Genomic DNA, 72,089 nt, shown 5'->3' with positions numbered 1-72,089 from the left:
TATCATCATAAACGGTCTCAATTGGGTGGTATGAAAACTCTAAATGGTAGGACTTTGGGGAATTGGGGGTTTCATCCCTATTAACCTCTATGTTAGCATCACTAAGTCCTCCATCAACTTTGAATTCGTCAACTACATCGCATGTGAAAGGATTTTCAAAGGTTTCACATGTCTCAGGTAAAACCTCATCCGTTTCACTATGGTCGGGCTCAAACTTATCCATGGCACGTGTGTCAACTACCTCCTCCACGAAATGGTAAATTGGATAGACAATAGAGGGCATTTCAATAATGAAAGTCGGTTCATCCAATAATTCAAAATGGTTAGGATCAAAAGACTCACATTGGGAGGTTGGGAGAGCAGAAGCTTCGATATATCGCTCATTTTCTTCTCGTATTTCTGTGAGCATGTCTCCGAGCCTTTTTAAGGAACGGGCTTTAGAAGCTTGTTGCTCCCAATAAATTTGAGTAAGCATTGTGAACTCTTCTACGACACGCCTTAAATTTTCTTGGCGAGCTACTTCCCGACTTTCGCAAGCCATGAACTCAAAGAAATTCCAAAGCTCCGGCCAATCCATGTAGTAGACACTCCCATTACTCAAGTTAAGAGCCTTTTCACGGGTCTCGAGATTCATGCCATCAAGCACGAGACGACCCCAGTAATCCCAATCAAGTACATACCCAAGGAAAATGAGGAAGATGAGTCTAGTGTTGCGGTAGCAGTAAAATCGAGCATAATAGTCATTAAAAGGCTCATCATTGGGTTGTGGAACGAATTCGTCATTCATTATGAAAGGCCAATAGCTTTATTACCTACAAAATAGGCACTAAAACTACAAAGAAACCGGTGAGATGAATCTCAAGGAACAAGTGTTCCTCGAGACAAAATAAAAAGAAAAAGATAAAATTCAACAACTAATAACAAACAGAACCGTCTCCCCGGAAACGGCGCCAAAATTTGATAGGCTATCGCACACCTATGCAAAGATAATATTTATACCCTAGACAACAAATGAATGTAGTACTTAGGGGTCGAACCCAAAGGAGACGAGAGTTATTAATTAACTGTTATGGATTGAATTTTATCAAGGTCGATTACGTTTGAATTGGTTTGTTGGTTGGTTTGATGATTAGAAAATAATAAACTAAATGATAAAAGGAGTCTAGGGAAATCGGGTCACACATGCAAATTATGTAAATGATTAAATTAAACATAGGAGTTGATAAAACGTTAATTGTTTAGGCTTAGAGACACCCACCTTACGATATTAGTGTCAACCATAGACCGGGTCCTAGAGAAACTCTCGTTCATGACTAGGTCGTCCTACTACACATGCTTAGTCTAATTCAATTTCATGCCTCTCGACTTTTAGAACGAATGAACAAAATTAATCAATGAATAAGGCCTTTAAACAAAAATTAAACGTGACGATGCAAACATGTGATAGAAACAATTAGACAAAATTATATCATCCTAGTTTATCATGTTACAAATACTTTTTATGCATGGCTCCCTTCATTCCCTAGACAAAAGAAACTACTCTAACATAATGTAAATATAAATTAAACTAATGATAAATGAAATGGCAAACATAATGGAAATATGAATAGAAATTACCTTCTAATTGGAAATGAAAATGGAAGTACAATACTTGTAATATAAATAACTTGTAAATGTAAATTATTTTATAACTTGTAATGTAAATATGAAATGTAAATAACATAAAGTAAATCTAAACTAAACTAAGAGCTATCCTAAACTAACTACTAAATTTAGAGAGAATTTATATGTAAAAGTGTGTTTGGAAAAATGGTGTCTAGTGTGTAGGATTAGCACCCCTTATATACGAAATAAGGGAGTAAAATTTGTAGAGGAATCTAAAATGGCATCCTAAGCACACTCTTAATTTTCCTTCAATTCTTGAGTAATTGTCAAGGGGATCCAATGTGAGCCATTAATCTCATATTTAAGCTTAACTTAAACACTCAATTTATCATCTCATGAGAATCCTAAGAGCATCCGAAGTTGAGCATATTATGTAGAATTTTGTGGACTTGTAATATTGTGGGCTTCATTTTGCATTTGTATTTGTTGCACATCTACATTTTGGTCCATCATTTTGGCATTGTTAGTCCATGCACATCTTCCATGTTGGTCCATTCTCTTCCTTAGCTTAGCTACTTAGCTCATGCTTCTAGTACTTGCAAATGTTGTAGAATTAAGCTCCTAAAAGCTTATCTACCTACAAAACATGACAAAACATACAAATAGAACTAGAAAGCAAATATTAGCATATTAACACTAAAGTTAGTGCATAATACATATAAAATGGAGCTAAATATTGGGGTAAAAATGTATATAATTTGGACCTATCATGGATCCCATTACCACCCCTACATATAAAAAGCGCCAACCACTATCAGTCCATTCTCCTCCGTTCACGAGCCATAACCCCACACCTTGCTCAACCATCTATTGCCCATTTACACTATTCAGGGTATCCGATTACTCGAGAGTAATATGAGAAGATAAGGGCAATATTATAGTTTATTGTGAGTTAAATCGAAGTTCGTAGTATTTTGATAAGGCTGTTAATAGTATTGAGTATTCGGGTTATATAACCCTTCAATTAATTAAAACTTAGCCTAATAAGGCCGTATTCTTTTGAACTTAAAGTCACCATTTTAAGTTAAGTTTAGCAAAATTAAATTAAGTTTAGAAAATTTCAGCAATATTAAGTTAAGTTCTCCTATAAGTTAAGTTAAGTTAAGTTCAACGAAATTAAGTTAAGTTCAAAAAATTAAGCAAAATTAAAAGTTTTATAATATTGACGAGTTTTAAAATAGATACAACTTTCATTCAAATTAATTAATTATTATCCTATATTTTATACTATAAAAAGAGGGGAGGGGGATTTAATTTCTACCGCACTCCTACCTATCCCCCACTCATTAAAGAAATATGGTGGCAGAAACCTATAAACGGTTTTTTAAAGCTAAATTTTGACGAAACGGAAATAGATTGGAATAAAGTTGCTTTAGGATATTTTATAAAAGATCAAATTGGTAAAGTCGTTTTGTTGGGAACAAAAAAAGTGCGGATCTAATAGTATTCTTGTTGCGGAAGCTCTCGCTTTAAAAAGGGAATTTTAGTAGCTAAATACTTAGGTATCTCAAAGTTAATTGTCGAAGGTGATGATTTATGTGTTATTAACTTAATTCATATCACTTGGCAGATTCCCTGGAAAATTTTCAGTATTTTCAATGATGTGAAATTAGATCTTCATTTATTCGATGAAGTGATAATTAAACATTATTTCCGTGAAGCCAGCAAGGTTGTTGATTTTATGGCTTATATTAGACATTTATGCCCAACTCCTTTGAGGTGGTTTGAAAGCCGGTGACTTCAACTTATGGAGGGTGATTAGTTTGTGGAGGGTGATTAGTTTAACGAGGATAGTGATAATAAATAAGGTTATTTATCAGCAAAATATCGCTTACATTAAAACATATAGGTAACATGAATAATAACAAGAAACCTCAAAAGATCATACTGATAAACTTAATATTGACCCCCATCAATCCAAATTAAATTAAAATATTAATTCTAACAACATTGCTGAGAGCAAGGGTTAGTTTCAATTGGATTGTGGATTTTTCTAGAAGTAGGGGTTTAGTTTTTCACTTGGTTGGATAAATTTGAGAGAAGTTTCGAAAACAAGGATCGATCTTTCAAGAGATGAGATTGTTTTAGATCATGTGTGTGAATAAGGAAGAAAAATAGGGGTCTACATGAAGGATTTTGTTTCAAATGAGAAGATGGGGGGCAAGACTATTGTTATAGTGGGGTGTCATTAGCAGCCCCGGCCATGTTGTATTGAGTTGGAATTTGGTTCACATTCAAATGTACGTCTATAGTTTGACCGAGAGATATAACATTTAACTACCTGTAAATGTTTTTACGTAACTACCATTTGACCCAACAATGATTAAATTATGGTTGTTATTCTAAAGAAGGAGATTTGTTGCATCATTGAGTTGATTATGCAAAGTAGATATTATTGTTTTCCTTGACCAATTGAAAAACAAACAGGTATTAACGAACAAAATTTAAAAACTCTCAGTCCCAAGTATCATATATATAAACTTCATATTGGTTTTATTTTCCTAAAAAAATACATTGTCGAGAGCAAGGGTTAGTTTCCATTGGATGGTGGATTTTTCTAGAAGTAGAGGTTTAGTTTTTCACTTGGTTGGATAAATTTGAGATAAGTTTCGGAGACAAGGATCGATCTTTCAAGGGATGAGATTATTTTAGATCATGTGTGTGAATAGAGAATAAAAATAGAGATTTGCGTGAAAGATTTTGTTTCAAATGAGAAGATGGGAGCCAAGACTATTGTTATAGAGAGAAAAGGGGGGGGGAGGATAAGTAGCCCTAGCCATGTGGTATTGTGTCAGAATTTAGTTCACATTCAAACGTACTTCTATAGTTTGACCGGGAGATATAACATTCTAACTACCTCTAAATGATTTTACATAATTACAATTTTATCCAGCAATTATTAAATTATGGTTGTTAATCGAAAGAAGAAGATTTGTTGCATCATTGAGTTGATTATGCAGAGTAGATATTATTGTTTTCCTTGACCAATTGAAAAACAAACAGGTATTAATGAACAAATTCTAAAAACTATCAGTCCAAGTACATATATATAAACTTCATATTGGTTTTATTTCCTAAAAAAAAAGTATTTTATTAATCAAACACTCTTTTATTCTTATGTCAATACTATGTTAACGGGAATTATTTGTTGGTCATGCGGCATAAATAAAATCTTAGATGAACGATGTACTATATGTCTATATTCCATTTTATTGTGAAATTTATCACACATTATTTTAATATCCGTGCAACGCACGGGCAAGAAAACTAGTTTAGGGGTATAATTTTGGGGTGAGGTGGTTAAAATAAAAAGTATTGTTGTAGAGTAAGTTGATTAAAATAAAATAAAGTATGATATTTTGGGGTGAGTTGATTAAAATAAGCATAATCCCCCTCATACTAAAAGAATAAGAGATTTTCAAAATTTTCCCGCCTAAATAAATTTGGCTGTAATTGGCATTTCATTATATCGTATCTGTTTATCATATCATATCTTTAATTAGGCTTTCATTATATTATATCTACAATTGGATTATACTGAACTTCCCATTTTTCACCGATTAATACAAAATATTAATAATAATAAATTTTACAATTAAATTTCAAATTGAGTTAAATATCATTTGTATAATTGTTATTTTCTTTAACATTCGTATCTAAAAAACCGCGCATTCGCGCGAGATCTATACTAGTACTTTACTAAAAAGGAGAGGGGGGAATATTGTGAATAGAGGAATAAAGAAAGAGGTAGAGTTATATAGAACTTAATAATTAGAGCTAATAATAATATACTTCCTCTCATCCAATTCAAAGTAAATGATATTTGAATTTCATTTTTAATTATCTACAATTATTAATGTGTAATACTAAGAATTAAAATAGAGGGAATTTTACATTTTTACTCGGAATAAAATTGACCATGTAACTGAAACCATTTTCTTTTTTTGATAAGTTTATGATAAAAAACAAAATAAGATTGCTAGTTTAATTACAAAAACTTATGTTTATTTTTACGCATTTAAAGACTCTTATAAAGCATATAACTATTTGTGTAATTTTGTTACAATATATAGAGTAACAAGTTTAAAGAATAAAAAAGTAAAAAGTACACACTGATTTTAATAATATGAGTAAAATCCGCATACATTTTAAATATAATATTTACGACATTGAAGATACATATTGTTAGAAAAAGTGGATCGATATATTACCGTAAATAATATTATAACAAAATACAGTAATATAAATGACATAAATAAAAGAACAATAATAAAAGAGAGTAGAGTAGAAAGATGTAGCCTGAGTCGAATCGCGCTAGACATTTTCCTAAGAGAAATAACGCTTCCACTACACTGATACCAAATAGTGTGTTCATCTCCCAAGATACGACAACCCGTTGAACTTCTTCGGTAGCAACAAGAGGAGCCCCCGAACCAACGATCACCCACCCACTGCTCATTAATAGTTTATAATAAAAATAACTTTCACAAATTAAGTTTATAATAAAAGTAACTTTCACAAATTATAAAAATGGGGATGGATAAAAGTAAGTTTTGAAACTACACCAAGTCTCTCAAATCAAGAAGTTTAGTTTAGACTGCATAGGCATTTGTGATAATTCAGATTGGAATCAATGGGTTAGTAACCCGTTACAAAAGGGTGTTCAAGAGCTTCATATCCAGCTAGATGGTGAGATTGATTGTCTGCACGATAGCCTCTTCATGTGTGGAACACTAGTGGGCCTGAAATCAGAGAAAATCGCCTTCTAATTATGTAGAAATGAAAATTAAACATGTTTAGAGATAGAGAGAGAAGGCGATTTTCTCTGATTTTCATGACCTAAAATTTTGTGCCGCTGTCAGCTCAACAATGGCGGTTATGACATTTAGCGATAATCAATTCTCTTCTTTAGCTTCATCTAGTACTCAAAACAAACTACAAAACTCAAAAAACTCTTCGAATACAAATAAGGAGTCTGGTGCTTCTTCCTCTATCTCATCTAATGATAAGATTGAGAAGCAGGGTCAGGTTCCCAGTACTAAGGGTCCTGTTTCAGCGGATGCACGAAAGTCTAAAACTTTGGGAGAGTTGAATGAGATTCCGATTCTCAACTTGGGTGATGTCCCTGAGGCTCCAGGTACTCTTGGGTGGTAGATGAGGAAAGGTGGCAAGGATATACCTATCATGGAGCCCATTGCAGAGGAGGCCGAGATTGGGGATATGCTGCAATTTTCACAGGCTGATATTCATAAAGAGGTAGAATTTTGGCAAAACTCTGTTTATTGTTATATCCTTGGTGCTAACCCTCCATGGGAGATCATTGAGGATTATGTTTATCAAGTTTGGAAGGAGTTTAAAGTTGATAGAGTCTCGTTTATGGATAATGGTATTTTTTTTGGTGCGTCTATATTCTGCTGAATGTAAGGAGGCTTTGTTATCTTATGGATACTATACGTTTGATAACAAGCCTATTGTTATAAAGCCATGGAGTGTTGATGCTGATTTGGTTAAGGCGAAAGTGGATGTAGTGCCTGTATGGATTAAAATGGCAGGAATCCCTCTAAAATTTTGGGGGGATTGTCTTCCAAAAATTGCAGGTCTGGTGGGTAAGTTTGTGAAGAAGGACAAGGCCACTGAAGATCGTACTCGTCTGAGTCAGGCTAGGGTTATGGTTGAGTTGCAGGTTGACCAGGCTCTACCTGATAAAGTGAAATTCCTAGATGAAACTGGGAAAGTGGTGGATGTTAGGGTTGAGTATGAATGGTTGCCTGTTACCTGTAGCGTGTGCAAGGGTATGGGGCATGTCAAGGAGAAATGTAGGAAAACTCAGAAACCTAGAGTCAAGGAGGTACAGAAACCTCAGAAGGTGTGGAGACCAGTTCAGAAGGTTCATGTCAGTCCTCCTGTGACGGTACCTCAGGACCAGTTATTCACCCCTGAAGTGTTTCCTCCTCTAGTTCGTACTATCAAATCTACTCCAGCAAGAACTATAATGAGAATGAATAAGCAAGGTGGGCCTGTTGGTGCTAGGGGAACTGGCAGTGCAGGTCCTTTTACTTTCATTGAGGCATTGAACAAACTGGCTACACCAAAGGGGAGTATAGGTCAGAGTGGTAAGGATCCCCCCCCCCCCATTGGTTTTAAATGCATAGTATGGGATTTTGGAATATTAGGGGATTGAATGATATGAATAAACAGAAGATAGTTAAATGGTTTATGCAAAATAATGGTGTGGGCTTGTTTGGATTATTAGAAACCAAAATAAAACCTAGTAATTTGTTAAAGAGACCTACTACTTTATGTGATGGGTGGAGTATTTCAACTAATTGTAGTTGGCATAAAGGGGGAGGATTTGGGTTTTCTGGAAACCTGACTGTTTCTCTATTCAATTTCTTGAGTATGGTGCTCAATATATTCATATGAGGGTGACCTCTTGCATTGATAAAAAGGAGTTTTTGTTGACTATGATTTATGCACACAATGATGTTTCTAAGAGGCAAGTTTTATGGAATGTGCTCAAAAATGTTGCTGGATCTTGTAGTCTTCCATGGCTTTGGCTAGGGGATTTCAATACAGTTTTGTCCCCAGTTGAAAGATTGGGAGGTAATTCTACTGAAGTGGAGATGCAACAGTTTCAAGACTGTGTGTCCATATGCTGTATGGAGGATATCCAAGCTACTGGGGCCTTATTCACATGGTCTAATAAACAGGATCCTGTGGATAGAGTTTATAGTAGACTTGATAGAGCTATGGGCAACTTGGAGTGGATTGAATAATTTGGTGATTACTGGGCTCATTTCCATCCCCCTGGTCTTTTTTATCATTCTCCTTGTACCTTATCTGATAGGAAGAGTGGGTTGCAGGGTAAGAAGTGTTTCAAATATTTCAATATGTGGGGACAATCTGAGATATTTAAAGTATCAGTTGATGATGTTTGGCAGAGGCAAATTAGGGGCACGAAGATGTTTCAAGTTATCAAAAAATTGAAGGCCCTCAAACCTGTTCTTAAAAATATCAACAAATCATGCTTTTCAGATATTGAGAATAGTTATAACATTACTGTGGTTCTTTTGGAAAGCATTCAGAAAGAAATTGTTGATATCCCTGGTAATATTGATCTGATGCAGCAGGAGTATGATGTGGCTAATGAACTGAAAGAGCTCCTTGCTGCAAGGGATAGTTTTTTTATTCAAAAGGCTAAACTACAATGGTCATTGGAAGGAGACATTAACACTGGGTATTTTCATAACTCTATTAGGAAGAGAATGGTGCAGAATAAGGTTTTGAGTATTGAGGATCAGAATGGGAATATCTGTACTGAGGGTGAACATATTCAGCAGGCTTTCCTGAGTTATTATATGGAGTTATTGGGCACTCAAAATTCCACTGAACCTGTCAATGTTCAGGTGGTTAGAAGAGGGAAATGTTGTACTGAGAGCCACTGAGAGGCTCTGAATAGACATGTTACTGCAGATGAGGTAAAGAAGGCTCTATTTAGTATTCCTAAGGACAAATCCCTAGGGCCCGATGGATACACCAGTCAATTTTTCAGAGATTCTTGGGAGATCACTGATGGTGATATAACTGCAGCTGTGTTGAACTTTTTTGAGACTGGGCAGTTATTAAACCAGATAAATGCCACTTTAATTACTCTGATTCCTAAGGTGGATAGGCCAGTAAGTGTAAAACACTTCAGGCCTATAGCTTGCTGCAATGTGATTTACAAGACTATTTCCAAAATTTTGTGTTCAAGAGTGGCAATGGTTTTACCTGATATTATTAGCACTAACCAAGGAGCTTTTGTTCAAGGAAGGAGTATTCTGGAAAATATTTTAATTTGCCAAGATTTGGTTAGACTCTATAATAGGAGGAATGTCTCTCCAAGATGTATGTTTAAGTTGGACCTCCAGAAAGCTTATGATACTATTGAGTGGGGTTTCTTGGATCAAATGTTGAGTGCTCTAAGTTTCCCTGAGAAGACTAGACAGCTTATTATGACTTGTGTAACTACTACTAGCTTTTCAATAAATCTCAATGGAGCTTTGTTTGGGTACTTTAAAGGTAAGAGAGGGTTAAGACAAGGGTATCCCATCTCTCCCTTGTTATTTACCATTTGTATGGAGTATCTGACTAGCGTGTTGGAATTTTCTACTTATAGATGGAGCTTTAGGTTTCATCCTTTGTGTAAGAGCTTGAGATTGAACCATCTCCTATTTGTAGATGATTTACTGTTGTTTTGCAAGGGGGATACTCAGTCTATTATGCTTCTCCTAAGAGCTTTCTCTACGTTCTCTGCTACTTCTGGGTTGAAGGTGAATGCTGCTAAGTCTGAAGTTGTTTTTAGGGGGGTGCCAGAGAGTGTGAGAGCTGATATTCTTCAAATTTCTTGCTTTAGGGAAGGGGATCTCCCATTTAAGTACTTGGGGATTCCTATTCAGGCAGGGAGGTTAACAAAACTGGACTGTAACATATTGATTGAAAGAGTTGTGGCCAGAATTAGGAGCATTGGGGCTAGAAAATTGAGCTATGCAGGAAGACTAACTCTAGTTAACTCTGTTTTGAATACTTTACATAATTATTGGGGTTCCATTTTTCTAATCCCAAAGGTTGTAGTAAGGAGAATTGAGGCCATCTGCAGGAGTTACTTTTGGGATGGTGGGTCTGAATATCAGAGGGCCCCCTTGATTGCCTGGGATAGGGTCTGTTGTAGGAAGGAAGAAGGAGGTTTGGGTGTCATAAAGGCTGAAAATTGGAATATTGCAAGTGTAGGAAAATTGGTGAACTGGTTGTATACTAATGCTGACAGGTTATGGGTTCAATGGGTGCATCATATATATTTAAAAGATCAGGACTGGCATAACTATGTTCCTCCTGTTGATTCCAATTGGAATTGGAGGAATATTTGTAAAGTCAAGGGTCTGATTTCCAGTGGGTATGTGAATAACCATTGGATTCATGATCCTAAGGGTTACAGCATTAAGTCTGGGTATGGTTTGTTGTAGGGAGGACACCCCTCTGTTGGTTGGTATAAGGATGTCTGGGATGCATGGTGTGTCCCTAAGCATTCTATTATTTGCTGGTTGATTAAGCAAGAGGCTCTTAACACACGTGAGAAGCTGTTCAGATTGCAGATTAGTGACAGCAACCAGTGTGTTGTGTGAAAATGGGATTGAAACACATGAGCACCTATTCAGTAGGTGCAAATACAGTGAACAGATAAAGGAATAGTTGGAAACTTGGTTGCAGATTCAGATTGATCCTCAGTGTATGGGAATTTCGTTGTTACAGCAGAGAGTGTGCAGGATGACATTGGCATCTTTCTGGTATTGTGTATGGATTGAAAGGAATACTTGCAGGATGGATAATTGTCTTAAATGTCCTAAGAGGGTGGTGCAGGAAATTAAAAGACTGGTTTATGCTAGGATACGAATGAAGACTGCAGGAGGTGTTAAAATGCAAGATCGAATTTGGCTGCAAAAACTTGATCTTATTGTATAAGTAATAGGCTTTGAAAATAGTCAGATAAATGGATTGTATGGAACTATGTAATCATCTTTGATATGTTTTAATGAAACAAGCTCACATTCAACCAAACAAAAAAAAGAATTCAAAGGGGGCTGCGAAACGTTGTCGACGTTTTATAACAAGTCGTCGATGTTTTTTTTTTTAAAAAAAGCCACTCCATACCCTTACCCTCCCTCTCTCTACTCTATTCTCTTCCAACCCCTCCCAAACAAACAACAAAGGCCTTCTCGAGATATCTATAAATATAATTAAAAGGCTAAACTAAAGTAGTTTGTAAAGCCACGTGTCATTAGCAAATAAGCCTAATTCTTATGTGTTCGAAGTTGCCTGAAATTTCTAAATTTATTTTTCATTATTTTTCCCCTAAAAAAGGATCAACACCAACCATAATTACGCCTTCTGCCCTTCCCTTTCCCACCCGCAATTTCCAAACTGCCGCCTTTCAATTCCTCTTATTGACCCATGAACTTTATTGCGTTCATGTAACATTTAATCATAGTATTGATTGATATCTTAAGTTTTTTTGTAAGGAATTGATATCTTCAGTTTTATTAAACTATTCAACTACTCAACTAGTTTTGGAGCCCGTGAAAATCACGGGATCGTTAATAATTGACTGTGTTTAAGTGTTTAATTTGTGAATAACTTATATGGAGTAGTCTCCCTCTCTCAATCATTTGTTTAATTTTAATTAAAAAACCATTCACAAATAATTTAAAAAAAAAAGGTAAATAAAATGAACACGACTGAGTGAGCGGTATTTTAAAACAAAAGTTTAATACACTCCAAATTTTTGATTCTGGATGATACTCAAACCAAAATGTGAATAGCTTGGTTGTTTTGAAGCGAGGAAACAATCCGTCAAATTGAATTTTCGGGTACTTCTGGTCTTATGGACAATCTTAACGCCATAAAAGTATTGGAACATGAATTTGCGCTTCATTGTCGTCCCTTGTTGTCAAAGGATTTAAAAATATGAGTACAAGTTTCTACCAATAAAACAAAACATTAAAAGAAGGTCACCCTTCCATATATGAACAAATTGCATTGAAATTTATTTTCTACTACATATGCAGTTAAAAACCTCCTAACTTCGAAATATATAGCGTGATTACTTTTCATTCATTATCCTTTCTTTCTCTACAAAAATATAACCTTCTTATTACTTTACTTATAGTAAGTACACATATAGATATAGAATTTAAATAAATACTCCCGTCAAAATCCTAAAACTCGTACAATGTGGATAATCATGCTAATCTCGTAAAAATATTTCTTATTGTGTATGCAAAATAATTACACGAAGTTCAAAGCACATCCATTTTAGGATCGCATTAACATATACATACCTCCTACAATAACATCATTAATTAAATTATCAAGTTAATTAATTGAATTGACACTTCCAATTAAGACTATTAAATATAAATACATGAACAGAAAGAAAAGAAAAAATGAGACACAAAACTCCAATAAAATACTCTAAATTACAGAGAGAACAAAAAAACTGAATTTTGTAAGGACGGGTAATGTTGGTTTGGACAACCTGGTATCAAATAAGACAATATGAATTGGTATTTTGATGAGATTTTATAGAAAGAAAATCAATGACTCTCAATTTTCTCGTTTGAGTTGCTAATGATTCTTCAATTGCCTGTTTAATTAATGGTTCTTCAATTGTCTTTTTAATTAGTGATTCTTCAATTGTCTCTTTATTATTTAACCATTGCTTTGACCGGCTTAAAGATTATAGAATATGAATGGTTTTTTTCACCAACAAACATTGCATTTTGCCTCTTTATTGCTTGAATGAAGATGTTGTTTTTATTGTCGTTTTGGTGCATTTTAAAGTACTTGGCCCTATGTTTATCTTGCAAAGAAACGGCCGTGAATTTTTATGTGAGCAACTTTAACAACTATTCCAAATAATTCCAAGGAAAGGTTACATATATTTAAAATATCACATTTTGTGTTATAATAATATACTCCGTAGTATATATAAGATTAGATTTGTGACAAAAAGTAAGAGAGTAAAGTAAGGATCAAAACTTTATTGGTGAACTCTAATAATTATTATTAGTGGTATAAGATGAGCAAAACTAATTACACATTTCTCGGAATCACGTAATAAATAGAGATTTATGCATATACGATTCTAAACATAGCTTCTTCATATTCGATCATTCATAAAAAATTATAATCAAAACAATACTATTATACTTCATACGAAATATTAGCCTTTCCTAATTCAGGAGAAAATAAAATATAAACAAATCATTAAAAAAAATATTTATCCAAAAAATATTGTGAGTTACAGAATAGTATATTTGATGGAAAATAAAAAAATGATTTAAAGGCTTGAAAGCATTGGAATTGAAACAATGAATTGGAGAATAAGAATCGGTTTCTAACTAATTACTATTTATGGATATTATAACACTATGATAAGATCAAATTGACATGTGCATCGTACTTTAATAATTTGGCTAAGCAATTTGATTTGTAACCTGTTTGACAAAATAAAAATAGAACATAAGTGTTACAAAGGAGACTAAAGCATAGGAAAGAGTGAAGGACAATAATGTAACAACATGTCAACAACGTATTAAAGATTTTTGCTACCATTCGACATTTATAATACACCATTGTAGAAAAAAGAAAAACTGACAAAAATGAAAGAGTCATCCAAACCAAGAAAAAAATCTGTAAAGAAGATCCATAACCATTATTTCGAATCTCGTGCATTGTTATTGATATGTGAATATGTCATCCTCCTATAATATTAATACAAACACACACAAAAAATAACTAATAAAATTCTAATTAATTCAAAACATAATAAAAATAAAAAGTGAAACAATTAATTTAGTTCTCATTGTATAGTTTACCTACCAATTTTTTGAATAAAGTTGAAAATTCATTCTCCTGCAATATTAATATAAACACAAAAAAGTAACTAATAAGATTCTAATTAATTCAAAACATAATAAAAATAAAAAGCAAAATAATTAATTTAGTTCTTTAGCTATACCTTACCTACCAATTTTTTGAATAAAGTTGGAAATTCATTCTCCTGCAATATTAAGACAAACACAAAAAATAATAACAAATTAATACAAAACATAAGAAAAATAAAAAAACGAAAAAATTAGTTTACTTTTCTATGTATACTTTAGGTGCTATTTTTTTGAATAAAATTGAAAATTAGGGTGAATATAATAGTTATATATGTGAAACATTCTATTACAAATTCTCTCAAAATTTTATGAATGAAAGAAAAATAAAAAAATATGGTACATAAATACGGAGTATATATAGTAGTGATGAAAGGAAAGTTCTGCTTATCTTGTAATTCTTCCCTCGTTATGATATATATACTACTCACATTTCACCAAGAAAAGAAAGGAAAGTTAAAAGGTCATTTCATTAAATAAAGGAAATAATGGTTAAATAAATAAAAAAAATTATGAGGGGAGATCAATGATTTAATTTTTTTTTCTTTCTTTTTTTGTGTTTATACCTTATATTTTTTAAATTTTTTTATCTTATATTTTTTAATTTTCTTAAATTGGTAATCCATATCACTTTTTTTTAACCATGTCACATTAAAAGTTGCCACGTCACAATTAAACTTGAAATGTCACATTTTTTAAGTTAGCCTTTTAATAAGATTTTATAAATTTTTTAAGTTACCCTTTTAATAAGATTTTATAGATATAAACTATTATAGGTTTTATAGCCATTATACAACCATAAATTCCAATATTTTAATTTTAATTTTAGTTTATTTTGAGGTATTATTTAATTATATAATTGATTGCCGAGAAACTCAAGAGGTGAATTAAATAAGAAAAAATGTTAATAAAAATTATGGGTGTTAACTGTTAAGTAATATAAAGAGTTTTAATCAATTTATTAACATATTATATTATAAAAATTAATTAAATAGGAAAAAAATTTAATTAATTTGGTGGGTGTTAAGTATTATGAAGAGTTTTAATCAATTTATTTACATGTTTAATTAAAAAAAAATGAATTAAATAGGAAAAAATATTAATAAAAATGGTGGGTGGTAAGTAATATGAAGAGTTTTAATTAATAAGTTTTAATTAATTTATTAACATGTTTTATTACAAAAAAATCAATTTTAATTATAAATTATAAATTTTATTAACATGTTTTATCACAAAAATTTCAATTAAAATGTCAATATTAACTATAAATTATGAAATTTTGATGTAAATTTCTAAGGTTTACATAAATTTGGGAAAACAATATATTCAATATACAAAAATCATTTAAGAATGTAGATAATATCGTTTAATATTATAGATAAGTTAACTAAATTAATTTATAGATAAATGAATTAAATTAATGCCATGTAATAATAAATTAATGTCGGTTAACGAAATGAGCGGAAAAAGGGAGATTCTCGTAGTCGGTAGGAATAATGATGATAAGAGACGGGGTAATTGGGTATGAATGTGTGTGTGGCATTCGGGTTATGCGGCTGACTTGAGCTTCAAATGTCTGCGTGGCTTTTTTTATATTCAACTACTCAATGGTGACTATTTAAGTACACAACTGAACTCAAGAGATGTAGCATTACACATGAAGTGTAATAGAGATTGAAACTACATTTGGTTAATTGTATGTATTTCAGTTTATTCAATTTGTAGACATTAGTATTTCAATAGTTTCTTTTGTTTCCATCCAATGCTTCTTTTTTAATTTGTTCATTTGTTGCTTTATTAAAAATCATTGTGCAGTCTTCTAGGCGAAGTCAAAGGTGAAGCAATTGCAATCGGAGTTCCAGATGTTCCGGTAATTTTGTTTTTGTACCTTGTGGTACGTAATTGAAGCAAGTAATTTGTAGGCAGAGATTAAGGTTCTTAGCACTGCAAATATGATTACTGTTCCGGGTGTGATTCCGAAGCAGATATTTGTTACCACTCGTGGCTTGTAGAATGATGTCGTTGGTTGAATCCTCCCTTTGGCGTCTCCTGAAACAGTGAACAAACTGAGGGCTCGGCTTTGGCCGAGCGTACTCACTCCGACGCTCAAGTCAGTGAACTTAAAGAGATAAGTTGCGTGTTACTTGGCTATGTCCAAGTCGACTACGAGTGGGTCGCTGTGCGGGGCGATGAATCCCTCGTAGTCCTTCTTCCCAATAGTTATATCGGGGATGCTGGAAGCGGGGGCTGCTGTTTTGGGCACAAAGTTGATGGCCTGATATAGTTCGTTCAGGTGCCGTTTGTGCCCATGAGCGGACCCACCGTTCTCGTTGCCCCCGATGACAACATGGATTACTCCTATCCGTTCAAAGACGGATTTTTTATCTGAGCCGCCGGTATTAGTCTTTTGGCCTCCGACAACATATTTGCTGAGGCTCCCCTTCTGGATCAGCTCTTCAATGGCATTCTTGATCGATGCGCGAGTTGTCGATTAAGTGACCGGTGTGGCCGTGGTACTCAAGATCGGCTCGTGTCTTGTCCCCCTCGACCTGGGAGGCCTTTCCCACTTCTGACCCTCGTTCTTACTCAGGGCAAAGACTTCGGCAGCAGATACGACCAGGGGGGTGTGATTATTGTACCGCTTTTGGAAGTACGGTCCTGAACTCCCCCCGGCGCCCGCCGAATTCTGTTTCCTGGCGGACTTGTCAGACCGTGACCTGTTATTGTCACGGCGTCCTTCATCCGGGTTGTCCTCCCGGTGGCTCTTCTTCTCTGAGTGGCCGGCCTCGCTGTGGCCTACCCAGGTTTTGTGGTAGTCCTCCACCTTTATGGCTTGGTCGGCCATCTTCCTGGCGGAGTCTAGGTTCAGGCCTCCGCACTTGATGAGCTCGTTTTTTAAGTCCCCCCATTGGGAGAACTTGCATCAGTGCGAATGCCGCTAGTTCGCTATTCAGCTCACGAATCTACTGAACTTTGGCGTCGAACCTCTTTACATAGCTTCGGAGAGACTCGCCCCCCTCCTCTCTGATAGTCAGGAGGTCCGATGTCTCGACGACCCTCTTCTTATTGCAAGAATACTGGGCCAAAAATATGTGTCTTAGGTCGGCGTAACAGTATACCGACCCATTGGGTAGCCCCTTGTACCAACTTTGTGCCATCCCATGCAGGGTTGTTGGGAAGACACGGCACCAAACCTCATCAGGTTGCTCCCACACCGACATGTAAGACTCGAAAGCCTCGGCGTGGTCGGTTGGGTCGCTTTCTCCTTTGTACGATATGGCCGGTAACTTCAGCTTAGTCGGCACCGGGACCTCTAGGACATAGGCACTGGGGGCTGTCTGACCACATGTCGAATGACACGCGGCGATCGGCTCCTCGCATCCTTAGTCCGGCTCTCCTCCCCGTGGCGGGAAGGGCTTCTTCTCCGACTCTGGTGAGTCGGGCTTCTTCTCCGACTCTGGTGAGTCGGGCTTCTTTCACTTCTCTGGGGCAGGCCTCGTTGGTGCCGCGGCGACGCTGTCCTCCCGCGAGTGCGGGAAGGACTTAGGTCTACCACTGGCACTCTGGGCTCCCCCGGCGTCTTGTTCTCCTCAGCTTCCTTCAATGCTCCGTTCAAATTTCTCGGAGTCACATTTTGGGCCCTGGTCTCCTGTGGGTGTGCCGCCGCTCTTGTCGTTGTGACAGTGTGAGTCGGCGTGCTACCCAATAGGTCCAGGAGTAGCTTCAGTTTAGCTGCATCAACCACATGTCCCATGATGGTGACGTGGTCGGCGGGCAGCGGTGTATCTGGTATTGTTGGCATCCCGTACGCCGGTTGAATTACCCGGCCGGTGAGGGACTGCACAACCCCAGAATTGTGGACGGTATCATCTTGGTATAATTCGGTTTCGTCAGTCACAATTGCTTCTTGTTGTTTCGACATCTTCTTAGCTTGATGGGTGGGTTTTGTTTTGAGTTTTTGAAGAAGTGAGGCCGGGTACATACCGGCTGACAGACATGGAGGGTGTGCCTTTGATGAGCCATTGGAACACTGACAACCTCAGGAAATACTTTGTGTAGCGGCGGAGGTGTCCAAAACCATTGTTGGCACCCCAACGCATGTTCATATCTAATAAAGAGCCATCCAAGTTTTCCATCAAAGTGTTTATACCCTTCATAGTCATATCGAGGTAGACGCCACGGCCCAAGCCGGGCAGTCACCCCAAGAAGTAGACGCCACGGCAGTCACTATGTATGGCTGTTGATACTCGCGAAAGCGACCAACACGCCTTAGGAACGTATAAAGTACAGTTGAGACGCAATTCTAGCCGCCTCGGCCAACCGAAGGCCTGGCAGAGGAAGCGATCAATATGTCTACAGATACGAACGCTGTCGCGCCGTAACCTCTAGCCGCCTCGGCCAACCGAAGGCATGGCAGGGGACACAACGGTCGATACGCTAACATGTTCACAGCGGCGGTTGGGAAGCGCAAATCGGACGCCTCGGCTTGACCGAGAGTGAAAGAGGAAGCGACCAACATGCCAACATGTTTAGAAAACGTTAAACACAGTTGAGATACGCATTCTAACTACCTCGGCCAGGCCGAAGGTAAAAACCAAAAAGAAGCGCTCAATTAATAACGTAGAAGACAAGTGAAGAATTGTGATCAAAGCCCCGGCAAAGCCGAGGGCCAATAAACAAGTTTTATTGAAGAAGATTACAAGTAAAGAGATTACAGACGACGGCCGTCCCCATAGGGATAAGCCAAAACACAACCTACCAAAGTCTTACAAAAACAAGGAAAAGGAAAACAAAAGGGTTCAGACATATCATTTGAAGCGCCAAAAGATGGCAGGGAGGATAGGCTTAATAATTGGCCCCCGAACATCTGAAGTTATCCGAGATGCCGGGGGAACCTGGTGACGACCGCCCGTCTCCCTATGCCTGTTGTTGCGCACCACCGGCGGCATCAGCAGCATCATTCTTGGTGGGCGACCCAGGAGTTGACTTGGCAGCTTCAGCTTCAGCTTCCTTTAGCCTCTCAGCCTCCTCTTTGGCCTCCTTCACCTTTGCATCGTAGGCCGCCTTGGCCTCAGCTATCTGAGCAGCCTTCGCCGCCTCCGCCTTCTCTCCGAGCCCACTTTCTCCGCAAAGATCGGCCATCTCATCCAGAAGCTGGTCAAATTCTTGCCACGGGAAGGAGCCTTCAGGAACGAGCTTCTTGATTGCTTCCCTGGCCGCGTCCTCGGCCTGGTCCCGAAATTGGGCACACATGTTAGGGATGACCTCAGTTTGGAGCATCTCAATGTCTTTCTCCCTTTGGGCAAGGATAGCCTTTGTGCCTCCGACTGAGCCAAATACAGACCCTTCCATTCTTCCCTCTTGGCAACAACGGCGTCGTAACCGCCCTTATACCTGTCCCGCTCCTCCAGCAACTTGGCGGTGGCGGCGGCATCAGCAGCCTCAACTTTGGCCCTCTCGGCCAAGAGCAGCTTCTCAGCTTCCTCCTCACGCCTTCGTGCAGCAAGGAGGTCCAGCTTAGCCTTCCCGGCTTCCCCCTTTGCAGCGGAGAGATCAAGCTTAAGCCGTTCGATCAGTGGCCCAGCTTGAGCCATGACCTTTTCTTGCTCCAAAATATGGGAGCCGGCCAATTGAGTCCACTTCGCCAGCCTCTTGTATATTCTCGTGCCCTCCGCCACAAGCTCGGTGGGGGGAACCTTCTGAAGTGAGGAGTCAACGGTGACATTTCTATCACCCACCTTCTCAGGCCGCTTCTCCGATTTCTTCGCCACTTTGAAGGATTGCATGTTGCACCCTCTGGCAGATACTTGGACATTGACTACTTCGTCCTTCTCGTTCTTTGAGACGAGCTTATGCGCTTCCCCCCGGTCCGAGACATACATCAAAGTCAGGGCCCGGATGGATATCACAGCGTCGGCCTCACTCAAAGTGACCCGGCCTATGAGAATGTTGTAGGCGGACGAGCCGTCAATGACCACGAACTCAGACATAACATTTTTGGCCGCATTCCCTCCGCCGAACCTCACCGGCAGCCTGATTGACCCCAGGGGTACCAGGCTGACCCCGGAAAAGCTGTACAACGGGTTCGTGCAGGGGCTCAAGTCTTCAACCTTCAGACCGAGGTTGAGAAAGCATTCTCTGTACATGATGTTCGTGTAGGCGCCTGTGTCAATCAGGCACCTCTTTACCAGGTGGTTGGCTAACGTTGTAATGGTGAGGAAATCATCGGGGGCATGGAGAATGTGTGTAGATTTTACCAATCTTAATAAAGCATGCCCCAAAGATTGTTATCCTTTGCCTCGAATAGATAGTTTAATTGACGCCACGGCAGGCTACACTATGCCGAGCCTCGCCGGACGCCTTCTCGGTATCATCGGTATTCATGGTCGAAGAAGACATGCCTAAGTGCGCATTCATCACGTGAGACGGCACATTCATGTATAAAATGATGCCGTTCGGTTTGAAGAATGCTGGAGCAACTTACACAAGACTGGTGGACAAAGTGTTCCAAAATCGAAAGGGCGAAACGTTGAGGCTTATGTCGACGATACTATTGTAAAAAGCAAGTCCGACAATGAGCACCCTAGCCGATTTACACGAGACATTTTGTTCACTAAGGAAATACAAGATGAAGCTAAACCCAAAGAAGTGCAACGGTGTCCTGGCCGGCAAGTTCCTCGGCGTACTTGTCGGTGCTGGGGGAATTGATGCCAATCCGAAAAAGTCCAAGCAATACTTGGACTGCCAGAGCCGAGGAACCGAAAAGAAGTAATGACGCGACCGGGAGGATGGCGGCTCTTGCCCGTTTCATCTCTCGGTCGGCCGACAAGAGCACTCCATTCTTTACAGTGCTAAAAGGGAATAAAGACTTGGTGGGGGAGGAACAGAGCACGGCTTTCGTGCAACCGAAAGCTCACCTTTCGACATCGCCAACCCCGTCTGTGCCGATCCGGGGGAGACGCTATATCTATATGATGGGGCATATTCTGCACCGCTGACCAAGTAAACATATTGAGCAAGGTCAAAGATATCCACAAAGAAAGTCAACGACTTAGATGCCCTAGCCGATGCATCCCATCGGCTGTCACTGGTCTCGGCTACGGCAACCACCAAAGGGCACATATCCGCGTACTCATATCCAAGACCCTCGGCCGGCCTGCCATAGGTCCATCGGCCGAGGGTAGAACGGTCTTTCCACCTGCTAGCCACTTGGCCACTTGGCCACTACGTGACAAAAGGTGAAAGTCTATAAATACTCCTCAACCCTCATTGAGGAAAGGATCCACAAATTGACCTAATAACCACTATTCATCTGGTAATATCTTCCTTATCTCTCTACAATACGCATTTAGCCAAGTAACAACAACTTACCTCTCTAAGTTTACTGACTTGAGCGTCGGAGTGAGTACGCTCGGCCAAAGCCGAGCCCTCAGTTTGTTCATCGTTTCAGGAGACCGCAAGGAGGATTCAAGCAAGGACATCATTCTACAAGCTACGAGTGGTAACAAATATCTGCTCTGGAGTTACACCCGGAACAATTGGCGCCGTCTGTGGGGAGAAACGCTACCGAACCATAACCCCGATTACCTCAGCTAAATGCCGAGAGCGACGGGGACACAATGACCGGTACGCTAGAAGAAACGCTATCGAGCCATAACCCCGATTACCTCAGCTAAATGCCGAGAGCGACGGGGACACAATGACCGGTACGCTAGAAGAAACGCTATCGAGCCATAACCCCGATTACCTCGGCTAAATGCCGAGAGCGATGGGGACACAATGACCGATACGCTAAAAGACGTTAAACACAGTTGAAATATGCATTCAAACTGCCTCGGTCATACCGAAGGTAAAAACGAAGGCACTCAATTAATAACGCAAGAAGACAAGTGAAGGATTGTGATCAAAGCCCCGGCCAAGCTAAAGGCCAATGAGAAAAACTTCGTTAAAAATAATTGAAAGGAGAATACAGACGACGGCCGTCCCCATAGGGATAAGCCTAAACACAACCTACCAAGAGTTTTTACAAAACAAGGAAAAGAAAAGCAAAAGATTACAAGCATGTCATTTGAAGCGCCAAAAGATGGCAGGGAGGAAAGGCTCAATAGTTGGCCCCCGAACAGCTAAAGCTATCCGAGATGCCGGGTGAGTCTGGTGACGACCGCCCGTCCCCCTACGCCTTTCGCTGTCCTCCATCAGTAGCAGCAGCATCTTCGGTGGCCGGCTCAGGAGAAGGCTCGACGTATTCAAGTGCCTTTAGCCTCTCATCCTCCTTCACCTTTGCATCATAGGCCGCCTTGGCCTCAGCTATCTGAGCCGCCTTCGCCGCCTCCGCCTTTCTCTCGCAGCCTTCCGCTCGCAAAGATCGCCATCTCATCCGAAAAGTCTGTTCAAATTTATCCCACGGGAAGGAGCCGTCGGGGACGAGCTTCTTGATTGCCTCCCTGGCCGCCTCCTCGGCCTGGTCCCGGAATTGGACGCACATTTTAGGGAGGAGATCATCTTGAAGCATTTCAATATCCTTCTCCCTTTGAGCAAGGATAGCCTGTGTGTCCCTGAGCGCCTCCGCCTGGTTCTGGAACAGATCCTTCCACTCTTCCCTCTTGGCAACCACGCCGTCGTAAGCGCCCTTATACCTGTCCCGCTCCTCCATCATCTTGGCAGTGGCGGCATCAGCATCCACAACTTTGGCCCTCTCGGTCAACATCAGCTTCTCAGCTTCCTCCACACGCTTCTCGGCAGCAAGGAGATCCCGCTTAGCCTTCCCGGCTTCCCCCTTTGCAGCAGAGAGATCAAGCTTAAGCTTTGCGATCAGCGGCCCAGATTGGGCCATGGCCTTCTCCTGCTCCATGATGTGGGAGCCGGCTAGTCGGGTCCACTTCGCCAGCCTCTTATATATTTTCTCACCCTCTGCCACAAGCTCGGCGGAAGGAATCTTCTGAGCTGAGGAGTCAACGGTGACATTTCTATCACCCGCCTTCTCAATAACCTTCTCAGGCTGCTTCCCTATTTGCCGTTCAGTGAGAACGGTGGCTGCCGACGGTGGATCTACAAAAAATTTACACAGAGCATCCATGTCACCATGCATTGACACGTCAGAAAGCCTGTCATCAGGAATGTCCAACGAACCGGCTAAATCCGAACCACAAGTTAAATCCGTACCAGTCTGGACCCTCTTAGTTGGAGGGCCGGCTGAGGCAGGCTTCTCCCCAGCAACGGTGGAAGCAGACGGTGGCTCTTTTCTCTTCTTTGGAGAAGAAGGACCCTTAGCAACGGTCACCTCCCTCTCAGAGATGTCAATGACCTCCACATAATCTTTCTGCACCACTGGGGTCGAAGAGGGAGCAGACACTGACGCCGCCGCCAACTTGGACGCTGCCTTCTTTGATCTCTTCGGCACGCCTCCGAAAACCCGTGCTTGGGCCGCCTCCGGATCCAACGCCCTCGTCTACTTGTCCATAAGTTTGTTGGGAGCCAGTCTACGATCACGAAAGTCAGCCGTAGGACGCCGCTGAACGACCTTCCCGTCCTTATCAAGCCCTAACCTCTTCAAGGTACTCTCAGACGGATCCTGGCCAAACCGATCTGCAAGAAATCAAGCAAGAGTTACATAAAATAAGTAAAACAAAGCTCTAAAACAGGAACATAACAAGCAAAGATGGGCCTCACACCGACCCCACTCACCCTGGTTGAGGGCCGGTATGAGGCCGACGCGGCAAAGCAGCTCATCTTGAAGAATAATATGAGTCGGGGGAGCCATCCCTTCTCAGCATCAAACAGCTGCATCGCCCGCTTCTCATCCGCAGTAAGAGGGACCATCGAAGCGTCCATCTTAACCTTACCCCGGGAGATACATTTCTCGTATTCTTCCCGGTTCTCACACCGTAAGTAAACATGGCTCTGGAAAGACCGAGGCAATGGGTAGTCCTCCGGCACTTGGACGTGCACCCATCGCCGTTGCCAGTCTTTGCAAGAATTAAGCTTGTTCACGGAGACATAGCCTGGCTCCGTCTGCACGCTGTACCACCCCACTTTGCCGGCGATTGACGGCCGAAGACTATGAAGTCGGCGGAATAAGTTAACCGTAGGGGTCTCCCCCTTAAAGAGACAGAGCCACACAAAGCCGACTATCGTCCTCATGGCCAACGGATGCAGTTGGGCCACGGCAACGTTCATAGCTTTGATGATGGACATGACATGTTTATTCAAAGGAAACCGGAGCCCATACTCCAGGTGCCTGATATATACGCCGATATGACCCGGAGGAGGGCAACAGACCGCCTGACCCTCCTCAGGGATAACAATTTTATACCCCTCACCGAAGGAGAAATGACCTCCGAAAAGAGTCCCACCGGAGCAGCCGGCGAATTTATTGGTCCAGACACGGTCAAGACCAGTCGTGCAGGCCTCGCCATGATCCGGGATGGTCTGCCTCTCACCATGAGAAGGAGTCCTCTCATCATCATCATCATCGGCATCATCCTCCTCATCCTCCCGTTCCTCCAAAATTGGTTGATCAACTACGTGAGAGGGAGACCTAGGGCCCCCAAACCTTATCGGGATGGCCTCTAGTATCTCCTCCTCATCAAGACGCGACGGGGAACCCCCCGGCGCAGAAGTACTAGTCCCGGCGTCAGCAGCAGACATGGTAACAACAATTAACAAGATAAGAAGTGAGAAAGTTTGTTTGTTTACCTTAAAGAAAAACACTCGCCAGATCAAAGACTCTGAAGGTTAGAAGAAAAGGAAGCCCTTGAAAGTTTAGAAAGATGAAGATTTTGGAGAAAAATTTGAGAGAATGAAATTGATGGCCAATTTCACGGAATAACTGCCCTATTTATAGGAAAAAGCCCGTGAAGAAGGACCAATCAGCGCACAGCCCATGAAGCGTCAGCCAATCAGCGAACAGACACGTGTCAGACATGCAACCACGGAATGTCAATCGTTGCAACAGTTGAACGTCAATCAATGCAATAAAGTGACCAGCGTCTTCAACACGCCCCTTCATATCTCGAGTGCCTATTCATCTTCCTCAACAAATTCCTAAGTATCCGCTCTCCGCCGCCACATGATCTACCAAGCTAGGAAGCACGGCCGGGGGCAATCAAAAACAACCCAAGCACTCTCAATCCTGGTCTCGGCCAGCGTCACTTTCTTTTCCACATCAGATGCCCTTTACGCATCCATGTGGAGGGGGGATATGGTACGGCCTAATAAGAACCAGGCCGAAGTAGAAGAAGCCGATGCATCAGAAGAAGCCGACACAGAAAGATTTTGCAAAATACTTGCGCAGAATATACGCTCAGCATACATCGGAGCCCATACCACGGCATAGACTACGCTGGGGGCAAATTGATGGGGCATATTCTGCACCGCTGACCAAGTCAACATATTGAGCAAGGTCAAAGATATCCACAGCAAAGTCAACGACTTAGATGCGACCTAGCCGATGCATCCCATCGGCCTGTCACTGGTCTCGGCCGGCAACCAGCCAGCCGGGCACATATCCGCGTACTCATATCCAAGACCCCTCGGCCGGCCTGCCATAGGTCCATCGGCCGAGGGTAGAACGGTCTTTCCACCTGCTAGCCACTTGGCCACTTGGCCACTACGTGACAAAAGGTGAAAGTCTATAAATACTCCTCAACCCTCATTGAGGAAAGGATCCACAAATTGACCTAATAACCACTATTCATCTGGTAATATCTTCCTTATCTCTCTATAATACGCATTTAGCCAAGTAACAACAACTTACCTCTCTAAGTTTACTGACTTGAGCGTCGGAGTGAGTACGCTCGGCCAAAGCCGAGCCCTCAGTTTGTTCATCGTTTCAGGAGACCGCAAGGAGGATTCAAGCAAAGACGTCATTCTACAAGCTACGAGTGGTAACAAATATCTGCTCTGGAGTTACACCCGGAACACTATACATAGCAGTTACCTCGGCCACGGTCGTCGTCGTGATCGTCGAGAAGAAGACAAACAAAGAACACCCAATCTACTTTGTCACCATACATTGTTGCCCGCCGAAAGAAATTACCCGCGATTGAGAAAGCGACCTTTTTCTTTGTCGTCGTCGACGCAAGGAAACTGAAACCTTACTTCGACGCACATCCCGTGACGGTCTTAACCGACCAACCATTGGAGAAAGCATTGGAAAAATTTGAGCAATCCGGCAGGCTCATCAAATGGGCGGTAGAGCTATCCGGCTTCGGCATTCAATACAAGCCGAGGCCCTCGATAAAGGGACAGGCACTTGCAGACTTCCTGGCCGAGTGCACATATCAAGAAGAACTTCATCCCGGTGTATGGGAAGTATTCACCGATGGGTCATCCACAACGAGCAGCGCAGGCGCCGGCATCCTTATCATCAGCCCAAACGGGGACGAGTTTGAGTATGCCTTGAAATTTACCTTTCCGGCCTCAAACAACGAATCCGAATACGAGGCGGTGATAACCGGAGTCGAGCTAGCTAGAGCTGCCGGAGCAGAACATATTATGTTGAAGACAGACTCTCTATTGGTAACTAACCAAATCAGAGGAGAGTATGAGGCTCGAGACGACGGAATGGTGAAGTACCTGGAAAGGGTGAAGGCCGACACAGCAAAGTTGAAATTCTTCAAAATCCAGTGCATCCCCAGGTCCGAAAACAACCGAGCCGATGCTCTCTCAAAACTTGCCAGTTCGACCATCAAGAATATCAGCCGAACCGTGCTAGTGGATATCAGGACTGCCAAAAGCATTACTGACACACTCTGCATGGTGGGCGACATCGAAGCCGAGACGACGTGGATGACTCCGATAATGAAGTACAAACTGACAAATGAGTTACCGGAGGATCGCAATCTCTCGCAGAAGATAAAGAGGATCTCGGTAAGGTACTTGGTGTTTGAAGGAGAATTATACAGGAGGTCCGTGATAAGGCCACTCTTGAAATGTGTCGGCCCAGCCGACGCGGAGCTAATACTGACAGAAATTCACGAAGGTATCTGTGGTCATCACATGGGGGCAAGAACACTAGCCCACAAAGCTCTCCGAGCCGGCTACTTCTGGCCCACCATGCTCAAGGATTCCAGAGCCAAAACCAAAAAGTGCAACAACTGTCAAATGCATGCTCCGATGATACATGCACCTTCCCGAGACCTACAGCCGGTACTTAATCCCCTTCCTTTTGCACAGTGGGGGATGGATCTACTAGGGCCATTTCCAACGGCATCCGGAGGAAGAAAGTTCTTGATCGTCGCCATTGACTACTTCACCAAATGGATTGAAGCTGTAGCGGTACCTGCAAAGACGACGGCGGCCGTAAGAACGGTAATCTGGGAAAATGTCATAACTCGTTTTGGGTTACCCCAAGTCATGGTATTTGACCACGGCCGAGAGTTTTGGAGTGACATGGTGATGAGCTGGTTGGAAGAGCTTGGTATCAAATTTGCATACTCCTCCGTCTGCCACCCACAGAGCAACGGACAGGCGGAGGCAGCCAATAAGACAATCCTCAACGGTTTGAAGAATAAAGTTGAAGACCTGAAGGGAAGATGGGCCGATGAACTACCCGGCGTCCTGTGGTCCCTTCGAACCACGGAGAAAGAAGCAACGGGGTACAGTCCATTCCACTTAGTCTACGGGTCTGAAGCAGTCCTGCCAATTGAAGCAACGGTGCCGACGTACAGAACGCGAACCTTTGACCCAGCTGAAAACGAGGAAGGCTTGAAAGCCTCCCTAGACCTGGTCGAAGAATGGCAGTATACCAAAATAGAATGAGAAGAGCCTACAACCGAAGAGTCCACAAAAGGGACTTAAAAGTAGGGGATCTAGTCCTAAGAAAGTCGGCCGCCACCAACAAAAGAAACATTCATGGTAAATTGACGGCCAACTGGGAGGGTCCCTACAAAGTGGTTGAAGAAATGAGGTCGGGTACATACCGGCTGACAGACATGGAGGGTGTGCCTTTGATGAGCCATTGGAACACTGACAACCTCAGGAAATACTTTGTGTAGCGGCGGAGGTGTCCAAAACCATTGTTGGCACCCCAACGCATGTCCATATCTAATAAAGAGCCATCCAAGTTTTCCATCAAAGTGTTTATACCCTTCATAGTCATATCGAGGTAGACGCCACGGCCCAAGCCGGGCAGTCACCCCAAGAAGTAGACGCCACGGCAGTCACTATGTATGGCTGTTGATACTCGCGAAAGCGACCAACACGCCTTAGGAACGTATAAAGTACAGTTGAGACGCAATTCTAGCCGCCTCGGCCAACCGAAGGCCTGGCAGAGGAAGCGATCAATATGTCTACAGATACGATCGATGTCGCGCCGTAACCTCTAGCCGCCTCGCCCAACCGAAGGCCTGGCAGGGGACACAACGGTCAATATGCTAACATGTTCACAGCGGCGGTTGGGAAGCGCAAATCGGACGCCTCGGCTTGACCGAGAGTGAAAGAGGAAGCGACCAACATGCCAACATGTTTAGAAAACGTTAAACACAGTTGAGATACGCATTCTAACTACCTCGGCCAGGCCGAAGGTAAAAACCAAAAAGAAGCGCTCAATTAATAACGTAGAAGACAAGTGAAGAATTGTGATCAAAGCCCCGGCAAAGCCGAGGGCCAATAAACAATTTTTATTGAAGAAGATTACAAGTAAAGAGATTACAGACGACGGCCGTCCCCATAGGGATAAGCCAAAACACAACTTACCAAAGTCTTACAAAAACAAGGAAAAGGAAAACAAAAGGGTTCAGACATATCATTTGAAGCGCCAAAAGATGGCAGGGAGGATAGGCTTAATAATTGGCCCCGAACAGTGAAGTTATCCGAGATGCCGGGGAACCGGTGACGACCGCCCGTCTCCCTATGATCGTTGTTGCGCACCACCGGCGGCATCAAGACATCATTCTTGGTGGGCGACCCAGAGTTGACTTGGCGCCTTCCGGCTTCACCGCTTTAGCCTCTCGACCTCCTCTTTGGCCTCCTTCACCTTTGCATCGTAGGCCGCCTTGGCCTCGCCTATCCGAGCGGCCTTCGCCGCCTCCGCCTTCTCCGCCGCCGCTTTCCGCAAAGATCGGCCATCTCATCCAGTGGTCAAATTCTTGCCACGGGAAGGAGCCTTCAGGAACGAGCTTCTTGATTGCTTCCCTGGCCGCGTCCTCGGCCTGGTCCCGAAATTGGGCGCACATGTTAGGGATGACCTCAGTTTGGAGTATCTCAATGTCTTTCTCCCTTTGGGCAAGGATAGCCTTTGTGCCCCTATGTGCCTCCGACTGAGCCAAATACAGACCCTTCCATTCTTCCTTCTTGGCAACAACGGCGTCGTAACCGCCCTTATACCTGTCCCGCTCCTCCAGCAACTTGGCGGTGGCGGCATCAGCAGCCTCAACTTTGGCCCTCTCGGCCAAGAGCAGCTTCTCAGCTTCCTCCTCACGCCTTCGTGCAGCAAGGAGGTCCAGCTTAGCCTTCCCGGCTTCCCCCTTTGCAGCGGAGAGATCAAGCTTAAGCTGTTCGATCAGTGGCCCAGCTTGAGCCATGACCTTTTCTTGCTCCAAAATATGGGAGCCGGCCAATTGAGTCCACTTCGCCAGCCTCTTGTATATTCTCGTGCCCTCCGCCACAAGCTCGGTGGGGGGAACCTTCTGAAGTGAGGAGTCAACGGTGACATTTCTATCACCCACCTTCTCAGGCCGCTTCTCCAATTGCCGCTCAGTGAGAACGGCGACTGCCGACGGCGGATCCAAAAAAAAGAACCTAAACACCTCATAATCTGGTAATATCTTCCTTATCTCTCTACAATACATACTTAGCCAAGTAACACGCAACTTATCTCTTTAAGTTCACTGACTTGAGCGTCGGAGTGAGTACGCTCGGCCAAAGCCGAGCCCTCAGTTTGTTCACTGTTTCAGGAGACGCCAAAGGGAGGATTCAACCAACGACATCAGTCTACAAGCCACGCGTGGTAACAAATATCTGCTTCGGAATCACACCCGGAACAATTACTTTGCTTCAACTATGATACATTAAGCAACTCAATTAGTAATCCTTTGTTCTGTAGATGCTGCTTCTTGTGTTTTTGCGGTAGTTAAGAGCATGCCATTATTTGAGAGCCGAGCATTTCATAGCTACTAATTGTGATTCTTAATGTTACCTGTTTCCATCCTTCTTTTCAATTTGGTATAGTATATGATGACAATTACGATAGTTTGAGCACTTTATCAATTGTGTTTGGAAGCGTGGATGGTATTTAAAAGTAATGGCATACAATAATATAGAAAGGCTACTTGAGCATTTGTTTAAAAGACATGTGGCATCATATTCATCTTATTTTTATGTCATTTGGCAGTGTGGTTTTACCTATACTATATTACTATTGGATGGATATTGGTTTAGTAAACTTTTTTTTTTTTGACAGAGGGGCTAAGATCATCGCATAGCTAAAGTCGCTAGACGATGAGCAGTCCGATTTAATATTCTTGGACAGTGACTTATGGAACAACAATGACAGGAAGCAAGTACATGAAAAATAGAACGTAAAAGTGTCTTGAGCTCTTGCTGCACCTCTGTGCATTCAGCTAGATGAAGAACAAGACGTACACATTCAGTTTGAGCGTCAATGTGCCAGAAGCCCTGATTAGTTGCATCCCTGAGAGCATGAAAAAAAGTCGTAGCTTCAGCTTGTAAAGCAGAGCCTGCCCAAAAACGAAATTGCCCAGTATGAAAGACGACTCCATGCGAATCCTGAAAAAGCCACCCAGCAGATGCCCTAAAATCCGTATGCCAAGAAGCATCACACCTAAGACGAATATTATTGGAACATAGACAATTGCTAATGATAAAGAAAGGCAGATGGTTCTTAATTGAGTCCATCACATTAGAACCCCCGAAATTAGAATTGGCAGGGGAGGAAAGACGACGCTTAGCAACTGAGGAATTGTTGATAGCATCCGTTGTTAGGAGCTTGATTTGTGAAGATAACCCCATAACTGAATCAGGATGAAAAAGCAAATCGTTCCGTAAGCACCATATTCTCCATAAAGTGTTTATGAAGAGAATGCAGGAATCTAAGGAATCATCCTTATGAAGAAAAGTGACCCAATTAAGTACCCATGATTTAATAGAAATATTGCTGCCATTAGAACCGCGAATGCCTAATGGGGAACCCGTCCAGATGTGTGATGTAATCAAGCAGTCACGAAATAGATGTTCTAAAGATTCCAAGTGATTATCAAAAGAGGCACAAAGTTTGCACTGATAACTCCATGGAAGATTTCTTTTACTAGCTTCAGTACCAATAGGAAGAGAGTTGGACAAAAGTTTCCAAAGGAAAGTTTTCCATTTGCCCTGAATAGGTAGAGTCCATAGTCGTTTTTTGCAAAACGCTATTGAAAAAGCAGCCATTCGATTGCAATCCGTATTTGTAGCCTTGGTAGCCCAAAGATGAGAGAAGGCCATCACATATCCACTTTTAACCGAATACTGGCCGTTTTTATTTAAGGTCCAATAAAGACTATCATCAAAGTCTTCAGCAGCAAGAGGAAGTGCAAGAATGTAAGGGGCCATAATATTGCCACAAATAGAAAAACGGCATCAACATCCCAATCACCAGTAGCAGTTTGCAATTGACACACATTAAGGGATGGCTTCTCATTGATTTCATGATCAGAAAGGCCAAGAAGTTGACCCAAAGATAATCCATAAATCCATTTATCCTTCCAAACATCAATAAGGGATGGAAAACCAACTTGCCAAGCCAAATTTTCTCGTAACAATTGAATACCCCAGCGAATTCCACGTTCTCCCCAAGATCGAGTCCCTGTTGTAGCAAATGATGACCTGAAAATAATGTCAGGGCTTAGTTTAAATTTTGGTCCAAGAACTTTGCTAATGAGGCTAGTAGGATTGACCAAGATTTTCCATCCAATTTCAGCTAAAAGACTTTGATTAAGACATCCAATATTACGAATGCTAAGACCACCACCACACTACTACAGATACAGGCTATAACAACGGCTAAAAACCGTTGTTATATAAAAAAGCGGACGTTGTTAAAGCGTCCGTTGTAAAAGGTTTTAACAACGATTGGTTTTCTTAAGGAACCCGTTGTTAAAACTATTAACAACGATTTTAAGTATAAAAACCCGTTGTGGAAAGTGTGACTCAATTTTGGTGGGAAAGTTATAACAACGGTTGTAATATACAAAACCGTTGTTATAACTAAAGACAACGGTTTTTTAATAAATAACCGTTGTTGTTTGTTCTTAAAAAATAAAAAATAAAAATAAAATTAAATATTACTAGATGCATGCATAATTACGGCCCGTTATAATTCCGATGCATGCATTATTACTGCCATCACTGTGCATATGAACGGACAATATGGAATGATAAGGGTTAGTAATAAGATTTGAAGCAGCATTGAGAGATATGATGATGATTATGGCACAACTTCCTAAAATATATATTAATTAAAAAACAACCCAACCCACATATTGCTTAGTATAAATAGAAGCATTATCTCAACTAACATTCCATTATCTCACTATATACATCTCCAAACCCTAACTGCTAAAACAAACTCCAAATAAATTAACCCTACTTAATCTTTCAAAACAAACTCCAAACTCCAACAAAATGATGAATGATATCATCCTTAAGACTCTTACTATAATCGAGAACAACAACAGTTTCATCCGCCGGTTGCTCCACATTGAGGAAAGTTTCAGGAGCTACCTTGCGGATGCTCGATCCATTCTGAAGGACGCCAAAGAAGATGGCTTGACGGAGCGAAGCGATTGCGGCTATATGACGATATAGCAAGCTGGCGAACGGAACCTCAAATAGCCAAGGAGGAGAGGACGGATATCATAGAGGAGAATAAGACCCTTTATGAAAATATAAGAATTGCATTTTTATTAATGTAATTTTTTTTTTAATTTATGTATTTATTATATATATATATATATATATATATATATATATTAATTATGTTTATCATGCATTCCTCTCTATCATCTTGCTTCTTCTTTGTTTTAGTTTATTTAATTTGTTTTACTAGCTAATTAAGCGAATAATACTTAAAAAAATAACATTAATGGTCGATAAAAACTAACACATACACATGCAAATGAAATAATTAGAAAAAGAAAATAATGACGATGAAAGACGATGAAACCAACATGGACGGCGAGATTTACCTGATAATTAGACGATGAAATCAACAGTGACGGCGAGAAGATAAAGAGACGATGAGAAAGAGAGAAAGAGACGATGAGAAAGTGTGTGTTTTGTGTTTTGTGTTTGTGTTTGTGTTTGTCTGCTGGGTTTGTGTTTGTGTATTAAGGTTTGTGTTTTGTGGCTATAGCAGACTTGTGTTTGTGTGGTTTATAGTGTGGAAGGTATTGACAACGGTTATTAAAGAACAACCGTTGTCAAATAGTTTTAACAACGGTTGTAAACCAACAACTGTTGTCAAATAAGTTTTAACAACGGGTTCCAAAAGTAACCGTTGTGATTACTTTTCACTAACTTTGCGCCAATTTTGCGCCAAATTATTAACAACGGTTGTGCATGTGTAACCCGTTGTTAAAACTTATAACAACGGTTTTTATAACCATACCCGTTGTAATTCGTTTTAGTAAAATTCGCGCCATACATTCTACAACGTCTATTGTGATTTTCGTGAATAATCGTTGTTAAAGGGGCGTTGTAGTTGCCTGGATTTGTAGTAGTGCCAGATTTCGAAGCACTAATAAAAAGATTACTACACCAGTGAAGACTTCTCCTCATAATAGTTCCACCCCACCAAAACTGTGAGATAAGAGAATTAATCTTCGAACTCACACTTACCGGCATTTTAAATACCGATAGAGAGAAAAGAAAAAGCGAAAAGAGAACTGAATTAATGAGAGTCAGTCGTCCAACCGATGATAAGTAATTATTATTCCAGCTTTGAATTCTTGATCGAACCTTATCAATAACCATAGCAAAAATCTCCTTCTTTGAGGACCCAAAATCTGTAGGTAACCCCAAATACTTACCCATGCCTTTATTTCCAGGTGCCTTTAAGATTTTTAGACAATCCCGATAATTTCTAAGAGTGCAATTAGGACTCGTAGTTATAGTAGTCTTAGCCTCATTTATGCGTTGACCAGACGCATCCCCATATTGATTTAAGAGAACCATTAGGGCTCCACAATCCGAGGCCCTAGCATCCATAAAGAAAATTGAATCGTCAACAAAAAGCAAATGCGAAATAGGGGGAGCCTCACGCGAAATTCGGATACCCTTTATCAGTTTTTTGTCTTGTGCATCACATAGTAATTGAGATAAAACTTCCGTACACAAAGCAAAGAGATACGAAGAAAGAGGATCCCCCTGACGAATACCAGCCTTTGGTCTAAAACTCTTTCCTGAGGAGCCATTGATCAAAACTTCATAAGAGACCGTAGTGACACAATTCATGATAAGATCAACAAATTTAGACGGAAACTTCATGGAAAGAAGAGTGCATTTAATAAAATTCCAATCCAAACGATCATAGGCCTTGCTCATATCCACTTTAACAGCAATAAGACCTCTCTTTCCAAAACGCTTATTAGAGATATGATGCAAGATTTCATGTGACAGTAAAATGTTATCAGCAATATGTCGACCAGGGACAAACCCATTTTTATAATCCCCCACGAGAAGAGACATCACCCTTTTTAATCTGTTAGAAATACACTTTGTAACGATTTTTATTATAACGTTAGAAAGACTGATTGGTCTAAAATTATCAACTGTCTCCGTACTAGTAACCTTTGGGATGAGGGCAATAGCAGTACGATTGAATTCAGTTGAAATGTTTCCAGTATTAAGCATAAAAAGGACAGCATCCTCAACTTCAGTTTTGATATGAAACCAAAATTTCTGATAAACGAGAGCAGGAATTCCATCCGGTCCTGGTGATTTAGTTGATCCAAGTTGAAAAACGGTTGTTCTAACTTCCTTACGTGTGAAACTAGAAGAGAAAAAATCTTGCTGGTCATTAGTTAGGAAGGAATTTATATTCCCAAATAAATGGTGATGAGTCACTTGGTACTGTTGAAATGTACCACGAGAAGTACTAACTCCATAAATTTATTTGAAGTGATCGTCAAAATACCAGCTAATTCTTGCTTATCGAAAGTCCAAGAGCTATCAGCCCTCTTCAAACCAATAATTAAATTACGATCATGCCTATTCTTAACTGAATTAAAAAAGAAATGAGTACCAGCATTCCCGTCTTTGATCCAATGTATTTTTGCTCGTTGTCTCCAATAGAGGGTGGTAGCCTTATTAAATTCAATATAGCTATCATGCCATTTTTGATACACAAAATCTCATTTGTGACGGCACGTATCCGTCATTTTGGAGTGACGGATACCATTTTCTCTCACAGATGACCCAAATAGAGGAGAGAGGGAAGCACATGGAGGTGCCCCACCTTGTCCCCCCTATTCGTTTTGTGAGTGGCATTACCTGTCACTTGCTCCGACCCGTCTTCAGCAAGACTAATTGTTTTTGATATCCTTCTTCACTGTGACCACTAAATTTTTTTTCCAGTTCAGCTTCTAATCTTTCATCAAACTCAGACCATTTTTCGTTCCATGATTTTCGCTTAGCAAGAGTCCAGTTCTTGAAAACATAGCGAGTTCTTCGTAATTTTCATGAAAGTTTTGTCACCATAGATCCTCTATCATGAAGAAACCACTCTTGCTTCAATAGTCGAAGAGAATCCTCATATTCAAAAGCCCAGGCTTCCATTCTAAACGATTTGCGTTTATGAGGTTCAAAAAAACCAGTATCAAAGATGATTGGCGCATGATCAGAGCATTGAATAGGGAAATGTTTAATGCCAGAATAAGGAAACACTGAATACCATAGAGGAGACGCTAACCCTTTATCAATACGTTCATAAATTCTTTTATTACCCTTTCTATTATTACACCATGTGAACTTCGGCCCTTTATAAGCAATATCAGAAAGGGAATTTCGAACTTTCCATTCCGAAAAGAATTATGCTCCGTCAATGGAACCCTTGTTACCTCCCAATTTGTCAAAGGCACTTAAACTGCAAAAACGCTCCATTTCTACCATTATTTAAGGAGCACCATTAATAGGTGATCACCCAAATTCATTTCCATGTTAAAAGCTTAGCGTAATTTGATTTGAATCTGTAGAGGCTATTAATTAATTGTTATGGATTGAATTTTACCTTGGTAGATTATCGATTAATTGATTGGGTTGAAGTGATAAAACAATAATAAATAAAATGTCTAGGGAGGTCAGGTCACACATGCAAATTATGTAAATGCTCAAATTAAACATAGGAGTTGATAAATCGTTAATTGTTTAGGCTTAGAGACACCCACCTTACGATGTTAGTGTCAACCATAGACCGAGTCCTAGAGAAACTCCCGTCCATGACTAGGTCGTCCTACTACACATGCTTATTCTAATTCAATTCCGTGCCTCTCGACTTTTAGAACGAATGAACAAACTTAATCAATGAATAAGGCTTTTAAACAAAGATTAAACGTGACGATGCAAACATGTGATAGAAACAATTAGACAATATTATATCAACCTAATTTAACATTTTACAAATAATTTTTATGCATGGCTCCCTTCATTCCCTAGACAAAAGAAACTAATCTAACATGGTGGAAATGTAAATTAAACTAATGATAAATGAAATGGCAAACATAATGAAAATATGAATAAGAAATTACCTTGCAATTGGAAATGGAAATGGAAATGGAAATGGAAGAACAATACTTGTAATATAAATAATTTGTAAATGTAAATTGTTTTATAACTTGTAATGTAAATAGAAAATGTAAACAACATAAAGTAAATCTAAACTAAACTAAACTAAGAGCTAACCTAAACTAACTGCTAAATTTAGAGAGAATTTCTATGTAAAAGTGTGTAGAAAGATGGTGTCTAAGTGTTGAAGTCTACACCCTTTATATAGGAAATGAGGGGTGAAACTTAGAGCAAATACAAGGGGTCAACCCCAAATATTTTCTCTTAATTGCTTGAGTAATTGCCTAGAGAATCCCATGTGAGCCATTAATCCCATCTTTAAGCCTTTGGTTAATCTCACAATTTAGCATCCCATAAGAATCCAAAGTTGAGCATACCATGTTGAGTTTGTGTGGACTTCTTAATTTGGGCTTCACTTGTGATTTCATTTGTGCATCAACCCACTTCACAATTCTTCATACTTGGACTTGACATTTTCATAATATCCTACCATGGTCCATCTTGCTTCCACAATTAGCCTTGATTCTAGTTACTTGCAAATTTGTTAGAAATAAGCTCCTAAAAGCTCAAGTTCCTACAAAATGTGACAAACCAGGCAAAGACAACTAGAATACAATATTAGCTCATAAAATTACTAAGGTTAGTGCAATAATCAAATATATTAGAGCTAAAATAAGGAGATAAAGTCTATATAAAATGGACTTATCACTGGTGAAAGATGATATAGACTTGGTTAATTATGTAATCATGGTATATATTATTCAGTATTCATGGCAAGGTCTTACCGATTTCCTGTAAACTTGGCATACAGTCATAGAGTGATAGCTGGCCAGCTATCTTATAATAGTAGGCATTTCAAACTTTTGGTGTAAATCGTGGTGTTTTTATGACAACCGTGTATGAAGATGAAACTAATAATATACTCATAAGGTCATAACTTTGTTTTAAAACTCGTTAGCACCAAAATCGTCCACGTGACTGACACCCTTTATTAAAAAAAAACATTCTATTTGACACAATTACCAAATTCTTATTTGCGATACAATTAGACCCAGTAAAGCTGACCCGTCCTGAGATCCAAAATTGCTTGACCCGAAACTCGAATTGACCCGACCCGACCCGAACCTTGATTGACCCAATGTTGACCCGACCCATAATTGCTCCGATTCAAAATGACTTAATGTGACCAAAAGTCCAAAATGACCCAAAACGATAAGTACTAAGTCATATTAATGTTATATGCATTAAAATAAAGTTTCATTGGTTACAAACTTACGATCAATCTTAATAAATAGTAGTTAAATTTACAAAATAGTATTCCTTCACATCCAAAACAAAGGTAACCGTTGCTTTATCACACTTGTCGAGACACGTTTTTCAACTTGCATATTGTTAGTTAAAACATTATTAAAAATTGATATTTTTATAGCATCCATGACGATAAATCAAACAAGAAATCACATGACTATATTTTATCTTATAGATTAAGAATAATATCAAAGATTTCTTTTGACCATGAATAGTGTCAAAAAGCAAGTGTTACCTTTGATTTAGATGAGACAGAGTATTTCGTAATTAAAATAGTACTAACTAAAATGTTTTAGCCATTAACCCGAAAACGACACGTTTAAAAATGACTCATACCCGAAATTGACCCGACCCGAAATGACCTGACAATAAGTTACTCGAAATTGACCCGAAATCCGAATGACCCGACCTAACTCAACCCGACCAAATTTATGACAGGCCCGAATAACCCGACCCATAACCTATCCGATTGACCATTTGCCACCTGCCTCTAGATACAATTATACCAAGTTCCTTGATCAAAATTCACAAGCTGGCATTACAAGTTCCATCTTCCGACTGAAGTGTTCCACAACCAAGGTAATTTCAATTTTATCTCATTTTTTAAAATTTTTGTAAATTTAATTCTGTGTTACTCAACAACTGGGCATAATATGTGATTGTGAAATTGATGGTTTGGGTAGTTTAGCATTTGATTGTGTATTAATAATTTCAATTGTTTGACACTTTAATTGCTTAATTACTGTGCTTGCATGAGATTATTGTTGTGATTAATAGTTTCAATTGCTTGAGACTTGATTCGCTTAATTGATATTTTGGGTAGTTCAATTGCTTGTGACATTATTCTTGTGATTTGAGTTTATGAATTACCCCCTTTGTCCCGGTCATTTGTTTATCTTTGATTAAACTATTCCTTCCAAAGAATATATATAAAAAAAAAAGTAAACAAATGATTGGGACGGAGCCACGGAGTGAGTATTTGGCATGCTACTTGAACCCTAAATTAATTTCAGTGATTAGGTATTTTGTTACTCCTAATTACTCCCTCTGTCTCGATCATTTGCTTTTTGGCAAGTAAGTTCAGGAAGGATTTGAGATCCTTTGTCCGCTTTTTGTGTTCTAGTAGACGAGATTCATTAGTATAATAATTGCTTCTTGTTGAGACTTGGTGATAACTGATGAGTATCAAACTCTTTTCTCGTAAATCTTTATAAATCATTGTATATTACGAGCTTGGATATATGTTAATTCAGCCTTCATTACATCTCAGGTAGATTTTTGTAAAGGCCATGGGACCGCCAATGAGACATAGTAAACATGTAGAAAGCCCGAAAAGGGAGAATTGTTTGGATAAGATCAGCAATTTACCTGATGAACTGCTTGGTCACATTCTCTTGTTTTTGCCGACAAGGTTTGCTGTTAGCACAAGTATTCTATCAACGAGATGGCGGTACCTTTTTACTTTGACGACTTGTCTTTCTTTTGAAGATTGTGGTATAGAAGAAGAATATAACAGAACAGATTTTACCGAAGTAGCTCCAAGGTTTAAGGAGTTCGTTGATAAATTTCTAGAATTGCACCAGGTCTCACCTATCAAGAAATTTAGTTTACTTTGTCGAAGCACCTATAAAAATTCAAATTTGAATCAATGGGTTAGTCATGCGTTAAAAAAGGGTGTTCAAGAACTTCATTACGAGCTTGCTAATCTGATCGATTGTATGCCTGATGGCTTCTTCAAGTGTGAAACACTAGTGAATTTGAAAATGATAGGTCGGGGGTACAATAAAATTGAAATTCCTCTATCAACCCGCTGCCGAAACTGAAGATTCTTCATCTCGGTAGCATCATGTTCAATGATTTAAATTTTATGGAAAGATTGTTATCTAGGTGTGAATGTCTTCAGAAGCTTACTCTCGAATATTGTCGGTGTTACACTGACGGTGGTCTTGCTACTCATCGCACTGGAATACTCAAAGTGCTAACAATAAGAAATTGCTCTTTTGAGCGGGGTACATTTGAGATTGACGCCCCTAATTTGGCATATTTGAAGTACAGTTCAAATATTGGCGTGAAAATGGTTCCATCGTGGAAAAACTTGCGCAGTGCTTATGATGATTTTGATACTAATGAAGGTTCACCCAAATATGACCATGAGCTTCTAAATGCGGCTGCATGTAAAGCCACTAAATTACGCTTTAAAAATCATGCAATAAAGGTATCTATATTCTTATTCACTTATATTCCGTATATATTACGACATGTGCCTCGAGGGATCCAGTAAGGGGTGGGTAGGAGGGTTGCCAACACTTAGAGAGGATATGTACGGATGATACAGAAATTGCATCCAGAATTACATACAGTGAGTCAGTGACTGTTACTTCATCCTTGAAAGAAGTTCAACCACTTTAATGACCCATTTTATTTTAGTTTATCATAATTCGGCCCAAATTTGCGGAAGCCCTCGAGTTACTGTGGTATTGTTGTGAAGCCAAAGGATAACGAGTCTTTAATTTTAGTGGAATTATATTGTCATTGTTTATATTATTTGAATATTGTTCATTGTACAGCTTTTTTTTCAACTTGATGAAGACAAGCATATGTCTGATTTTGCTAGCTTGTCAAGTGTACAAGTTAATAAGTGTCCCTATAATGCGTGGGAATATGTGACAAGCTTGATGGACAAATCTCCTCAACTTGAAACTGTCGTCTTTGAATCGGTTAGCAATCCTTACTCCTTTGTACTTCCTCCATTCAACTCCAAACTACCATATTGGTTTTTGCATACTATTCACAAATGAATCTTCAATTGCAATTTTCTCTCAATATATAAGTGAAAATATATTCTTGTGGGATCTTATTTGATTCGTCTTTACGAGTACATTAAAAATATGTAACTTTTATAATTTTTGCATATACGTAGCTAATGATATTTACCGCGCAAAACATGCGTTGGCAAACATGAAAAGTGTACTATAGTAGTTTGGAGTTGAATGGAGGAAGTATCAACTAATATTAGCTTTGCTTTTTCATAACCAACCCAAGTTCTTGTGGGAGATCACATCATCAACTAGCATATGTCATTGTTTCCAGTGCTTTCTTGGCTGCAGTTATTGTGCATATTACGAGGATCCGGATGACTGCCACTGTAACTCTCAGTCACCAAATATACCTCTTGTCCCTTTTTCATGTCATGTCCAAGTAATTGAAGTGCACAATTTTTGTGGGCTTGATCCGGATTCATTGTCATTTATGAAACATCTTCTTACAAATGCGAGTCGCTTAAAGAGGTTCTTCGTCCATACGGATGGCGGTTATGGTCATGATTTGGCGAGGGATCTGGAGCTGGGTAAGTACTTGTTGATGCTTCCAAGGGCTTCAAAAGACTGCCATGTAGAATTTAAATTTCGTACCGGGAACACCAGCTTAATTTCTGTTCCAGATCGAGGATAGAATTTGACCTTCCGTACCGACAAATTTGGATGAGAGTTACCATGTATGATCCGGGGAGTTAATTCTAAGGTAGATATTAAGTTCGCGTCCGGATCATTAGTTGGACGAATTTTACGTTCTGGTATCTTAATGTTGAGTCGGTTTGAATCAATTCATTGGAATAAAAGCTCAGGTTGTATCTTATCGTATAGTTCAGGTTTTGGATCACATTTAGGTGTTCTCGTTCTTATATGAGTCGCATCGGGTCAAGTTAGTTTAATCAAGTCTACCAATGACTTGTAAACTTTGATTGATATAAACGACGATTTTGAATCGGTTCCACATTCTGGATTGCGCAAACTACTATTACGCACTCCACAGATCATTAGTCTCATGATTGCTCCTAGCTAGTCATATGATCCTACGATCCGGATCGCGCAAATTATTATGACGCTCTCCATAGAACATTAGTCTCACTTAGACCGGTCAAAACCCGACCCGATTTGAAAACCCGACCCGCCTGACCCGTTTTCCTTAGGGTTACAAACCCAGTTTTTTTGACCCGTTTGACCCGAACCCGAAATGACCCGTTATTTTAGAGTCGAGACACGACCCGAACGGGTCGACCCGTTGGGTCAAGGGAAAATCATGAATTTTATTAAAAATATTAATATTTATATATTATATTTGAAAATATAGTTAAAAAATTATTTTTTTATTACTTAAAATTAAAAATTCAATTAAAAAGTCAATTTTATATACGGAAATTTTCCATGCTACCCTCGAACTTTGGCAGATTACACATGGTACCCCTTCTTTTAACTTTCTACATATGGTACCCCTGTGTTTACGTTTTTCTTTCCCAGAATACCCTTAAGGGCCTTAACAAACTTTTCGTTATAACACCGTTAGTTTACAAACACTTTACCATCCTTAATCTTCATCTTCTTGTTTTACCATCTTCAAGAAATCAAGCCTAATCTAACCCATCCCCTTTGCCACCACCACCACGTGCGACCCCCACAACCACCACAGCCAACGACACAATCCAATCCCACCACCACCACCACTGATGACGCCACTATGCTGCCCTCTCACTGGCGACATCTCTCTCTCTTCTTCCTCTTGCCTCTTACCTTTCTCACTTCAATATTAGTAGCTTCAATTCTAATTCGGTAAACAAACAAGTAATAGCTAAGCTTTCCCAATGAAGTACAACTATGGTGAACATTCTAAAACGAAATCAGACATAATCAAGTAAGAACAAAATCTAGTGCATACAATAAACAAGTAAGGGCACAAGAAAAATCGACAAGGAATGGCAAGAAAAGAACACCATATTCCTGAGAATAAAACGACCCGAGTTGGGGGCCGTTAAAACTCACACTTTTAACCACCTTCTTCTAAATTCAAGATCAACCCAAATGAGTAAACACTAATCTGATCAAAACCCAAATTCCAAAATCACAAATTCAGGTCTTTATTGATCTCTTTCTCCTACATCGATCCTGATCAAGGTGTTCTTGAATTTGAGTAGAGATTAGAATCAGATTGAAACGAATAGCAGCTTTACGACGACGGATAACACGGCGTTAAATGTATGGTACTCCGATTACTGAACCGTCGACATGGTAGACGACGTCTTTGACAAGAAGTCTAGGCCTATGCATCGCCGTGGTACAGTGGTTTTTTCGCTGGTTATTGCGGTGGTGGTGGTGGTGGATGAGCAAGAAGAAGTGGTTGTAGTTGAAGAAGATGATGACCAAGATGAAGGAGGACGGGATGAATTGGGGGAAATTAGGATTTTCATTGGAATCCCGCCCCAACCCCTAACCCAACCATCTCGGATGGTGGCGTCATTAGTGGTGGTGGTGGGACTGGATGGTGCCGTTGCCCGTGGAGGTCGCGCGTGGTGGTGGTGGTAGAGGGGATGAGTGACATTAGCCTTGAAGATGTAAAACAAAGAAGATGAAGGATAAGGGATGGTAAAGTGTTTAGAAGATGTAAAACTAACGACGTTATAACGGAAAGTCTGTAAGGGTATTCTGTGAAAGAAAAAGTTAAACACAGGGGTACCATATGTAGAAACTTAAAACGAGGGGTACCATGTGTAATCTGCCAAATTTCTAGGGTACCATGAGAAAAAACCGTTTTATATAACTTTTATAATATTTAATAATAAAATAATTATTAAAAAAACTTTATTTTAATAATTATATCAATATAATTATTATTGTATATGATGAATATGATTAAAATAATAATTTTAAATATATTTTACTTTTAAAAAAAATATTTTTTAAATTAAAAAAATCGTTTAAAAAAGACGTTAAAAATTATTTCTTGACCCGTATTCTGGCCCTAACCCGACCCGAGACCCGACCCGCCCGACCCGTTTGACAGGTCTAGTCTCACTATTGCTCCTATCTAATAAGTTAAACTAATACTCCCTCTCATCCACTCCAAAGGTAACATGGACCCATTTTTTGTGAGGAAAAATGGATCCATGTTATTTTTGGAGTGGATGAGAGGAAGTACTAACTACTAATCCGGATCGCCATTTCAATTTTCAACTATTGTAAGATTGCTCCTGGCTAGTGGCTACTAGGCTGTGCCAAGTACTAACCCCACAAATATGAGTCTCGCCCAACAAATCGTCCTTACCACCCTGAGAAATCCACAATAAAAATTCGAATCACAATCCATATCGATGGATGGATACAAGTAGAACACAAATTTTTATTTGTGACGGTCATATGCGAACAAAAAAAAATTGTATACTTTCCTCCCACAAATTCAAGAACCATCACAAAACATTTAAAAAAAAAAAAAAAAAATCACAAAACATTAAAACCCTTCCAGGTTCCAGCACCCAAAATGTCGTCAATTTGACAGAAACATTCTTTGACAAAACCCTTCCACTTTTATTAATTCAAAGCTAACAAAATCTACCAAGGTAATTTCAATTTTATCTCAATTAGTTTGTCTATTAATTCAATTCTGATACTATGTGATTGTGAAATTGATGATCTGGGTTTGTTCATCATTTGATTTTGGATTAATAATTTCCATTGTTTGACACTTTATTTGCTTAATTACTGTTATTGCATGAAATTAATCTTGTGATTTTAGTAAATTTGGTTAGGGTTTACTACTTGAAGCCTTCTTAAATTTCAGTGATGGTTTATTTTGTTAATTCATATGGGAAATGCTGAAATTTGTGTATTCTGTTTGAATGTTTGATTTTGAGTTTGGCAAGTTGAAAGGGGAAAGAGGTTGAGATTGATCCTTTGTCTCATTTTGTGCCCCATCTCGTGTTTCACTCGCCTTTTCCTTTCGGATATATGAACTAGTGATAAACTATACTCCGTCCGTCTTATTCACTTGTTTACTTTTGATTAAATACCCCCTCACAAAGAATATAAAAGGTAAACAAATGATTGAGACGGAGGGATTATTGTCTAGGTGGTGTGTCGAGACGGGAAGGGGGTCAAACACATAATCTCGTCTTAGCGGGAAAGGGGTGTTTGTTGCGGGGAATGAGTATCAAACCCTTCTTTTCATAATTCTGAAATGGACAGGAAAGCATCGGCCACCCTGCTATCTCGTGATTATTAATTAGAATTCAATGTACAATTGTACATTACTACGTTGCGAGCATGGTTGTGAGTTATGACTTACTTCAGCCGGTATTGCATTTCAGGAAGAGTAGTGTAAGGACCATGAGACGATCTAAGAAACTTTGTGAACGTCAAGATGGGAATTGTTTGGATAGGATTAGCAGTTTGCCTGATGATGTACTTGGTCACATGCTTTCGTTTCTACCAACAAGGCATGCCGTGAGAACTAGTATACTATCAGCAAGATGGCGGCGCCTTTTCACTTTGACAGCTTGTCTTTCTTTTAATGATGAAATATTTTTTGGTTTTAATCAAGAAAAAGAGACAATAGATGCATCTCGAAGGTTTAAGGAGTTTGTTGATAAAGTTCTAGGATTGCACCACATCTCGCCCATCATGAAATTTAGTCTACTCTGTGAAGGCATCTACGATAATTCAGATTTGAACCGATGGATTAGTAATGTGTTACAAAAGGGTGTTCAAGAGCTTCATTACCAGCCTCCTGTTCTGACAGATTATTGTTGTGTGCCTGATGGCTTTTTCGTGTGTGGAACATTAGTGAGATTACATTTGGATAGAATGAGTTTTGGGCACGATAAAATTGAAATTCCTCTATCAGCGTGGTTGCCAAAACTGAAGATCCTTCATCTAGATAGAATCTCATTCTTTGATTTTAACTCCATGGAAAGATTGTTTTCTAGCTGTGAATTGCTTGAAGAATCGACTCTCAGAGACTCCTATTGTGACATAAGCGGTCACGCTTATAAATGCATAGGAATACTCAAAGTGTTAAGAATAGAGCATTGCACTTTTCGTTCGGGTACATTTGAGATTGATGCTCCTAATCTGGCATATTTAACTTACAGTACAAATATTGGTCTGAAAATTGTTCCGTCGTGGAAAAATTCGTCCTTTTTCAAGGAGGCAGAGCTAAATTTCAGGCGCTGTAATGAAGATTCGATCAAGTATGATCTGGAACTGCTAAAAGCCGTGGCCTGTAAAGCCACGAAGTTGTATTTTGAAACGAACTTAATAAAGGTATATTAGTATATATCTATATGTGCACATATGATTAGTATTTCCAACGTATTTCCTACATGTTTCTGCATTATTCAGTGTTGGTGTGGTGAGATAATTGTACTAAACTATTGTTGACTGTACAGCTTTTTCTTAGACTTGATGACGACGAGCAAGTGCCTGAGTTTCATTGCCTGTCAAGTTTACACCTTGGTGCTTGCTCGTGGAAATATGTGATAAGCTTGCTTGACAAGTCTCCTCAACTTAAAACTGTCGACTTTGAATCGGTTAGCAGCAACTAATATTAACTTTGTTAATGCATAACTAACACAAGCTCTTGCGTGAGGCCACATTACACAGGAGTTTGTATCAAACAGTTATTTTTTCTGTTTTTCTCACTTGACGTATTTGTTTTTTCAGGACGTTCTTTGCTGCTATAATTCAGAGTGTGACTGTCTGGATCACTGCGACTGTAACTCACTGTCACGTATAGATATACCTCTGCTCCCTTTTTCATGTCATGTCGATGTTTAAGTTCATGAGTTTTGTGGGCATAGAGGTCCGATGTTACTTATGGGGCATCTTCTTAGAAACGCGAGTGTCCTGAGGAGTTTGATTGTCTATCCAGTCTACGGTCTTGGTTCGGAGGAGGAACTGAAAATCTGTAAGGCGCTGTTGAAGCTTCCAAGGGCTTCAACAGATTGTCGTGTAGAAATGATCTAGGTAGTAGGTATGCAAGAACTTCTCTTTAATTTCAATTCCGTGTCGAATTTTATGCAAGGGCAGAAGATGGGCAGTTGATTATCGCCTTGCTTTCAACATTAAACTTGAAGGATACTGTAGTTGTCATATGGTTAGTATGAAGGTTGATGGAGCTTGGACTAGCAATAAAATGGTAGCGTTTGGATGAATTGTTCTTTTCCCTCCCTGGAGGGACTAGCGATAATATGGTTAGTGGTCAGCCCTTTTTGGCTGAGGATCCTCTACAAGCGGAAGCTCTTGGAGTCCGGAATGTTCTCTATTGGCAACCAAAGAGAACTCTGTTAGCTTGCTCTCACGGAATTTACGACTTGCATTCCCCAGATCCTTCAATGTCTTAATTAGCTTAGATTTGGAGCAAGTGTAATCCATAGAGACGGAAAATTCTTATGAAGGTAATAATGAAACTGGACACAGGTTGGAATTCTAATCTTATGGTCTCTAAACGCGATCTTGTACACTGACATTACGAGAAAAATCTAATTAGTTGAACTCGTAGTAATTGGTTACTGATGAAACATTTGTGCGAAGTTGTCTCTGTTTAGTGTTTCCCTTAACCCATAACAGCAACGGAGGAACTCTGGTAGCGGATCACTGGGATACAAGTGTTCAGCACGATCCATACCGGTCAAGTTATGATAATCCAGTGCAGTGTCCTTAACTTTGCATTGTATCCTAACGTAAATTTTAAGTTCAAGTCCGGAAGCGGTTCATTGGGATAAAAGTTCAAGTTGTAGATCATATTTAGTGTGTTCCCGTTCCTATATGAGTCGCACCAAGTCGAGTTAGTTAAATCAACTACCAATGACTTGTGAACGTTTTTTTTGTTTGTTTAGATAATAAAACTAGATTGATCCTCTAAGGTAGGATCAGCCTATCTCATCCTTTCGAATGATAGAGGTAGGTTGAAGACTTGAAGCCACCGGCTTTCAAACCACCTCGAAAGAGTTGGACATGAATGTCCAATAGAAGCAATAAAGTCGGCAACTTTGTTGAGTTCACGAAAACAATGTTTAATTATCATTTTATCAAATAAATGAAGATCTAATTTTACATCATTGATAATACTAGAAATTTCCCGAGGAATTTGCCAAGTACTACGGATTGAGTTGTTAACACATAAATTATCATCTTCTATAATTAACTTCGAGATTCCTAAGTATTTAGGTGCTAAAATGCTTTTTTTTTGTTTTTTTTTTAATTTACAAAAAGTGAAGCCTAAAGTTATACGTTTAAAACCTTTACACGAATTTAACAAAAAGAGTCAATGCTTCGGGTGGTAAACCAAAAAAAGAGCTCCAAATATGTAAAAGCAGCCGCCTTCAACATCTGACTTGTCCAAAAAATATCTGAAAGACTCACGACGTTTTTGTGTGACATCGTTCGTATTAGCGTCCCCTCCTATTATAAGGGGACATGATTAAGTTACTTAGAAGCTCATGCAATTGTTTAATCAATTGGACAGTTTGCTTGATGATATAAGGCCTTCTCGACTATAATACGATATCACAATCCTCTAGAAGACCACTCTTTTAATAAGTCATACGGAGTATTAAATGACCTGCAATATCAATATGGATCAAATATAATTTACAGAGTACTCGTATATGAAAATAGATAAAATCTAAATCTTAATAAAACAATAAATTTTAAAGTGAAATATCCATTTACCTTAAAAAAAATGATTCTGTAAATCGGTTCTACACAACTGTTAATGTAAGCACGGAATGTTTCCTTTATACTCTAAAACAAATAAACTACAATATTTTTTTTTTAAAATTTCTGAAGTAATGTTGCTACTAATGTACTTCTTTTGTCTCATTTTTTTTTTTTATTCTTTGAGAGAATTATTTTAATTAAAGATAAGCAAATGATGATTTGAATGGTGGGAGTAGTAGTTCTGATCTCAATAAAAAGTTGCACATAGCAATTTTGCTCATAAATCGATTTTTGACTAAAATTTTAAATTTGAAACATGTAAGTATTTTTTTTTACGTTTCATGTATACTTCGTAGTCCGTACTACAAATCTTACAATAGGTAAATAAATGGTTGAGACACTATAAATAAAATTAGTAAGTCTCCATTGTGATATGTCAAATATCACCCAGATGAGGTAGATAAGACAAAAATGAGAATTTGTGACGGATATTATCTACCGGTACCCATGTTGATTTTATTGACCCGTCACAAGTTTGTGACGAATATTATCCGTTACAAATGAGAATTTGTGAAATAAAATAGGTAAAAAATTGAGTGAACCGAGCATATGAATTCTCATCATTACCTATTAACTAGTTTTAAGCCCGTGCAGAAAATGCACGGGTCGTAATTTATAACATGCGGCGTTATCAATTTATCATTGTGTATAAGAGCACTTAAAAGAGTATGATTATCCTCGACTTTGTTTATTGACATCGCAAAACAAACAGCAATGAGAATATATTCAAGCAAAATATAAGTTCTTGTTTTGCCGGCGATAAAGATAAAAGCAAAATATAAGTATATTTTTTTAAAATGAATTTTAAATTCATGATCAATTAAATTGATTAAAAGTATCTAGTGAATATAACATGATTTTAATACATTTAAACTGATATAAAGAACAAAGAAAAATCTTATATGGAGGGCCGACGGGAGTGAAAATATATATTATCTCGACATGTTAAAATAAATGTACATGTATAAATTATACTCTTGTACTCCCTCCATTCAACTTTTATCACCCCATTTCAATATAATACCCCTCACATATAATAGAGAAATGGGGTGATAATTGTTGAATGGAGGGAGTAATATTTAGACCAACAATCCTAATGTGCCTAAATTGTAATTGGGCCGACATTCTCTGATACGTGCATTTTATATAGTCCTTTTTGGCCTTTTTATGCACGTATTTCTATGCTATTATCATAGTTTTTTGCTACGAAATGCCCCGAATATGCTACTTTGGTTTGTTTTGTTCTATTTGCAGAAATGGACCAGAAAGTAGTGAAATCGAGCCTTTTACCGTCCGTTTTGCATGCATTTGGAGGAAGAGTGAATTTGGAGCGGAAATGTAGCTGTCTTGGAATGCGTGAAGCCATTTCGGGAGCTAAAAGACAAGTCAAAGCTGAAACTAACGAAGATATGAGCTGCTGAAGTTAGATATCACTCGATCGAGTACTTTATTGGTCGATCGAGTGGTTTTAGATCAAATAATAGGTCGATCGAGTACTTATTCAAGTCGATCGAACAATGTCTATTTAGTGTTTACTCGATCGAGTATTTATTTTGCTCGATCGAATGGTTTGAGTTCAGGTTTACTCGATCGAGTAGTTTTAAACCACTCGATCGAGTGGAATCGCTTATGGGCTTGGGCTTTTTAGTTTTGTTTCGTCATTAGGTCAAATAAATCCTATTTTCTTATAAATAGGAAGATAGGACGTCATTTGTATTCTCTCTGAACTCTCTCCCACATCTCTTATCATTCTAATACACTGTTTTCGTTACTTTCTGCTCTGCTTCTCATTTTCCGGATCTTTTCCACTGTAACTTTCTTTCTTTCTCTTTTATCTTTTATTTAATTAATGCCTACTGTTCTTCTACCCTTTATTCTTGTTCTTCCCTTATTTATGTCTAGCTAATTTCGCTGCTAGGATTAGGTGATTCGATGAATGAATGTTAATTGCTAATTAGGTTTATAGATTTGTCGTTGTTGTTTTAGTCTATATTGTTAATCACTGCTATAATTGTATCCTGCTAGTTGAGTCGACACAACTAGCCTTTTAACATTGGTAAGCCTTGACCTAGACCGGAAGGTTGGAAGGGGTGAGACCTGCAGTGAACAATAGGATGCTTTAGTGAGGGCGGAAGTTAAGCTAATAGCATTTTAGGGCGAATTGAGACCGGAAGGAGATATTCGTTGCCTCTTAGACCGACACATCGACTAATCTGTGACCTTAGCTGCAATTGACTGATAGTCATCGATGACCCGGAATCCTAGTTTCTTTTCTCTTACTGTTAATCCCTCTTTTTATTTCCTCTTGCCTTTATCTCAGTAGTTTAATTTAATCAATTCAAACCCCCACACTGTGACATTAGACAGACCGAGTAGATAAGTAGATAGTGACCGCCTCCATGTGGAGATCGACCCTACTTACCGCTGACTTCTGTTAGTAGTACTTAGGTATTTATTTTTGGTACATAACGACCATATCAAATTTTGGCGCCGTTGCCGGGGAGGCAATTACTTTATTTATTTGTTTAATTTTGTCTGTTTTTAGCTTCAAGGGAATTTTCCCTTGAGACTGTTCTAATCTTTTCCTTTAAGTGCTGTTTTGATAGGTCCTACAGGTCCTACCTAGATAGTTATAGGTAAAAGATCGTCAAAGGGAAGGCTTGAGTACCTTTGACCCGTCACCCATGTTCCATTATATGGCGCAACAGGTGATTTATTGCGGGAGATGTGGTGCTGCTGGGCACAATGCAAAATTTGTTTGTCCCATTTGAGAACGACGAGGTTTATGCATTCAAGCAGCGTAGACGTGCTAGTCAAACTTCTGTAGTTGTGCCGCCACATCTGCCCTATCAACGAGGCTACCAACAGCCTCCATTTATCTGGCCACCGCAACAAGAAGCTCCTCCCCCTGATAAGCAGAAATAAGAGATCGCGGAGCTGATATCTTTGATGAAGGCACTTGCACTCAAAAGGCAAGAATATGATAGACAGGTTTGTGCGCAAATTGCTGAGCTCGAGTCTGAGATAGCTCAGTTAGCTGCTGAGTCGAAAATTAGGCAACTAGAGGAAGCCCGCGTTACCTACGCAGAGATCGGTTTTTCCCATGAAGAAACCGTGTTGCCTAATGCTGATGATGATTCCTATGACTCGGATTACGAATTTATATCATATAGTGACGCTTCAGACGAAGATTCATGCACTGATCAGCATTTTTCACTCGATCGAAAGGATTTTAGTGGTCGATCGAGTGAAATTCTTGAAGAAACGTTCGATTGAGTAGTTTGCATCACTCGATCGAACAACTGTTTAGAGGGAGTACTCGATCGAGCAGTTCAATGTACTCGATCGAGTGAAAATCAGGAAGAAAGCCTTCGATCGAGTAATAATTCTACTCGATCGAGTAGATTGGCCAGTGAGAGCATTGATTCGTTACTTGGGTTCGTTTTAGACGACAATTTTGATGATGACAACGGTTATGGTGAGTCTTCCCTTTTCAAAGCCGAGCTAGATGCGCTTGAGGCTGCGATTTACGGGACGGTTTCCACAGAGGAGGCAGCTGAGTCAGTGATTGCTCCTAACACGGAAGAGGTAATATCTTACTTTGTGGATGATTCTATCATTGAGAGCGACCACACCGAGGTAGTTAACGATAATTCTATTATTGTTTGTTTAAATAGTACATCGCCTCATTTGACTCATGCTTTGTATTTTAATACTATACCCCCTCCTAGCTGGACGAGTAATTTAATGGTTTTTCACCGTACTTATCGTCACAAACTTGTTAATCTGAAATGGAGCCCTAAGTCATTATTAATTGCTCCTGAGTTCCTTTATTTTGTGGATAAATTTAGGAGCTCTCATAGGAAATTTGTTAGACTTAAACAGTCGTACATTTTTATTTCCTATTTCTTTATTCCACTGTGGTGCTACTTACATTTCAGTGTAGCACATGCGCAACTATTTGATCGGTTGCTGCGCGCTTTGAGCTGTTTTGATTGTGACTGATTAGAGAGGCTCGAAGAAAAGAAGGTCGAGCTGGGACCTGTCTAAAGCTAGCGCTACCCGGAAGGCAATCCGGAGATTTATTTTTAATTGTTTTTCAAACATTACTTTTTATTTCAGTTTTAGTTGTAATAAATGGTCTTCGTACCATAGACTATTCGGTAATGCTTGCTTTGTTAGTTTTGCGGGCTGTTTTTATGGCGTCTTGTAGGAATATGTTGAGGATGACTCGATCGAGTACTTTTTGTACTCGATCGAGAACTTTTGCTGCTGTATTCACTCGATCGAGTATATATTCCACTCGATCTAGTACCCGCAAAGAGAGAAGTGTTCGATCGACCACTATTCTTATTCGTTCGAGCAGTTTTAGATGCCCATGACTTGGATTTGCTTCCTGTGATGCTGATGGAGCTATTTAGCGACCTCCCATGTTCATGGTCGGTTTGGAGAGGTCCCTTACTCGCGTATTCTTGTGAGTTTTCCGCATTTACTCTCTTTCTCTTTTAGTTTGCATTTCCTTTCCAGGTTTTGGTACAATGAGGGCATTGTACGGTTTGGTTTGGGGAGGTTATTCATCCATATCTGTGTCTGCATATTGTCTTTATTGCATTTTTGTTATCACATTTATATTTCCGTATTGCATTGTTGTTTGTTGTTTATAAATTTCAAAATCTCATAAAAATTACAAAATCTATAAAATCATAAAAATTCATGTTTATTTAGCATATAGGTTGAGTCGGAACGGTAGATTTCAATGATGAAACTGCACTACTTTTGTCTTTTTGCTTAAGCCTTGCATTTAATTAATATCTTTTAGCTTTGTCTTTTGCATAGTCTACGAGTTTATGTTAAAATTTAGCTGAACATATCGACTTGACCTGAAATTTTGGCAACCTACTTATATATTCTAAGGAATTAGAGCCATATAAACTGGTGTCATTTATGACCAGTTTCATGTAGGATTGTGAGTAGTTACTCCTTGCATATCATGTATCATTAATTTGCACGTATATGAAATTCAATTGCTTTTTGCCTACATACATTCGGGTTAGTGGTTGGTGTCACATGCAGGGAGGTGCTTACAATTTCCCCTTTATTTCATTTTTACCCATTGAACTCCACATTAGCCAAATTTGCATGTTGACCCTTAGCTACATCCAAATTTAGCCTGCCTTGTCAAGCTAGTTTAGATTATCTTTGCGGTATATAATTTATTGTGCCAAGTTTGGTTTGTATTGCATTATTTGGAGTTGGTAATTTATGAAAAAAAGGAGGATGAATTGAGAAAAAGGTTGATGAAAAAAGGACGTGAAAAAGAAAAAAAAAATGAAAAAAATAGAAAAAGAAAAAAAACGTGATGAAAAAAAGAAAATAAAGAAAAAAGATGTTGTTTGATGAGACGGTCTTGCTCCTATGCTTTATCATTATCATTTGAGGAGTATTTTTAGTTCGGTTTGGTGAGTTTTGTGCCAAATGAAGGGCATATGTGCTTAATTTTATAATTGAGTTGGAAATGGATGTTGTCATTTGGTTTTGTTTAGGTACTAGCTTGGCCGCTTATACCTCCACATTCCCATAAATGTTTTGCCTTTTCTTACCCATTGCCTCACTTTACCATATTTTTGTAAGCCCTCGGCTGTGACGGACCTTGTTTGGTTGGAATGTATGTACGGTATCTAGAATTGTCTATCATATTAGTTGCATGCATGTTTATGTGGGTCGTAGTCTAGGTGAGCGACTGTATTTCTTTCTCTCTTACGTATATATGTTCACCCTTTGCTTCATGAGAGAAGAGTGACCCGGGAGAGTCCATTATTAAAGGTCGTGCAAGGTCAACGGTTCAGCTTTATTATAAACATCTTACAACTCGTTTGCATTTGACTGTTTGCTATAAGTGTTAGTTTGCTTGAATTAAATTGGTTTAAGTGGGCATTTGTAGCTAGCTCTGAGTTATCTTTTCCGTTCCATTAGTTGCATTTAGTTTACTCGAGGACGAGTAAAGGTTTGGTTTGGGGAGATTTGATACGTGCATTTTATATAGTCCTTTTTGGCCTTTTTATGCACGTATTTCTATGCTATTATCATAGTTTTTTGCTACGAAATGCCCCGAATATGCTACTTTGGTTTGTTTTGTTCTATTTGCAGAAATGGACCAGAAAGTAGTGAAATCGAGCCTTTTACCGTCCGTTTTGCATGCATTTGGAGGAAGAGTGAATTTGGAGCGGAAATGTAGCTGTCTTGGAATGCGTGAAGCCATTTCGGGAGCTAAAAGACAAGTCAAAGCTGAAACTAACGAAGATATGAGCTGCTGAAGTTAGATATCACTCGATCGAGTACTTTATTGGTCGATCGAGTGGTTTTAGATCAAATAATAGGTCGATCGAGTACTTATTCAAGTCGATCGAACAATGTCTATTTAGTGTTTACTCGATCGAGTATTTATTTTGCTCGATCGAATGGTTTGAGTTCAGGTTTACTCGATCGAGTAGTTTTAAACCACTCGATCGAGTGGAATCGCTTATGGGCTTGGGCTTTTTAGTTTTGTTTCGTCATTAGGTCAAATAAATCCTATTTTCTTATAAATAGGAAGATAGGACGTCATTTGTATTCTCTCTGAACTCTCTCCCACATCTCTTATCATTCTAATACACTGTTTTCGTTACTTTCTGCTCTGCTTCTCATTTTCCGGATCTTTTCCACTGTAACTTTCTTTCTTTCTCTTTTATCTTTTATTTAATTAATGCCTACTGTTCTTCTACCCTTTATTCTTGTTCTTCCCTTATTTATGTCTAGCTAATTTCGCTGCTAGGATTAGGTGATTCGATGAATGAATGTTAATTGCTAATTAGGTTTATAGATTTGTCGTTGTTGTTTTAGTCTATATTGTTAATCACTGCTATAATTGTATCCTGCTAGTTGAGTCGACACAACTAGCCTTTTAACATTGGTAAGCCTTGACCTAGACCGGAAGGTTGGAAGGGGTGAGACCTGCAGTGAACAATAGGATGCTTTACTGAGGGCGGAAGTTAAGCTAATAGCATTTTAGGGCGAATTGAGACCGGAAGGAGATATTCGTTGCCCCTTAGACCGACACATCGACTAATCTGTGACCTTAGCTGCAATTGACTGATAGTCATCGATGACCCGGAATCCTAGTTTCCTTTCTGTTACTGTTAATCCCTCTTTTTATTTCCTCTTGCCTTTATCTCAGTAGTTTAATTTAACCAATTCAAACCCCCACACTGTGACATTAGACAGACCGAGTAGACAAGTAGATAGTGACCGCCTCCCTGTGGAGATCGACCCTACTTACCGCTGACTTCTGTTAGTAGTACTTAGGTATTTATTTTTGGTACATAACGACCATATCATTCTCAGTTCTTTAAATGCACATATGACTAAAATATGAGTTCAAAACTATTATTTCCTCCGGCCGAATCATTTGTTATCTGTTTTTATTTTCAGTATATTATTCATTCGTTATCTATTTCCATATCAGGTAAATAACTTTTCACAAAATGACAAATTATAGAATAGTATGACATCACACTGTAAAACGGTCTATTTTTATTAGAAAACTTTTTATTTAATGCTAATAAATAATTTGTATTTTTAGACAATAAAACCGTCTTATCGGGCAAAACCGCTTCACAAAAACTACCATATCCCATATTATTCACTACTAAGTACTATCCTACGCCATATTATTCACTACTACGTACTCCGTATATCCGTATTACCTACCTATAAATTTTGAGTTTGACATATAAACGGATAAACCCACCAAAACTTAAAAGCTAAACAAATTATATATAACCAAAAATATGTTTTAATTAATTAACCATACCCAACCACCTCCTCACTCATTTTTACCGCCTCCCCCTTTCATGTGGCTCTCTAACCCTATCTTAAAGTTCCGCCGCACTCCTCATCAGTCACCTCTTATATTTTTAAACTCCTTTAAACCAATCTTTGTTCATCATCATCTTTCTCCTTTTTGTGATCCTACCCATTCTCAAGTATCACCCTCACATTTTTCACCTCTTATTCCGATCTCTATCAGGTCTCCACCCTAACAGAAAAAACAAAGATAAATTTTCCTCTAATTTTCCGCCTATCGACAATTTACATCAATATACATATTCCTTAATCTTTAATGCCTTTTAGATTCGAACTTAATAAATTTAATGTCAATATTGGAGTTAATTGAAGAGTATAAGTAGAAGAAATTCATGTAAGTATGATCCAAAACTTATTCTATCTGGGTTCTTTTATTCGCTTGGTCCATTTCAAAGTGCATATTTTTTTCGATTTTTAAAATTTTGTCAATATGTTTTTTCCAAGATTTTTTCAGATCTAATATGTTTCTTATTTGACTACTTCTTATTTGTTATATTTTAGTATATTCATTAAGGTGGTTTTTTTTATGTTTCTTTTAGAGGATTATTCGTAAATATTTTTTTTATTTTTTTTTGCCCCTCCCCCCCGAAAATGTCCACTTCTACATTAATTGTTACTCGTATTTTTTTCATTTTAAAAGATTTATCAATATTTTTTTTCCGAAAACCTTCAAATCTACAGGTTTTAAAAGATTCATTAGTATAATTATAATTATTATGGTGATTTAATTTTTTAAATAGGTCGATGTATTTCCAATGATTAAGATTTATTTCCGTAAAACAATTATACACATAATATTTTTAGATAGCTTGTATTTTTTTATTAAGATATTATTTTTTAGAGTAAATTATCAATTACTCCCACGCTTAATCCACTTTTTTACATTTACTCCCACGTCAATTTTTTTTTTTAAATTACACCCAAATTAATAGCTCAGGTTATATTTTGCACCCAATGGCATTTTCTGGTGAAATTTTTTATGAAATGACGATTGATACCCGTCGTGAGGTGTCAAAAATAAATTTATAATTCCAACTACAACTATAGCTAGCGGCAGTCGGGTCGAACCACAGAGAGGCAGATGTAATTTCTAGTTGTCTAATTTCGGTCTTAAGGTAACAAATATGCGGGGGTTTTGATTTGAATTGGTCTATAGCTAAAAGCAATAAAAGACAGTAAACTAAATAAACGGATGAAAACAGATATTAAAAGGGTGCAAGGATGGTCGGTTCACTATAGTTTCGGCGGCAGCAAACTAGGTAGGTCTAAAACAATCACGTGAGACGGGAAAATAAGAGGCCCTCTCGGTTCACTCTCACAGGTAGCATCTTTCGATCACGCTACAGGTCCCTAATACCACTAATACTGACTTTCGTCCTGAAAAGTGACTAAAAGGTCTAAATTAATCTATCTTTCGATCTAATTAATCTAATCGTCTTAATTAAGCAGGCTATCTCCCTTCCCTATTTTTCGATCTTTATTGGGTCGGTCAAATCCTAGGTATTCAACTAGTCGCGTGCACTCGATTCGTCAAACATAACAATTAAAACAATTAAAACGAAATAAAACTCACGAGGTCAGTCGATCGACCAGGGAACCCAGTCGATCGATCGGCATGCGATTTCAGGCCATGTTAATTCTAATGCCGCCTAACCTATAGTTCCCCTACATCCTAGCACAATTAATTTAGCTACTCATACTAGGAATGATAACAACAATAAAATTGACTAATAAAACTACAGAATTCATGATTAAAACGGCTAAATAAACGATTAACATAAGATGATAACTCGGCTTTGGGAAACTGATCTAGCAATTCTAAATCTATGAATGAAAGCAAAACAATTGAATAAAATCAGGAGAGTACCGTGTGGAATTGCGAAGGAAAAGAACAAAGCCGAATGCGAAAGTGAATTGTATTCAATACGAAATAATATCGAAAACCCTAATTCTCAATGCTAAACTAAAACTGAATGATAAACTGGATTAAAACTTGATGAAAGACTGACTGAATGTTCTCAAAACCTAGCATACGTTATATAGAATACAACGTAGTTCTTATTTCCAAAACCTAACTACTATGGGCTTGCTATTCCTCGATCTTTTAATTCACGTCAAAGTAGCGGTGTGGTCGATCGACCAAGGTGACCGGTCGATCGACTGGGCTGCAGTGTACAGTAGCTCCTGGAAGTCGTGGTATGGTCGATCGACCATAGGTAGCGGTCGATCGACTGCTTTAGATGATACTTGACTTCTAACTTCTCGTGGATTTGTCTTTCGGGCCTCGAAATACGCACCAAGCTCGTTCCTTAAGTAAATACTTCACGTCAGATGCAATGCAAGATACTCGGGGACGGATTTAGCTTGATTTCTACTCATTTCCGCATAAATCTGCAATATTACATAAAAATACGAAAGTAGACGAAATGGGGCAAATAGTAGCATACAACTACATAAATGAGCTCTGAAATATGTGTAAAATGGGATGTAAAACATCATATAAAAGACACGCATCAAACTTCCCCAAACCAAACCCTTGCTTGTCCCCAAGCAAGAACTAGACTCGGTCCTAAAACCTAGTGGAACGAGTTCAATCTCAGAGCGAAATGCAAACCGAATAGCCTAAACCAATTTAATGCAATAACTAACAATCAATTAGTAATGTGAATCATGCAAACGAGTTATGAAGTCGTTAAAAACTGCTGAACCGTCAACTGTATAGACTTATCAAATTGGACTCTCACGGGTCGCTCAAATCACTCATAAGCACAGGTGAATAATGTATAAGATAAAAAGAATTCATTTTGTAGTGACTCTCACCTAACTACGACCTATAAGAATATGCCTGCAATCTAATATGAAAATGATCTCTACAACCGTACATATGCATTCCAACCAAACAGATGACCGTGACACATGCCGAGGTAAATATGGATATGTGAGGTATGGGTAAGAAAAGGCAAAGATAATTATGGGAGTGTGGAGGTACAGGTGATCAAGCTAGTACCTAACAAAGCCATATGACAACATCCACTTCTTGCTCAAAATCAACGATAAAACCCGGTGCTAATTATCAAGCACTAATCTCGCATTCTCCATAAAAATAAATCAATCAACTCCCCATAAGATATAAATGCAACATGGGAGCAAAAATCGCCATATAAAAAGGACTTTGAATTATGCGAATTGATTTCTTTCTTTTTCTCTTTTTCTTCGGGCTGCAGTCGATCGACCAATGATGCCAGTCGATCGACTGCCTTCTACAGTACATAACTCTTTTTTCCTTTTTTTCGAATCATTTTTTCTTTCCTTCTTTCTTTCCTTTTTTTCATCTTTCCAACAACATCTCAAACATGAGCATATGCCACCAAAAATTTAATAACAATCCCGAAAACTAAACTACTAGCTTGACAAGGGCAGACTATATGTAGGATGTAGTAATGGGACAAAAAGGCTATTCTTGGCAGTGTGGAGCTTATGGGCAAAATGAATAAAGGAAAACCTCTACCACATGTGTCAACGAACCACAAACCGAATGCATACAGGTATTAAGCAGATCAAGTTCATATTTATGCAAATTTATGTGACATGTCTCATAAGGAGTAACTACTCACATTCCTAAATAAACCGGTCATAGATGTCACCAGTTATAAGCTCTAAACCTCAGAAATATAAGTAGCTTGCCAAAAATCTAAGTCAAGTTTTAAGTTCAGCAAATAAATTAACGAAAACTCGTAGATATGCATATATGATTCTACTAATAACATGTTGAAAAGCAAGGCTTAGGCATAAAAAAATGCAAATGCAATGTCATCATGGAAATACTACCGTTCCGACTCGACCTATATGCTAAAATAAACGTGCATTTTTGTTTGAATTTTTGAAATTTTTCAATTTTTTTTTTGAATTTTTTGTATATATAAGAGAAATGAAATAAACATATGCAAAACAAAATTGTAAACGTGAAACAGAAATGCAATAAAACATATGCAAATGCGACGCAAAACCCTTCCCCAAACCAAATCACACAATGTCCCCATTGTGCAAAATCATATAATGAAATAAAAGAGAAATGGGAATTTGCGAAATAAATAAATATGACATGAAATAAGGACTCAGAAACTCACAAGACTTTAAGCGCAGCAAAAGGAAACCTCCCCAAACCAGCGTGAGCTAGGAGATTTCAGTAGCCAGCAGTGCTACCAATAAGTACCTGAAAAGACAACATATACCACGCGTAATCTCGAGAAAGCAAAATTGGGACGGTAAAATTATGTGCAAAAAATGATGAAACGGAAGAAATCAGAAATTAAACGGAGAATAAAGTGAAGGGAATACTCCCTTGATTCCGCAAAACGACCCAACACAGCAGGGGAAAGGTCGTGAACAGGTACAACAGCGGCCAACGGTCGATCGACTACATCACCCAGTCGATCGACTAGGATGTCAGGGACAGAAGCTCCTGGAACTGTTCGGCCAGTCGATCGACCAGACAGACCAGTCGATCGACTGGAAAAGCTGCTGTAACTTCTGATTTCTTCGAATTAGCTCAATAACTTGAGCTAATATGGTCTTTTAACCTGCAAATGCACATAGTAACGCGCCCAAAATTGCGCAAAACCCAAAGTATCCGACTAAAGTATTTAAAATCCTAAGCAAACGAAATAAAATGCGAAGTCTCGCGCACACAAAATACGGTAAATAGTTTAACAAAACAATAAAATAAATATTTTTGAGAAAGCCTTAATCAACTAATAGTTGATCAAGAACGGCCACGGGATGGCCCACTTGCTCGGCTTCTGGCTACAAGAGGTAGCCTCAACAGTGCTCATTTACTTAGCTGCACTCTTCTCAACTTCAACATCCGCCGAGCTCAACGGATCAACAGCTTCTATATCTTCCTAGTCAATGACCTCCTCTGGCTCATCAAAGTCCAAGTCGGACTCCCTCACTTTGACCGGCTCATCGTCAAGCTCCTCATCAGTGCCATAGCTTAGGCATCCAAGACCGCCTCGTGAAATGGTTGGCTCCTGCACAGCTGGAGCAACATGCAGCTCTTCCTTCCCCAAACCAGTTCCTGCAATATCAGAAATAGACGAATCTTCCTCCAATTTGCTCCCAATCTGGGGCGGAGGGGTTACAACAGGAATATGAATAGAGACAGGCATATCGGGAAGCACAAAATAAGATTTCTTTTCAGAAACCGTATTACAAGTTACAGGCCACATGGGGTCTTTCTTCTTAGCAGGTAGGGCAAAAACGATGGAATGCTTCCCTACTTTGAAGGTCAAAGTTCTCGAACCAACATCTATAACTGCACCAGCAGTGTGCAGAAATGGTCTACCCAATATGATAGGAATGTGGGCATCCTCAGGCATATCAAGTACAACGAAGTCAACAGGGAAGAAGAACTTTCCTATTTGCACAGGAATGTCCTCTAAGACTCCTATTGGCTGGACCGCAGATCGGTCAGCCATCTGTACTGTTATGTCGGTCACTGCAAACCTAGTCAATTTGAGCTTCCTAGCAAGACTCAAGGACATTACACTAATACTGGCTCCTAAGTCACATAATGCCTTCTCAATTGAGAAGGTACCAATGTTGCACGGAACAGAAAAGCTACCTGGGTCTTCTAGCTTATGGGGTGCAGTGTGGGTCAGATAAGAACATGACTCTTCAGTAAGTGCGACACTATGCACAGTTTCAAGTGACCGCTTTTTAGATAAAAGTTGTTTCATGAATTTTGTGTAAGCAGGCACTTGATTAACTAACTCGAGAAAAGGAACTTGTACATTTAAGCTACGAATAACTTTTTCAAATTTATTAAATGATACTTGTTCCTTCGTCGGCACTAATCTCTCCGGATAAGGGGCTGTAAGAAGTAACTTAGCCCTCTCCTCTAAATCTCGCATGCCGGCGTCGGTGGATTTAGGCTGAAAATCCACCACCTTCTCCTTGTTAAAGCTTGACCCCTCTTCAGACCGTCTCAAATATGAACCATTAATCGTCATTGGGTCGTATTTCGGAACCGGGACTGACCCATCAGCACTCGGGTCTTCCCTCAATATTGTCGGAGTTGTCGTACCCCGAAACAAGTGGTCCCTCAAATTATTGGGCATTGGAGGATGAAATTTCTCACTATCAGCAGCGTTTCCGGTCGATCGACCGGGTAGGGTAGTCGATCGACTGGAATCTACAGGAACAGTAGCTTCTGGTTGTCGCAGACCAGTCGATCGACTGGGTATGTCAGTCGATCGACTGACATACCTGCTGATAATCTTTTTCTTGTTTTTGTTCGTCACAGCCTTCTCCTTGCTTGGTTCCGCCTCATCCTTTTCAGTGACGTCCTCAACCATAACAGGCCCCTCAAGGGTGGACCCACTCCTCAAAGTGATAGCATTAAGGGTCTCTTTTTGATCAGTTTGTGTCGGTAAATGTCCCGGATCTCGAGTGGTACTCTTACTAGCCAATTGAGCAATTTGGCTCTCCAACATCTTCATCTCGGCCTCTCTAGCTTGGGACTCTTTCAGCAACAAATTCTTCAATTCGGTAAGATCGGAATTTTGGAACTGTTGCCGCTGCTGAGGAACATACGGAGGCTTTTGGAATTGTTGTTGCTTGTGAGGGGGCACATAATTCTGCTGCTGCTGCTGCTGCTGTGGAGGTGGAGTTGGATTTAGGACATTTTGGCTAGTCCGCCTCAAGTTAGGATGGACATTCGGCTCATAATAGGTGTTTGTCTGCCTATAATATTGAAAGGCAGCACAAGACTCAAAGGGAGCGCTGCAGTTTTCTGAAACATGTCCTTCTCCTCCACATCTCTTGCAGACGAAGGGACCGTCTGAAACAGCATTCACATGATAAATCCCTCCTTTTGAAGCTCCTCCCAACTCATACTTATCAAATCTGGCCGTGAGAGCTTCTAATGCAGCTACAGATGGGGATTCAACACTCCTCCTCTGATTTCCTCTGGAATTCCCACACTCAGCTTTATGGGTGGCCAAATCATCAATGATTTTCCACCCCTTAGTCTCTCCCAAATTCTCCTGGAATCTGTCACTAGCAGCTGCATCCAGGATAGCCCTCTGATCGTCATAGAGCCCATTATAGAACTGATTGCATAGGCTCCACTTTTCGAACCCATGGTGCGGAATGGTTCGCACCAGCTTCTTGAAACGGACCCATGCCTCATGAAAGTTCTCATCAGGCCCCTGTTTAAAGCTCGTGATCTGAGCTCTAATAGCATTCGTCTTCGAGGCAGAAAAATACTTCTTATAAAATGCTAGGGCCAAAGAATTCCAGTCCGTGATCCCATTAGCAGCTCGATCGAGGTCTCTGTACCACTCCCTTGCAGCATCGCGAAGAGAGAATATAAACATTGTCTCCTTTACCTGGTCCTGGGTCATACCGGTCGGTGGGGGTATGGAGCAGCAATAATCAATAAATGTCTCCATATGCTTGGCTGCATCTTCATTTGCAGCTCCCCCGAATTGGTTCCTCTCAACCAAGTTGATATAAGAAGGTTTCGGCTCAAATTTCCTGTCCTCCCCTGGTAATGCAAATCCTTTGTAGAGATTCGCAGCTGTCGGCTCCCAGTGACTGGCTATGGTTGCTTCTTCGGCCATCTCTAGAAAATCTGGAGATGTGACGGTCTCAGCTGAAGAAGTGGAAACAGGAGATGAATGTGGATCCTCCTCAAATAGCTCGTTCTCATCGTAACTAGACAGAGTACTCAGCTCTTCCTCTGTCGGCAATATCCTAGATGATCGTCTCAACTCGCGCAAAGTCTTCTCAATCTCAGGATTGATTGGTAATAAATCACCACCCTGTGATCTGCGCATAAGAAGAAACTAAAAAAAGAATATGAGAATAGTTTAAGGAACGAATGTCCCTTAAACTAAAAAAAAACAGACTAAAAAAAACAACTAAAAATTAGAACAATTGCTTCCCCGGCAACGGCGCCAAAATTTGATACCCGTCGTGAGTTGTCAAAAATAAATTTATAATTCCAACTACAACTATAGCTAGCGGCAGTCGGGTCGAACCACAGAGAGGCAGATGTAATTTCTAGTTGTCTAATTTCGGTCTTAAGGTAACAAATATGTTGGGGTTTTGATTTGAATTGGTCTATAGCTAAAAGCAATAAAAGACAGTAAACTAAATAAACGGATGAAAACAGATATTAAAAGGGTGCAAGGATGGTCGGTTCACTATAGTTTCGGCGGCAACAAACTAGGTAGGTCTAAAACAATCACGTGAGACGGGAAAATAAGAGGTCCTCTCGGTCCACTCTCACAGGTAGCATCTTTCGATCACGCTACAGGTCCCTAATACCACTAATACTGACTTTCGTCCTGAAAAGTGACTAAAAGGTCTAAATTAATCTATCTTTCGATCTAATTAATCTAGTCGTCTTAATTAAGCAGGCTATCTCCCTTCCCTATCTTTCGATCTTTATTGGGTCGGTCAAATCCTAGGTATTCAACTAGTCGCGTGCACTCAATTCGTCAAACATAACAATTAAAACAATTAAAACGAAATAAAACTCACGAGGTCAGTCGATCGACCAGGGAACCCAGTCGATCGACCGACATGCGATTTCAGGCCATGTTAATTCTAATGCCGCCTAACCTACAGTTCCCCTACATCCTAGCACAATTAATTTAGCTACTCATACTAGGAATGATAACAACAATAAAATTGACTAATAAAACTGCAGAATTCATGATTAAAACGGCTAAATAAACGATTAACATAAGATGATAACTCGGCTTTGGGAAACTGATCTAGCAATTCTAAATCTATGAATGAAAGCAAAACAATTGAATAAAATCAGGAGAGTACCGTGTGGAATTGCGAAGGAAAAGAACAAAGCCGAATGCGAAACTGAATTGTATTCAATACGAAATAATATCGAAAACCCTAATTCTCAATGCTAAACTAAAACTGAATGATAAACTGGATTAAAACTTGATGAAAGACTGACTGAATGTTCTCAAAACCTAGCATACGTTATATAGAATACAACTTAGTTCTTATTTCCAAAACCTAACTACTATGGGCTTGCTATTCCTCGATCTTTTAATTCACGTCAAAGTAGCGGTGTGGTCGATCGACCAAGGTGACCGGTCGATCGACTGGGCTGCAGTGTACAGTAGCTCCTGGAAGTCGTGGTATGGTCGATCGACCATAGGTAGCGGTCGATCGACTGCTTTAGCTGATACTTGACTTCTAACTTCTCGTGGATTTGTCTTTCGGGCCTCGAAATGCGCACCAAGCTCGTTCCTTAAGTAAATAATTCACGTCAGATGCAATGCAAGATACTCAGGGACGGATTTAGCTTGATTTCTACTCATTTCCGCATAAATCTGCAATATTACATAAAAATACGAAAGTAGACGAAATGGGGCAAATAGTAGCATAAAACTACATAAATGAGCTCTGAAATGCGTGTAAAATGGGATGTAAAACATCATATAAAAGACACGCATCAACGATTTTGCTTCCGCAATTATAAGTCTCCGTTTGGCTTTTGATTCTCCATTTACTTCCCCTCTTTTCACTTGTTTAATCTAATTTATCCCAAAATTTTCCCCCAAAAATCCCCCCTAAAAATTCTCCCAAATTTCCGTCGTAATATCTTAATCATTGAGATATTGTTGATCCATCACCACTATCACTTTAGTAACTTATGTAAGTTGTCCTTCTAATTCTTCTTTCTAATATGTTTGTAGTTTATTGTTTGATTTCCGCTACTTTGGTAATGTCGTGTTTATATTAGCCATTAAATTTGTTAACTCTAATTTCTCTGTTTTTAATTTCTGGATTTAGATTTTCTGGGTTTTCTATTTGAAATTTATGGGTTTTGTATTTGAAATTTATGGGTTTTGCATATTTGTGCCTTAAATTAGGTTTTCCCAACTTTGAATTTCTCCCTTATTGTGGATATATTGTAGGAAATGACTTTAAAAACAATGGGATACATTTACCTTGAGGATGAATTCTTCAAATAAATTTGGGGAAAATGAAAGAGAAGAGGGAATGAATGAATGAGGAGAAAGAAGAAATAAATTTGGGGAAAATGAGGGAGAAGAGGGAATGAATGATTGAGGAGAAAGAAGGCAAATAACTATGCTTAATAATAGAAGAGGGAAGGGTAAAATAGTCATGAAATTGTTGTTTTGCCGGAAAAAATTGAAAATTGACGGAAATATGACCTGAATCCGATATTGGGTGCAAAATGTAAACTGGGCAATTATTTTCAGTGTAAAATATTAAAAAAAATTGACGTGGGAGTAAATGTAAAAAAGTGGATTAAGCGTGGGTGTAATTGATAATTTACTCTATTTTTTAAAGAGTTTATATTTATTTACTATACTCCGTACTTCTTTTTAAACATCATTTTCTTTGAACATGAAACTATTTTTCTTTTAATTTTTCTTTATGTAACAGTTGACTTGTTGAAATTAAAGTCAAGAAGATTATTTAAAGTGGGTTGGAGAGTGATAACTAGTTTACAATTATTATCAGTAATTATTGAATTTGAGTAATTAAGAATTGGCAATTGAATAATCAGAATAAGAGTAGGAATTTATTAGAGAGGAGAGAGGATAATTAAATGAGATGTAAAATATGGGGAGACCCATACAAAGCCAATTTTCTGAATTTTATCGGCCAATCAGAAATCTTTAAAAAACTTAACTTATATACGATGTAGATGGACATGATTTAATTTGGAAAAAACTAAAGGGGCCCAACAATTCCCCTTTACTCGAATCATTTATTTAGGTTTCCTGCATACTCCTGTATCAAAAACTTGGCTTTACCAATTTCCATCTTCATTTTTATTTCAAGGTTACAAAATCTTCTAACTTAACTCTGCCGCTACCAAGGTAATTCCAGTTTCATCCTTTTTTTCTGCAAATTTGTTCTTGTATTCTCAATGTTATTGGGTATATTATGTGATTGTTAAATTCATGATTTGGATTGTTTAGCATTTGATTTTGGAATCGTTCTAGAGTTTATTTGCTTAATTAATGCTTTGGGTTGTTCAACATGAATTATTTTTGTGATTTGAGTTTATGAATTATGTGGGCATGCTACTTAAACCCTAAATTAATTTCAGTAATTAGGTATTTTGTTACTCCTAATTCTTATAGTAAATGCTGAAATTCGTTCATCATTAGCCTTTTTGGCAAGTAAGTTCGGGATCGATTCGAGATCCTTTGTCTGATTTTTGTGTGCTCTAGTAGACGAGATTCGTTCATATAATAATTGCTTCTTGTTGAGAATGAGTATAAAACCCTAATTTCAAAACTCCGGAATGGACAAAGAAAGTGTTAACAAATGAGCTATCTCGTAAATTTCTATAAACAAATGTAGATTAGGAGCATGGTTATGTGTTCATTGAGCCTTCATTGCATTTCAGGTAGTGTTTCGTAAACACCATGACACCACCAATTGCAACAAAATTTGTTGCATTGTGATTCATTTTTAAGCCAAAAGAAACACTCCAAGGAACGGTTCACAATTGAATGCATTTCATCGCTTTTTGAAGTGTCATTACAGCAAGCCTAACTTCCAAGCTCTATAACTAGTAGAAAAAGTGCCATTGACATCGGTTATATTGCCCCATTTACATCGATTTTGTGGTGATGTTTCTGGGGGCGACATATATAGTATTTTTAACCTAAACATCGGATGTAAAACCGATGTTAATAAACTCTGATTACATCGGTTCCTATGTGAAACCGATGTTAATAATATTATATTAACATCGATTTTGAACCAAACCGATGTAAATATCACCTTATTTACATATGTTCTAGACCAAAACCTATGTAAATATGATATGTGTTAGGCCTGGAAATCCGCAGACGTCCCTGATCAGTATCTCACCTTAACCTGACCATCAGGCTGTCAGGGAGTCAGGCTATCAGGACACGTGAAGATATGCGCCAGGCCATGGAGAGGACAACGGTCGAAATATCAGGACGATATCAGACCAGGAAGACATATTACAAGAAGAATATATGCGCAGCATTGAATAGAAAGATCTCGCAGTAAATGCAGTAATTAAGGGCGTAATATTGACAATTATTGCGGATAATTAAGGAGAATAATCCACATTAATGCCGTCATCACACAGCCGTTCAGCAAGAGCTTATATAAGGGATATTTGGAAATCATTTGAGGGACGATCACAAGACAAGAGAGCATACAATACTCTCATTCCATCCCTAGATAATTACGTCCAATTGTGTTCAATATATAATACAATAGTGAAATCCTCTCCTGGCTTGGTGCTCGTGGTTTTTTCCCATTTAAGGGTTTTCCACGTACAAAATTCTGCGTCTTATTATTGTTATTTTCATTACGTTCTTACCTTTATATTTCATCTTGACGACCTGACATATAGACTAACTAGAGCTAGTTAACCCTACCTAAATCTACCCTGACCTGATTTCGCCTTGCGCAAAATCCATACAAAACAATTGGCGCCCACCGTGGGGCATCTAGCTCTTTAAATCCTTTTTTCTCATCTCACAAAAATTCAAAAATCCTACAAAAATGGCCCAGCCTACCGTTGAAGAACAATTGAACGCATCCCTTCAACAAATCGCTGAGTTGGAAAACTTGAAAGAAAAAGTGGCCCAAATTGAAGCAGAAATCCTGCAATTAAGAGAATCTGAGTCAGCTATGAAACAAAAATTAGAAAAACCCGAAGAAGCAGGCTCTAGATTCCAGCCAGGAACCCCATTTGCATCAATCATCAAAAACATCGATTTCTCCAGTTTTGGGAGCCCAAGTGGTTCTAAATTTATTAATGTTGATGGTGATGATGAGCCAAAAAACAACAATGAGAAACCTGATGAGTCCGCAGCAGCCATCATGATGGCAGTAATCCAGGAGATCAAGAAGCTCAATGAAAAATTTGACAAGATACCCAGAGTGCCTGCCAGCATGGAAGAAGCTGCCCCTAACAGCTATGCTGATTCACCTTTCATAGACGAAATAGCAAAAGTAGATTTACCAAAGAAGTTTGTGATCCCATCCATGAAAATCTATGATGGAACCACAGATCCACAAAATCATGTGGCCCTCTACAAGCAAATAATGCTGGCTTCATCTATTCCCAGCGAGTTCAGACAAGTTTGCATGTGTAAGGGATTTGGAACGACCCTGACCGGCCCTGCTCTACAATAGTACATCAACCTGCCCACTGGGAGCATCCATTCCTTCGCCAACCTGATCAACAGCTTCAACCATCAGTTTGCAAGTAGTAGGGAGTTAGAGAAATGATCCAGTGACCTTTACCGAATTACACAGAAGCATGATGAAACTCTCAGGACATTCCTTGCAAGATTCAACAAAGAGAAAGTATCCATTCCCAGATGTGACGTTGTAACAGCAGTGGAGGCATTCAGGCAGGGGTTGCTACCACACAGTGACTTATACAGCGAGCTCACTAAGTATCCCTGCCATACTTTCGAAGACGTCCAGGCCAAGACTCTTGCTTTTATCAGGCTAGAAGAAGACAAGAGCTACAAACTTGGATCACCCAGTGGACCAAAGGATTATGAAAAGAGAAATAGGAAAAACAACAAAGGAAACAACTACATGCCCACTCTATATTCCAGGCCAGACCATTCGTAAGTTAACCTGGCTCATGAGTATCAAGGTAAGGCTAAAGTTTTTCCACCTATTTCCGAACATAACTTCAGTGTTGATATTGCAGGATTAATCGAGAGACTTGACAACATGGGAACAGTAGTCAGGTGGCCCGGGAAGTCGGAAAATCCCAACTCTAGAAGGGACAATTCCAAATGATGCGAATTCCACATGGACATTGGACACACGACGGATGACTGTTTCACCCTGAGGAAAGAAGTGGCTTATCTGCTGAAATCCGGATACTTAAAAGACTTGATCAAGACGAAAGGCAGGAATGCGGACCAGGGCAAAGAAAACCAGGAGCATAAGCAGGGTCGCAGCCTCCCTCCACCACCTACAATCTATGAAGTAAAATTCATATCTGGTGGATCAGAAATCTGCGGCCCGACGGTTCAAAGACAAAAAAAGATAGCCAGGACGCCAAGGACTGTATCACCTTGCAAACCGGATCATATCCCAACAATCACCTTCAATGATTGTGACCTGGTGGGCATCCCTGATGTTCATCATGACGGCCTGGTAATTTCTATGCAGATTGGAACCGCCACAGTAAGAAGGATCCTGGTAGATAGAGGCAGCTCAGTAAAGCTGATCATGCTTGACGTGCTAAAAGCCATGAAAATCAACGAGGACCAAATCACCAAAAAATCCACCGTCTTGGTAGGGTTCAGTGGAGAGACCAGAAGCACTCTAGGAGAAATCCACCTTCCAACCTACGTTGAAGGAGTCTCATCCTATGAGAAATTTGGAGTCCTTGATTGTCTGTCATCTTACAACGCAATCTTGGGTAGACCCTGGATTCATAATGTCAAGGCCGTACCATCAACCTATCACCAGTGTATCAAGATACCAACAGACTGGGGCATAGCCACAATCAAAGGGGATGACAAGACAGCCCAGGAATGCTACACAACAGCCTTGAAGCCTCCCAAGGCAGGTAAGTCCCTTGCATAGCAATTACAGTACCCTGTCAGGAGCACTTATGTAGCACCTCCCAGAATGGAAACAGATCAGGTAATTCTGGACCCTGAGCACCCTGACAGGTATGTTTTAGTAGGATCTAACGCCCCAGACACTGTCAGGCCCGAACTGTTAAAATTTACTAAAAATAAATCATCTTGGTTTGCTTGGTCACATTTTGATATGACTGGAATTAGTGCTGATATAATTAGTGAGGAAGTGGAAAAACTCTTGGATATGGGAATGATCAGGGAAGTAATGTACCCTGAGTGGCTGGCTAACGTGGTTGTTGTGCAAAAAAAGAATGGAAAGTGGAGAGTCTCTGTAGACTACACTGACCTGAACAAAGCTTGTCCCAAAGATCCATTTCCTTTGCCACATATTGATGCCATGGTAGACGCCACAGCAGGCCATGAGATGCTGACATTCATGGATGCTTCCTGTGGATTCAATAAAATAAAAATGCACCCTGCTGACCATGAGAGTACTGCATTCATTACAGACCGAGGCATATACTGTTACACTGCTATGCCTTTCGGCCTGAAGAATGCAGGGGCAACGTACCAGCGCCTGGTCAACATGATGTTCAAAGACCAAATAGGTGATATCATGGAAGTATATATAGACGACATGGTGGTAAAATCAAAAAAATGCAGAAGATCATGTGAAGCATCTGGAAATAGCATTTGAAATATTGGAGAAATACAACATGAAGCTCAACCCTGCAAAATGCCACTTTGGAGTCTCTGCAGGCAAATTCCTTGGATACATGGTCACA

At 39.3% G+C, this 72,089-nt stretch overlaps 4 protein-coding genes across 5 annotated transcripts; 3 read left to right on the top strand and 1 right to left on the bottom strand.

Moving 5' to 3' along the window:
- Positions 1 to 30,557: 30,557 nt before the first annotated feature.
- Positions 30,558 to 31,532, bottom strand: LOC141595525 (uncharacterized). Its single transcript, XM_074415489.1, has one exon. It carries the CDS (start codon positions 31,530 to 31,532, stop codon positions 30,558 to 30,560), a length of 975 nt encoding a protein of 324 aa, XP_074271590.1.
- Positions 31,533 to 38,732: 7,200 nt separating this feature from the next.
- LOC141597077 (F-box/LRR-repeat protein At2g42730-like) lies at positions 38,733 to 42,002 on the top strand. Of its 2 annotated transcripts, none has more exons than XM_074417414.1 (4): positions 38,733 to 38,810; positions 39,502 to 40,446; positions 40,799 to 40,948; positions 41,339 to 42,002. In XM_074417414.1, the coding sequence occupies exons 2-4, from the start codon at positions 40,078 to 40,080 to the stop codon at positions 41,366 to 41,368; spliced, it is 549 nt and encodes a 182-aa protein (XP_074273515.1). In that variant the 5' UTR covers positions 38,733 to 38,810; positions 39,502 to 40,077; the 3' UTR covers positions 41,369 to 42,002. The 2 variants fall into 2 exon arrangements, with proteins under 2 accessions (XP_074273515.1, XP_074273514.1); XM_074417413.1 differs by having other exon boundaries at positions 41,322 to 42,002.
- On the top strand, positions 39,521 to 40,054 carry LOC141595523 (putative F-box/LRR-repeat protein At3g58880). The gene has a single exon (XM_074415488.1). It carries the CDS (start codon positions 39,521 to 39,523, stop codon positions 40,052 to 40,054), a length of 534 nt encoding a protein of 177 aa, XP_074271589.1.
- Positions 42,003 to 44,465: 2,463 nt separating the features above from the next.
- On the top strand, positions 44,466 to 47,583 carry LOC141597076 (putative F-box/LRR-repeat protein At3g58880). The gene is made up of 4 exons (XM_074417412.1): positions 44,466 to 44,616; positions 45,364 to 46,318; positions 46,444 to 46,584; positions 46,718 to 47,583. The coding sequence occupies exons 2-4, from the start codon at positions 45,383 to 45,385 to the stop codon at positions 46,829 to 46,831; spliced, it is 1,191 nt and encodes a 396-aa protein (XP_074273513.1). The 5' UTR covers positions 44,466 to 44,616; positions 45,364 to 45,382; the 3' UTR covers positions 46,832 to 47,583.
- Positions 47,584 to 72,089: the final 24,506 nt, after the last annotated feature.

Source organism: Silene latifolia, chromosome 8, assembly GCF_048544455.1.
Source record: "Silene latifolia isolate original U9 population chromosome 8, ASM4854445v1, whole genome shotgun sequence".
Classification (NCBI taxonomy): domain Eukaryota; kingdom Viridiplantae; phylum Streptophyta; class Magnoliopsida; order Caryophyllales; family Caryophyllaceae; genus Silene; species Silene latifolia.
This window is presented reverse-complemented; position numbering and strand designations above follow the sequence as displayed.

What these genes read in the sequence shown, in the direction of transcription:
- LOC141597076 (XM_074417412.1), top strand. Translation starts at nt 45,383, where the DNA reads ATGAGACGATCTAAGAAACTTTGTGAACGTCAAGATGGGAATTGTTTG. An exon ending in TTGAAACGAACTTAATAAAG is followed by an intron (nt 46,319 to 46,443) that starts GTATATTAGTAT and finishes TTGACTGTACAG; the next exon opens with CTTTTTCTTAGACTTGATGA. An exon ending in AAACTGTCGACTTTGAATCG is followed by an intron (nt 46,585 to 46,717) that starts GTTAGCAGCAAC and finishes TTGTTTTTTCAG; the next exon opens with GACGTTCTTTGCTGCTATAA.
- LOC141595523 (XM_074415488.1), top strand. Translation starts at nt 39,521, where the DNA reads ATGGGACCGCCAATGAGACATAGTAAACATGTAGAAAGCCCGAAAAGG.
- LOC141597077 (XM_074417413.1), top strand. Translation starts at nt 40,078, where the DNA reads ATGTTCAATGATTTAAATTTTATGGAAAGATTGTTATCTAGGTGTGAA. An exon ending in TTAAAAATCATGCAATAAAG is followed by an intron (nt 40,447 to 40,798) that starts GTATCTATATTC and finishes TTCATTGTACAG; the next exon opens with CTTTTTTTTCAACTTGATGA. An exon ending in AAACTGTCGTCTTTGAATCG is followed by an intron (nt 40,949 to 41,321) that starts GTTAGCAATCCT and finishes CATTGTTTCCAG; the next exon opens with TGCTTTCTTGGCTGCAGTTA.
- LOC141595525 (XM_074415489.1), bottom strand. Translation starts at nt 31,532, where the DNA reads ATGGCTGCTTTTTCAATAGCGTTTTGCAAAAAACGACTATGGACTCTA.